The sequence below is a fragment of the Scyliorhinus canicula genome, chromosome 25 (genome assembly GCF_902713615.1).
Source record: "Scyliorhinus canicula chromosome 25, sScyCan1.1, whole genome shotgun sequence".
NCBI classification, from domain to species: domain Eukaryota; kingdom Metazoa; phylum Chordata; class Chondrichthyes; order Carcharhiniformes; family Scyliorhinidae; genus Scyliorhinus; species Scyliorhinus canicula.
In genome coordinates, this window is record NC_052170.1 from 13,969,715 (window position 1) to 14,041,227 (window position 71,513).

The 71,513-nt window shown below is 52.3% G+C and overlaps 1 protein-coding gene across 1 annotated transcript; it reads left to right on the forward strand.

The window, feature by feature from the left end:
- The first annotated feature begins 2,142 nt into the window (after positions 1–2,142).
- Positions 2,143–53,687, forward strand: LOC119957118 (Krueppel-like factor 1). Its single transcript, XM_038784820.1, has 3 exons — positions 2,143–2,450; positions 46,272–47,286; positions 53,369–53,687. The coding sequence occupies exons 1-3, from the start codon at positions 2,364–2,366 to the stop codon at positions 53,542–53,544; spliced, it is 1,278 nt and encodes a 425-aa protein (XP_038640748.1). The 5' UTR covers positions 2,143–2,363; the 3' UTR covers positions 53,545–53,687.
- The last annotated feature ends 17,826 nt before the right edge of the window (positions 53,688–71,513 follow it).

Below are 71,513 nucleotides of genomic sequence, written 5' to 3' on the forward strand. Positions count from 1 at the left end.
TAAAGCTGCCTTTGTTTTCCTCACACAAGTAATTTAGAAATGTTCATTCCAGACAGCCATGCTGGATATGTCCCTTGCTCTGATTCGGAGTGCGGTATTGTTCCACTTGCCCGATACCGTAACCAAGTGCTCATTCGTTAAGTTTGTGAGATAGCTCAGAATGAAAGGACTGTGGTAATACCACTGTATATATATATGTGTGTGCCTCTATTAGGGGATGTACAATAGTACCGGCTATTACAGGTTTGTCGGTAAGCCCCTGCATAGTTTGTCGGTAAGCCCCTGCCGGCTAGCTCCGCCCACAGGAGCCGTATAAATATCCATGAGGTCTCCTGAGCTGCCATTTTACAGCTCCACTTGAGGTAATAACATCTCATAGTAATAAAGCCTCTTTTGTACCGTTTCGTGTTTCTGTGTGCAATTGTTAGCGCAACAAGGACATCACAGCTGATCCGACCCTGTCACCAGCTGATGCTGACTCAGATAGGGCTGCCAATGGCCGCCAATTTAATTTTGCTCATGGCGTCATCTGCACAGTGCGCCGGTACCACTGCAAGGGAAGAGATCTCAGAACATTTTTACCAGACCATTACCCAGAGAGCAGTATCCTGGGCTTTGGTAATAGGGGCATCGAGTGCCATAGAATTAGAATCATAGAATTGATACAGTGCAGAATGAGGCCATTCAGCCCATCAAGTCTGCGCTGGCTCTATGAAAGAACACCCTACTTCGGCCCACTCCTCCGCCCTATCCCCGTAACAGCGTTGAACTGTACAAGAGCAAGGAGGCTATGCGGGATTAATAGAAGACATCAGTTAGACCTCATCTGGGATATTGTGGTTAGCACTGTTGCTTCACAGCACCAGGTACCCTCAGGTTCGATTCCCAGCTTGGGTCACTGTCTGCACGGAGTCTGCACGTTCTCCCCGTGTCTGTGTGGGTTTCCTCCGGGCGCTCCGGTTTCCTCCCACAAGTCCCGAAAGACGAATTTGTTAGGTGAATTGGACATTGTGAATTCTCCCTCTGTGTACCCGAACAGGCGCCGGAATGTGGCGACTAGGGGATTTTCACAGTAACTTCATTGCAGTGTTAATGTAAGCCTACTTGTGACACTAATAAAGATTATTATTATTAGATCTGGGCACCACACTATAGGAAGGATGCAAATGCATTGGAGGGAGCGCAGAAGAGGTTCACAAGAATGATTCCAGGGCTGAGAAAGTGCAGTTATGAGGACAGATCGGAGAGGCGGGGGCTGTTCTCCTGGGAGAGAAGGCAGCGGAGGGGAGCTTTGCTAGAGGGGGCTGGACAGGGTAAATCGGGAGAAGCCATTTCCGTTGGCAGAATGATCAAGAACGAGGAGGGCACAGGTTTCAGGTCATCAGCAGAAGAAGCAAAGAGAAGGGGAGGAGAAATGTTGTCACGCAGCGAGTGGTGGGGGTCTGGAATGCACTGGGGTGCAGGGGGGGGGGGGGGGGGGGTGGTGGAGGCCGGTTCCATCGAGGCATTCAAGAGGAAATTAGGCGATTATTCGAAAAGGGACAAATCTGCAAGGTGACGGAGAGAAGGTGGGGGAAAGTGGCACTGGGAGAAATGCTCATTTGGAGAGCCTGTATTGAGACGATGGGCTGAATGGCCTCCCTCTGCACTGTAACAAAGGGTGGCGAAACTCGATTCAATAGTGAGATTCAGAAAGAAATTGCTTATGCACTTGAAAAAAAAAATTGCAGGTTCATAGGGAAGGGAAGGGGGGAAACCAATTGGCAGCTATTTCATAAGGCAATCACACACACGATGGGCCAAATGGCCTCCCTACGCGCTCAAACATTGCGTGTGTCAACAGAAGCTGATGCAAACAAAGTTACTTTAAAATACTAAACTTCTTAAATCATCTTGTCAACATTACCAAAAAAAACCTGCCAGAAGAGTTTTCCCTCCATAAAGTTTTAACATGTTTTATTAAACTTTATTTTAAAAGTTCATTCAACTTTTTTTTCCAAAAGTTTGGACACTTTTTTTTGGAGGGGTGTCAATTTCAAAACTTGCAACTGACAGGCACCGCCCTTAGCCAGCAGAAACTTTCATTAATATTGAAGTGTGTTCATTTAAATCAGGCGTCTGAATATTAATCAGGGACAAGGACAGCCCCCGTTCACAGTCCAGCTGGGGGGGGGGTGGTTAAAGGGAGAATTGGGAGCCAACCTGTTGCCTGTCAGATCGGGAACGGGGAGGTGATTATGAGAGTGAGCAGTCAGCAGAGAGAATCAGGCAGACACAAGGGAGTGCAGCCACACAGACAACAGGGTGCCTCTTCCCCACAACAACCTGGAGGGTGACACACTGCTGCCTAACCTCCCCTCGGCATGGCTTCAGCAGACACTGTCCTCCCTTCCATCAGCTCGTTTGCCAACAACAGCAACTTCCAGGAGAGACAGAACGCGATCATTAAGGTACAGCAGCATGGAGCAGATCAGAGCTGCAGGGACTTAACTGGGAGGGGAGGGGAGGGGGGGAGAGGAGAGGTGGGGGGGGGGGGGGGGGGGAGAGGAGAATGGGGGGGGGGGGAAGAGGAGAGTGGGGGGGGGGGAAGAGGAGAATGGGGGGGGGGGAAGAGGAGAGTGGGGGGGGGAAGAGGAGAATGGGGGGGGGGAAGAGGAGAGTGGGGGGGGGGAAGAGGAGAGTGGGGGGGGGGGGGGAAGAGGAGAGGGGGGGGGGGAAGAGGAGAGTGGGGGGGGGGGAAGAGGAGAGTGGGGGGGGGGAAGAGGAGAGAGGGGGGGGAAGAGGAGAGGGGAGGGGAAGAGGAGAGGGGGGGGAAGAGGAGAGGGGAGGGGAAGAGGAGAGAGGAGGGGGAAGAGGAGAGGGGGGGGGGAAGAGGAGAGAGGGGGGGGGGAAGAGGAGCGAGTGGGGGGGGGAAGAGGAGAGTGCGGGGGGGGGAGGAGGAGATGGGGGGGGGAAGAGGAGTGGAGAGTGGGGGGGGGAAGAGGAGAGTGGGGGGGGAAGAGGAGAGTGGGGGGGGGCGGACGGAGAGTGGGGGGGGGAGAGGAGAGTGGGGGGGGGAGGAGCGTGAGGGGGGAGGAGAGTGGGGGGGGGTGTAGAGAGGAGAGTGGGGGTGTAGAGAGGAGAGTGGGGGGGGGAGAGGAGAGTGGGGGGGAGGGGAGAGGAGAGGGGGGGGGAGAGAGGAGGAGTGGGGGGGGGAGGAGAGGAGAGTGGGGGGGAGGAGGAGGGAGTGGGGGGGGAGGAGAGGAGAGTGGGGGGGGGAGGAGAGGAGAGTGGGGGGGGGAGAGGAGAGTGGGGGGGGGAGAGGAGAGTGGGGGGGGAGAGGAGGAGTGGGGGGGGGAGAGGAGAGTGGGGGGGGAAGAGGAGAGTGGGGGGGGGAGAGGAGAGTGGGGGGGGAGAGGAGAGTGGGGGGGGGAGAGGAGAGTGGGGGGGAGAGGAGAGTGGGGGGGAGGGAGAGTGGGGGGGGAGAGGAGAGTGGGGGGAGGAGAGGAGAGTGGGGGGGGGGGAGGAGAGTGGGGGGGGGAGAGGAGAGGGGGGGGGGAGAGGAGAGGGGGGGGGGGGAGGAGAGGAGGATGGGGGGGGGAGAGGAGAGTGGGGGGGGGGGGGAGGGAGAGGGAGTGGGGGGGGGAGAGGAGAGTGGGGGGGGGGGAGGGGAGAGGGGGGGGGGGGAGAGGAGAGTGGGGGGGGAGAGGAGAGTGGGGGGGGGAGAGGAGAGTGGGGGGGGAGAGAGGAGAGTGGGGGGGGAGAGGAGAGTGGGGGGGGGGGGAGAGAGGAGAGTGGGGGGGGGGAGAGGGAGAGGGGGGGGAAGAGGGGGGGGGGAGAGGAGAGTGGGGGGGGGGAGAGCGTGGGGGGGGAGAGGAGAGTGTGGGGGGGAGGAGGGAGAGTGGGGGGGGAGAGGAGAGTGGGGGGGAGGAGAGGAGAGTGGGGGGGGAGAGGAGAGGGGGGGGGGGAGAGGAGAGTGGGGGGGGGAGAGGAGAGTGGGGGGGAGGGGAGAGGAGAGTGGGGGGGGAGAGGAGAGTGGGGGGGGGAAAGGAGAGTGGGGGGGGGGAGAGGAGAGTGGGGGGGGGAGAGGAGAGTGGGGGGGGGAGAGGAGAGTGGGGGGGGAGAGGAGAGTGGGGGGGGAGGGGAGAGGAGAGTGGGGGGGGGAGAGAGGAGAGTGGGGGGGGAGAGGAGAGTGGGGGGGGGGGAGAGGAGCGTGGGGGGAGAGTGGGGTGGGGGGGAGAGTGTGGGGGGGGGAGCGTGGGGGGAGAGGAGTGAGGGGGGGAGGTGAGGGGGGGGGGCGAGGAGAAGGGGGAGGAGAGTGGGGGGGGGGAGTGGGGGGGGGAGAGGAGGTGGGGGGGGGGAGAGGCGGTGGGGGGGGGGAGAGGAGGATGGGGGGAGAGGAGAGGAGGATGGGGGGAGAGGAGAGTGGGGGGGAGGCGGTGAGCGGGGGAGTAGGTGGGGGGGGAGAGGAGAGTGGGGGGGGAGGGAGGGGGGGGAGAGTGGGTGGGGGGGGAGAGTGGGGGGGAGCGTGGGTGGGGGGGGGAGAGTGGGGGGGGGGGGGAGAGTGGGGGGGGGGAGAGTGTGTGGGGGGGGGGAGAGTGGGGTGGGGGGGGGGGGGAGAGTGGGGGGGGGAGGAGTGTGTGGGGGGGGGAGAGTGGGGGGAGCGTAGTGAGGGGGGGGAGAGTGAGGGGGGGAGAGGAGAGTGGGGGGGGGAGAGGAGGTGGGGGGGGGAGAGGAGGTGGGGGGGGAGAGGAGGTGAGGGGGGGAGAGAGTGAGGGGGGGGAAGAGAGTGAGGGGGGGAGAGAGTGAGGGGGGGAGAGAGTGGAGAGAGTGAGGGAGGGGGGGAGAGAGAGGAGAGAGGAGGGGGGGAGAGAGTGAGGGGGGGAAGAGAGTGAGGGGGGGGGGAAGAGAGTGAGGGGGGGAGGGGGGAGAGTGAGGGGGGGAGAGAGTGAGGGGGGGGAGAGAGGAGTGAGGGGGGGGAGAGAGTGAGGGGGGGAAGAGAGTGAGGGGGGGGAGAGAGGAGTGAGGGGGGGAGAGAGAGAGTAGGGGGGGAGAGAGAGAGAGAGTGGGGGGGGAGAGAGTGAGGGGGGGAGAGAGTGCGGGGGGGAGAGAGTGAGTGAGGGGGGGAGGAGAGTGAGGGGGGGAGGAGAGTGAGTGAGGGGGAGAGAGTGAGTGAGGGGGGGGGAGAGAGAGTGAGTGAGGGGGGGAAGAGAGAGAGTGAGGGGGGGAGAGAGTGAGTGGGGGGGGGGAGAGTGAGTGGGGGGGGGAGAGTGAGTGAGGGGGGGGGAGAGAGTGGTGAGGGGGGGGGAGAGAGTGAGTGTGGGGGGGGAGAGAGTGAGGGGGGGGAGAGTGAGTGAGGGGGGGGAGGAGTGAGTGAGGGGGGGAGAGAGTGAGTGAGGGGGGGAGAGAGTGAGTGAGGGGGGGAGAGAGTGAGTGGGGGGGGGAGAGAGTGAGTGAGGGGGGAGAGAGTGAGTGAGGGGGGGAGAGAGTGAGTGAGGGGGGGGAGAGAGTGAGTGAGGGGGGGGAGAGAGGAGTGAGTGAGGGGGGAGAGAGTGAGTGAGGGGGGGAGAGAGTGAGTGAGGGGGGGGGAAGAGAGTGAGTGAGGGGGGGAGAGAGTGAGTGGGGGGGGGAGAGAGTGAGTGAGGGGGGAGAGAGAGGAGTGAGGGGGGGGAGAGAGAATGAGTGAGGGGGGGAGAGAGTGAGGGGGGGGAGAGGAGTGAGGGGGGCAGAGAGAGTGAGGGGGGCAGAGAGAGTGAGGGGGCAGAGCGAGTCAGGGGGCAGAGAGAGTCAGGGGGCAGAGCGAGTGAGGGGGCAGAGAGAGTGAGGGGGCAGAGCGAGTCAGGGGGCAGAGCGAGTGAGGGGGCAGAGCGAGGGTGAGGGGGGCAGAGAGAGCGTGGTGAGGGGAGGGGGAGAGCGTGGGGAGGGGAGGGGGAGAGCGTGGGGAGGGGAGGGGGAGGGGAGGGGAGGGAGGGGAGGGGGAGAGCGCGAGGAGGGGAGGGGGAGAGCGCGAGGAGGGGAGGGGGAGAGCGCGAGGAGGGGAGGGGGAGAGAGCGAGGAGGGGAGGGGGGGAGAGAGCGAGGAGGGGAGGGGGAGAGAGCGAGGAGGGGAGGGGGAGAGGAGAGCGAGGAGGGGGGAGAGAGAGCGAGGAGGGGAGGGGGGAGAGAGCGAGGAGGGGAGGGGGAGAGAGCGAGGAGGGGAGGGGGAGAGCGGAGGAGGGGAGGGGAGGGGAGGGGGGGAGAGTGAGGAAGGGGGGAGAGTGAGGAGGGAGGGGAGGGGGGAGAGAGTGAGGAGGGGAGGGGGGGGAGAGTGAGGAGGGGAGGGGGGGAGTGAGGAGGGGAGGGGGGAGAGAGTGAGGGGGGAGGGGGGAGAGAGCGTGAGGGGAGGTGGAGACGATGTGAGCGATGAGCAAGGGGGAAGGGGGGAGAGCGTGCGGAGGGGAGGGGGAGAGAGGCACGAGTGAGGAGGGGAGGGGGGGAGAGAGTGAGGAGGGGAGGGGGGAGAGAGTGAGGAGGGGAGGGGGGGAGAGAGTGAGGAGGGAGGGGGGGAGAGAGTGAGGAGGGGGGGGACGAGAGTGGGAGGGGAGGGGGGAAGCGAGTGCGGAGGGGAGGGGGGAGAGGTGAGGCGGGGAAGGCGGGGAGAGAGAGTGAGGAGGGGAGGGGAGCGAGAGTGCCGGAGGCGGAGGGGGGGAGTGCGGAGGGAGGGGGGAGGAGAGTGCGGAGGGAGGGGGAGAGAGTGAGGGGAAGGGGGATGAGAAGTGAGGGGAGGGGGGAGAGAGTGTGAGGGGGTGAGGGGAGGGGGAGAGAAAGTGAGGGGGGAGGGGGAGAGAAAGTGAGGGGGGAGGGGGAGAGAGTGAGGAGGGGAGGAGAGAGAGGGAGAGAGAGGGGTGGAGGGGGGGAGAGGGTGAGGAGGGGGGAGAGGTGGAGAGAGTGAGGAGGGGAGGGGAGAGGTGGAGACAGGGAGGGGGAGAGGTGGAGAGAGTGAGGAGGGGAGGGGGAGAGGTGGAGACAGGGAGAGGTGGAGAGAGTGAGGAGGGGAGGGGGAAGGGGGAGGAGAGAGGAGGGGGAGGAGGAGGGAGGAGGGGGAGGGAGTGAGGGAGAGAGGGGGAGGAGGAGAGATTGGGGAGGGGAGAGGGGGCGAGGGTGAGGAGGGGGGGAGAGAGTGAGGAGGGGGGAGAGGTGGAGAGAGTGGGGAGGGGGAGAGGTGGAGAGAGTGAGGAGGGGGAGAGTAATTAGGGTTAGGGAGGAGGGGAGGGGGGATTGGAGTGAGGAGGGAATAGCGGGGGAGTGAGGAAGGGAGAGGGGGGAGGATTGAGGGGGTGAGGGTGTGGGAGAGATGGGGAGGGTGAGGGAGAGTAGGGGATGGTGAAGCACGAGGGGTGGGGGAGAGGAGGAGGTAGAGGGGAGGGGAGGGGATGGTGAAGCACGAGGGGTGGGGGAGAGGAGGAGGAGGGAGAGGAGAGGGGAGGGGGTGGTGAAGGACGAGGGGTGGGGGAGAGGGAGGGAGAGGGGAGGGGGTGGTGAAGGACGAGGGGTGGGGGAGAGGAGGAGGAGGAGGGGAGGGGAGGGGGGTGAGAGGAGTGGAGGTGAAAATCTCACTTTACTGAAAAATGGGGACGGTATAAAGATGACATCACCTTGTGTTATTGCACTGAATGTGTGTGAAGGACGGGGGGGGGGGGGGGGGGGGGGGGGGGAAGGTTTCAGTATATTACGGTAACACTGCCAGCAAGCCTTTCATAGTCGAATAGCAGGTTTTGCGGTTTTGTTGTGAAATAGGAATTTCACACTGCAAGGTGCAGCCAGGCCCAGATCAACATGCTGGGAATGGGAAATAAAAGCAGAAAGTATTTGATAATACTGTGATTGTAAATATTAGACACTCCCGCTGACCTTTACGGGAACACTCAATGTGGTCGATTCGAGTGTGGATGTGCATTAGCAATCTCCAGGGGGAAAGAATTAATCATTTTCTTTATAATCTTAAAAAATAAGCGTGTGTGTATTGACCTAATGGCACGTTTAGTTACGTTGAATTAGCAATTTGGTCAAATTTAGAATGGTGAATTTAATAATGGTGTGTACAAGGTATTAAATATTTGGGGGGGGGATGGGAGGGGTGCAGTGGGTAGCACCCCTTGCCTCTGGGACAGTAGCTCTGGTTTTAAGTCACCCCCTCAGTACTTGACGTCCATGGAAGGTGTGTTCAAAATGTAGCCAAACAGGTTGATAAGTAAAAGCCTGCAAATCCTTGCTATGTGACTGTGGTAGGTAGCCGAGGCCACTCCAATACCTGGCCAAGCATAGCCCGCCATCATCATTGCCCTCTTATGGCACAGTATCTGAAGTAAGGGATCTTGTGGAGTTACCACAGGAGGCATCTTATGTTTGTATGTGTGTGTGTGTGTGTCGGGGGAGGGGGGAATGAGTGTGGGGAATCACAGAACCTACAGTGCGGAAGGAGGCCATTCGGCCCACAGAGTCTGCACCGGCCCTTGGAAAGAGCACCCCATTTAAGCCCACACCTCCACCCTATCCCAGTAACCCCACCTAACCTTTTTTGGACACTTAAGGGCAATTTAGCACATGGCCGATCCACCTAACTTGCACATCCTTTGGACTGTGGGAGGAAACCGGAGCACCCGGAGGAAACCCACGCAGACACAGGGGGAGAACGTGCAGACTCCGCACCGACAGTGACCCAAGCCGGGAATCGAACCTGGGACCCTGGGGCTGTGAAGCAACAGTGCTAACTGCTGTGCTACCGTGCTGGGAGGATTGAACCAGTTGTTGATGGATAGACAATGGTAGGTGGCGGCGGGCGGTGAAGGGGAGTAGTGGCTAGTGCTAGTGAGGGAGGAGGGAAACAGGGAACTGGGAGGTCAGGTGAGATCGAGTGCGAATGCATGATTGGTCCATGGAATTTACAAGAATTGTCAACTGATTTTTTTTTTTCTTTGTGCAAAATTAGTTTTTTTTGTTTTGCTACGGTTGGCCCTGCGAGATAAAGATCTTTCTGGAATAATTTCAATTGAGAATTCCATTGCGATTGCAAAGAGTGAAACTGTTGCTATTCTGAAGTCCATCGTGACAGTCAGCAGCGTTTTCTGGAGCGTGCGGCGTTCCGTCCTGTGTGAGGAAAATGCGGTGGACATTCCGTGCAGAGCAAGATCCCACAGACACGAAGCATCCCTTTTTAAAATCTGTATTGTTTTGGTGGGATCCCACACCGCCAGGCCCCGGTGCAATGTGCAGCAACTCTGGCAATGTAGCACTCCCCCGGTTCTTGCACTTCAACACACTGCCATGGCCAGTGGCTGCTCTCGCTTGAACCGATTCTCGCTTTTCCCAGCATCGCGAGGCTCCCGACCTGTGGAGCAGGCAAAGCTAGCGGTAATCCCACAGGAAAACATTCCGAAATTCTCTAGTGATGCTCACAAGGAAGACTTAGGTTTGGAATGTGAGGCAAAAAAAAAAGGCCCGGATAGTTCGAAATCCAACAGAGAAGGAAAGGTTTTGGGATGTTCCTTCACAGTTAATGAAAATACATTTTGAAGTGCAGTCACTAGTGGTAAAATAGGAAAGTGGCAACCAGTTTGTGTTCAGAAGATCCCATAAACATGAATGTGACAATAAACCCCTCGGTTAGTTTTCTTCTTATTTAATTTGGTTTAGGCATGAATTTATTGCCCAGTTGCCCTTGTGAGGCCATTTAAGAGTCAACCATATTGCCGTGGGTCTGGAGTCACATGTAGGCCAGACCAGGTAAGGACGGCAGATTTCCTTCCCTAAAGGCCATGAAAGTGAAAAAAAGTGAAAATCGCTTATTGTCACGAGTAGGCTTCAAATGAAGTTACTGTGAAAAGCCCCTAGTCGTCACATTCCAGCGCCTGTTCGGGGAGGCTGGTACGGGAATCGAACCGTGCTGCTGGCCTGCTTGGCCTGCTTTCAAAGCCAGCGATTTAGCCCTGTGCTAAACAGCCTCAATGAGTGAGCCAGATGGGCTTTTCCGGCAACAATCGACAACGGTCATCATTTAATTCCAGATTTTTTTTTGACTGGTTGGGATTCAAACCCAGAGGTGGGTCTCTGGATTAAAACCACTACGTCGCTGCCACTGCCTACCCCTAGGGGGAGACAAATATCGGCCTGGACACGAGTGAGGACTCCACCCTGCTCTTCCTCCCTGCAATGGGAGATTTCCCATCCACCTGCGTGGGCGGCCAAGGGCCTTATTTCATCTGAATGACGGCATCTCTAACCGTGCAGCACTCCCTCGGTGGCTCGGCTGGAGCGCCCGCCTGGTTTATGTGCTCAATCTCCTCGAAAAGGGGTCTTAAAAACCTTCAAAGGTCTAGGGGTTACCACAGAGCCACATATATACAACAACTTGCATTCACAAAGCTCCCTTTGATGTGTTAAAATATTCTAAGGTTATTCAGAGGACAAAAAAAGTATTCAAGCAAAACTTTGGGCAGGAGTTTAGGATTTAACCTGGATGGAATTTTAGAATGTTGTGTCGAGTAACCGTGCGTTCTCACTAGACAGCTTCACCCGTAATGTGAAATTGCTGATTACATAATTCAAGAAGATATCAGATGTCCCCAGTCATTTCAGTAATCCTCCCAGCCTTCACTCCCCTCAAAACCAAACAGCCAACAAACCCTTCACCTGGATTCCAAAACAAATGATTGAACGTTTGCTCCAGTGAGTTTCTAAATTCACGTCATGATCTCCACACCACTCGAGAGAAACTCCCCTTCAGAAACCTGCACAGAGGGGGAAAAGATCATAGAATTTACAGTGCAGAAGGAGGCCGTTCGGCCCATCGAGTCTGCACCGGCCCTTGGAAAGGGCATCCTAATTAAGCCCACGCCTCCACCCTAATCCCCGTAACCCAGCAACCCCACCTCACCTTTTTTGGACACTTAAGGGCAACTCAGCACGGCCAATCCACCTAACCTGCACAGCTTTGGACTGTGGGAGGAAACCGGAGCACCCGGAGGAAACCCACGCACACACGGGGAGAACGTGCAGACTCCGCACAGACAGTGACCCAAGCCGGGAATCGAACCTGGGACCCTGGAGCTGTGAGGCTGTGCTTTGCAACAGTGCTAACCACGCTTAAACAGCAAATAAAGCCTCTCCAGGATTTTCCCAGTTATAGGAGGGATTGGTTGCAAAAACAAACCAATGGCTGTATCCCAAGGAATATCGCGGAAGCATCTGAAGTTGCTGAGGAATTTTGCATTTGAAGACTGGAGCATGGGGATAGCAGCACGGTGGGGGGGGGGGGGAATTCCACTGCGGAGAGGGTCTTGAAGGGGGTCTTTCTGATCGAAGGTGTTAATATCACCTCCGATGCCCCTTCATTTACATTGCTGGTTTGGCAAATGGTCTGTTTTAAAATGTCCGTCCTTGCTTGCAGAGCCTGGCCGCTCTTCCCTGCCCATCTGCTCCCGCTCGATATAACTCTCCGAAATCCCGGCTGCTCCTCCAATTCTGGAATCCCTAATTTCTATAATTCGGCCTCTGGCAGCCAATTTTCAGTCATCTGGACCCTCCAGCTCGGGAAATCTTTCTCTGGCATTCTTTGCCTCACGATCCTTCTCCCTCTCTTCCTCAGAACATATCTCTTTGACTGAACTATTGGCCAGCAGCTATTCTTCAGTCAAACAATGGGCGGGATTCTCTGTCCGCTGACACCGGATTCGGGAAATATGGTTGGGTGGCAAAATCGTGGTGAGCCGTGGTTTCACGCCAAATCGCAATTCTCCGGTGCCTTGACAGCGGAGTCAATGTGTTCCTCTCCGCACATATAGTAAACACCGTAAGCATATCTTTTGCGGGCATGACCCGGTATTCTCCGGGGCCTCATGCGATGGTCCGGGGCCTCATGCGATGGTCCGGGGCCTCTGCGATGGTCCGGGGCCTATGCAATGCCCCGGGGCCTCATGCGATGGTCCGGGGCCTCATGCGATGGTCCGGGGCCTCTGCGATGGTCCGGGGCCTATGCAATGCCCCGGGGCCTCATGCAATGCTCCGGGGCCTCATGCGATGGTCCGGGGCCTCATGCGATGGTCCGGGGCCTCATGCGATGGTCCGGGGCCTCTGCGATGGTCCGGGGCCTATGCGATGCCCCGGGGCCTCTGCGATGGTCCGGGGCCTCATGCGATGCTCCGGTGCCTCATGCGATGCTCCGGTGCCTCATGCGATGCTCCGGTGCCTCATGTGATGCTCCGGGGCCTCATGCGATGGTCCGGGGCCTCATGCGATGGTCCGGGGCCTCATGCGATGCTCCGGGGCCTCATGCGATGCTCTGGTGCCTCATGCGATGCTCCGAGGCCTATGTGATGCTCCGGGGCCTCATGCGATGCTCCGGTGCCTCATGCAATGCTCCGAGGCCTATGTGATGCTCCACCTCCACTGGGGCGAATTCCCGACGGCGAGGTTCACTTGTGCTTTTAAAAATCGTGAAACGGGCACCGTGGCTGCTGAGGGAGAGAGAGGGGGTACGGGAAGTGTCCAACATTGCAATAGTGTGCTGACAGCCGTGTCTCTGGCAGGGGGGCTTCTGCCAAAGCCAGGGGGAGTAGTAGGGGTTGGCCAGGAGGCAGGGCCGGGGTGGACTGGCACGGAACATCATTGCCGCAGGCTGCAAGGCAGCCATGCAGCTGCATACGCTGCTGACTGCCCACTGTGAACTTAGTGCCACAGGTCATCTGGGTGCCCCCCATACCACCCCCCTCTGGCCCCACCAACCAATCAACTATAGGCTGCGCTCCAGCACAACCAGTGCCATCTTGTGGGCTGGGATGAGTGTGTGTGTGTGTGGGGGAGGTTCGTAATGTGTATCTGCGGCTGCAGCTTGTCAGCCTCCCGAGTGTCCATCACGGGCCTGGCGAATCCTGCACCATTTCTCATTGGAATTGATTGTGTTCCACGTGGAGCCGGTGCTAGTCCCTCCACAGTCCCTGAATTGGTCCAGGTGCGGCGCCAGCTTTGCTGTCGTGGAAGTCCGTGAATCCAGCCCCGGCGTCAACACTTAGTCTCAGGAACGGAGAATTCCGCCAAATACATTTTTGTTGACAATTTTGAAATTATCCCCACCCCAGGGGATGTTTTAATATGTTCAAGAAGCTTTATAAATGTGTGTCCCTTGTTCTTGTTATCTGGTCCATGTCTGGTCTGATTAGCAATAACTAGATTAAATTAACTATAAATACTCAGAATATGTGGCCTGCCTGAATTTGCAGAAAGTCAAGACAGGTTAATAGATCGGGCCTCTCTGTTAGTCACGAGTCTGAAATCCAGATTAAACTTCTTTTCTTGAGTGTGAATAGACCCCTATGTGTGGGCAGCACGGTAGCATAGTGGTTAGCACAGTTGCTTCACCGCTCCAGGGTCCCAGGTTCGATTCCCGGCTTGGGTCACTGTCTGTGGGGAGTCTGCCCGTCCTCCCCGTATCTGCGTGGGTTTCCTCCGGGTGCTCCGGTTTCCTCCCACAGTCCAGGTTAGGTGGATTGGCCGTGCTAAATTGCCCTTGGTGTCCAAAAAGGTGAAGTGGAGGTTACGGGGTTAATACGGTGTGCTTGAGTAGGGTACTCTTAGTAAGGGCCGGTGCAGACTCGATGGGCCGAATGGCCTCCTTCGGCACTGTAAATTCAATGATCTATGTTCCCCAAGTTCAATTTCCCATTATATATTTAACTGGAGGGACTTCACCCGTCCCTATGGCCCGTGAGGAGGTGGTGACTTGCTGACCAGTTGCAATGGAGTCGCTCAGCTTCACGGTGACACCGTCCGTTTAGAAAGTGCCGATTCCTTTAGCAAAACGAGCTTCACAAGTGCTGTAAATTTGGAGACGGGCCAAACGGGCCAGTGGTAACCAGTTACCAAAGCTTGCTGGAAAAGGCTGCTTCAAAGGGGCATCTCAAAGCTCTGAAGCCTGGGACCTGCAGCTGATGGCTTACGGTTAGGAGCAGCCAATCGGATGGCATTAGTAAGATTCGGGGGTTAAACCACCCCCTGTCACTCACTCGAAGCTAATATTCAATATACCGGCAGCTCGCCTCTGGCATTGCTCGTGCTGTGTTGTTTTGTACTGACGAGGGATATTTGGCACGTAACATATGTGGCAGCTGTTGTGACAACCAACATCTGAAGGCCGCATCGTTTCCTTGCTGCTCATGGCACGATATCTTGAGGTCAGTGAGAGATGAATTGCCTTCGGGTGAGACTAACTGAGAGTGGTAACATTCTGAAGCCAGCAAAGAATATCTTTCTCCCTTTCTCTCCCTCATTCTTTCAACACTTGGAAATGTGATATTTTGCGGCAAGATTTTTATCCAGGGTTTTTTTTTTGTGAGTTTGTTGGTCAGAGGATGGAGGTTGGTCAGAGGATGGAGGTTGGTCAGAGGATGGAGGTTGGTCAGAGGATGGAGGTTGGTCAGAGGATGGAGGTTGGTCAGAGGATGGAGGTTGGTCAGAGGATGGAGGTTGGTCAGAGGATGGAGATGGTGTCTTCCCAGATGAGAATGGTGTCCAGATCCTGTCTGCACCCCCCCCCCCTCCCTCCCCACCACCCCAGGTGAACATTTCCCTTGGCGGGGCCGGGGGGGGGGGGGGGCGGGGGTGGCGGCGTTGAGAGCCAGGGGATACCGTCTCAGAATAAGGGGTAGGCCATTTAGGACTGAGGTGAGGTGAATCTTTGGCATCCTTTATTTCCTGATGGAGACTCCGTCATTGAATATGTTCAAGACTTGAGATCGACACATTTCTGGTTGTTATAGACATGGGGGCAATGCAAAAAAGGTGGTGTCGAAGTAAAAGACCATGATCCCGTTGAATACAGGAGCCAACCCGAAGGGCTGAATGGCCGACTCTCACCCCTATTTCTTCCGAAAGGTGCCACTATTTCGGAGAAGAGCAGAGTTCCTCCCGGGGCCCCAGCCAATATTTATTCCTCGCCCAACACCCATGGAAACGGATGATCTAATCATTATCACATTGCTGTTTGTGGGATCGTGCTGTGCTGGCGGTTTCACTTCTTTTTGAATAAACATTTTATTGAGGTATTTTTGGTATTATAACAACAACAAAACAATGTACATGAAACTATGAACATAGTGCAAAAGCCGTCTCCCTCCCTTACAGGCCCCACCTGATGTGTTGGGTAAGCTGGGTCTGCGAGGACTGCGTTTACTGCAGCAGTGAGAGAGACAGGCTTCCAACACTTGAAGAAATGCAACTCGATTTTATTGAACTCTTAACTATCATACATACTTTAACTGTGGGTTGACACTATGCTGACTTAACTGGAGACCTGAGGCTAACCTGACCAGACTATCTTACTACCACATGGTGGATGTTCTAATTGTTGCTCACGGGCTCTGACTGTCTCAGAGGCTGGATCCCGAGAGAGCGGGAAAACTAGTGCCCTCTGGCTTTATAGTGGTCGTGTCCTGTCTGGTGATTGGCTGCTGTGTTCTGTGTGTTCACTGGTCATCCTGTGTGTCAATCAATGTCTGTCTGTGCACCATCATATACCTGTGTGTATATTATGACACCACCTTTCTTAACCACCTACTCTAAGCTAAACTAACCCCCCCCCCCCCCCCTTCTGCTGACTATTAATTTCCCGCAAAGAAGTCGACGAACAGTTGCCACCTCTGGGCGAACCCTAACATTGACCCTCTCAAGGCGAACTTGATTTTCTCCAAACAGAGAAAGCTAGCCATGTCCGATAGCCAGGTCTCCGACTTCGGGGGCTTTGAGTCCCTCCAAGCTAATAATATCCATCTCCGGGCTACCAGGGAAGCAAAGGCCAGAATGTCTGCCTCTTTCTCCTCCTGGATTCCCGGGTCTTCCGTCACTCCGAAAACCACCACCTCAGGACTCGGTGCCATCCTTGTTTTTAACACCGTGGACATGACATCTGCAAACCCCTGCCAAAATCCCCTAAGCTTCGGACATGTCCAGAACATGTGGACATGGTTCGCTGGTCCTCCCGCACATTTTGCTCACCTGTCTTCTACCCCAAAGAACCTGCTCATCTGGGCCACTGTCATGTGGGCCCGGTGAACAACCTTGAATTGTATCAGGCTGAGCCTGGCACATGTTGCGGACGTGTTGACTCTACTCAACGCGCCCGCCCATAGACCATCCTCTATCTCTCCTCCCAGCTCCTCCCACTTGCGCTTCAGCTTCTCGGTCGGTGTCTCCTCTGACCCCATACGTTCCTTGTAAATGTCCGAGATGCTCCCTTCTCCTACCCACCCTCTAGAAACTACCCTGTCCTGAATCCCCCTTAGCGGTAGGAGCGGGAAGGTTGACACTTGTTTACGTAGGAAGTCCCGCACCTGCAGATACCTGAATTTGTTTCCCGTCGCCAACCCAAACCTCTCCTCCAGCGCCCTCATACTCGGAAAGCTCCCCTCTATAAACATATCCCCCATCCTCTCAATCCCTGCTCTCTGCCATATCCCGAACCCCCCATCCATACTTCCCGGGGCAAACCGGTGATTGTTACAGATTGGGGATCAGACCGATGCTCCCTCCGCTCCCACATGTCTCCTCCATTACCCCCAGACTCTCGGGGCCGCCACCACCATGGGGCTGGTGGAATACCGTGCCGACGGGAACGGCAGAGGCACAGTTACCAACGTTCCATACGCTCCCATGCTGACCCCTCCCCCACTACCCACTTCCTGATCATGGCTATATTCGCTGCCCAGTAATAGTTATTAAAATGTAGCAGCGCCAGCCCGCCCTCTCCCCGACTCCGCTCAAGCATTACCTTCCTTACCCGTGGGGTCTTGCCCACCCAAACGAAGCCAGAGATCACTTTGTTGACCTGTATAAAAAAGGACCGCGGAATAAAGATGGGGAGACACTGAAACACGAAAAGGAATCTCGGGAGGACCGTCATCTTCGCCGTCTGCACCCTCCCAACCAGTGACAACGGGAGTGCGTCCCACCTCAGAAAATCGTCCTTCATTTGGTCTACTAGCCGGGCCAGATTTAATTTATGCAGCTGGTCCCATTCCCGCGCCTAGGTACCTAAAGCTTCTCCCTACTAATCTAAAACGGCAGCTCCCCCAATCGCCTCTCCTGTCCCCTCGCCTGGACCGCAAACATCTCAATTTCCCCATATTTAGCTTATACCCCGAAAACCGGCCAAATTCCCCTAGAATCCTCATGATTTCTTCCATCCCCTCTATTGGGTCCGATACATACAGGAGCAGGTCGTCTGCATGGAGCGAGACTCTGTACTCCACACCGCACCCCGGACCAGCCCCAAGATGCTGTCGGAGCAATCGCCAACAGCTCTATGGCTGATGCAAACAACAATGGGGAGGGGGGCATCCCTGCCTCGTCCCCCAGTGCAGCCTAAAATAGTCCGATGTTGTCCTATTCGTCCATACGCTTGCCACAGGAGCCTAATGCAGCAACCTGACCCAGTCAATAAAGCCTCGGCCAAATCCGAACCGTCCCAGTACCTCCCACTGATAATCCCATTCTACCCGATCAAAAGCCTTTTCTGCATCCATTGCGATCACTACCTCCACCTCCCTACCTTCCGGGGGCATCATGATCACAATTAACAACCTTCTTACATTGGCCACCAGCTGCCTACCCTTAACAAACCCTGTCTGGTCCTCCCCAATAACATCCAGAATACAATCCTCAATCCTGGAGGACAAAATTTTGGCCAGCAGTTTGGCATCCACATTCAACAGGGATATCGGCCTGTAGGACTCGCACAGCTCCGGGTTCTTGTCCCGCTTCAGAATCAGCGAAATCATTGCCTATGACATCGTCGGGGGCAGCACCCCTCTCTCCCTTGCCTCATTGAACATCCTCATCAACACCGGTCCCAATATCCCAGAGAACTTTTTATAAAACTCCACTGGATACCCGTCCGGCCCCGGGGCCAACTGCGTGGCCTTCAGACCCTCCACTATCTCTTCCAGCCCGATCGGGGCCCCCAGCCCTTCTACCAGCTCTCCGTCCACCTTTGGGAAATTCAGCCTCTCCAAGACGTGCCTCATCCCCTCCGGCCCCATAGGGGGTTCTGACCTGTGCAGCCTACTGTAGAAATCCCTAAACGCCTTATTCACCCCCGCTGAATCTCCAATCAGGTTCCCATCTCCGTCATTTACTTTCCCCATCTCCCTGGCTGCCTCCCTCTTTCTAAGCTGCTGTACAAACATTCTGCTGGCCTTCTCTCCATACTCAGATCACACCCCCCTCGCCTTTCTCAGCTGCTCCACCGCCCTCCCTGTAGTTAACAAGCCGAACTCCGCCTGTAGCCTCTGCTGTTCCATTAAAAGCCCTGCCTCTGGGGTCTCCGCATACCTCCTATCGATCTGTGGTATCTCCTTTACCAGTGAGTCTGTCTCTGCCTTGTTCACCTTCTCCCTATGGGCCCGTATCATAGAACATAGAACATAGAACAGTACAGCACAGAACAGGCCCTTCGGCCCTCAATGTTGTGCCGAGCCATGATCACCCTACTCAAACCCACGAATCCACCCTATACCCGTAACTCAACACCCCCCCACCCCCCCCCCCACCCCCCCCCCCACCCCCCCCCCACCTTACTTTTATTAGGACACTACGGGCAATTTAGCATGGCCAATCCACCTAACCCGCACATCTTTGGACTGTGGGAGGAAACCGGAGCACCCGGAGGAAACCCACGCACACAGGGAGGACGTGCAGACTCCACACAGACAGTGACCCAGCCGGGAATCGAACCTGGGACCCTGGAGCTGTGAAGCATTTATGCTAACCACCATGCTACCCCTAATCGAGATCAGCTCCCCTCTGACCACCGCCTTCAGTGCTTCCCAGACCATCGCTGCTGAAATTTCCCCGTGTTGTTGACCTGCAGGTAGTTCTGAATACATTTCCTCAGCCGCTCGCACACCCCTTCGTCAGCCAAAAATCCCACATCTAACCTCCAGTGCGGGCGCTGATTACTGTCTTTACTAACCTGCAGGTCACCCAGTGCAGAGCATGGTCTGAGATTGTGATCGCCGAGTACCCCGTGTCCACCACCCCTGCCAGTAAGGCCCTGCTCAAAATAACGAAATCAATCCGGGAGTACACTTTATGAAAGTGTGAGTAGAAGGAGAACTCCTTCATCCTCGGCTGCCCAAATCTCTATGGATCAACCCCGCCCCCAATCTGCTCCATGAACCCTCTTAGTTCCTTTGCCATTGCTGGCACCCTGCCCGTTTTCGAGCTTGACCGGTCAATAACTGTGGTGAAGTCCCCTCCCATGACCAACCTGTGCGAGTCCAGGTCCGGTATCTTCCCCAGCATCCTCTTTATAAACTCCACATCATCCCAATTTGGCGCAAACACATTTACTAATACCACCTGCACCCCCTCCAGTTTCCCACTGACCATAATGTACCGACCTCCCACATCTGAAACTATTCTAGCCGCCTCAAACATCACCCGCTTATTGATCAGGATCACGATCCCTCTAGTCTTTGAATCTAGTCCCGAATGCAAGACCTGACTGACTCAGCCTTTCCTCAATCTAATCTGGTCAGTTACTCTAAGGTGCGTCTCCTGCAACATTACCACGCCTGCCTTCAGTCCCCTAAGATGCGCGAACACACGTCCCCTCTTGACCGGCCCATTTAACCATCGAACATTTCAGGTGATCAGTTTAGTTGGGGGGGGGGGCTCATTGACCCCCCCCCCCCCCCCCCCCCCCCTTTTAATAAAGCTGCAACATGACTTGCCAATTCTTATACTCAATGCCCCGGCCAATGAAGGCAAGCATGCCGTATGCCTTCCTGACTACCTTCTCCACCTGTGTTGCCCCTTTCAGTGACCTGTGGACCTGTACACCTAGATCTCTCTGACTGTCAATACTCTTGAGGGTTCTACCATTCACTGTATATTCCCTACCTGCATTAGACCTTCCAAAATGCATTACCTCACATTTGTCCGGATTAAACTCCATCTGCCATCTCTCCGCCCAAGTCTCCAAACGATCTAAATCCTGCTGTATCCTCTAACAGTGCTCATCGCTATCCGCAATTCCACCAACCTTTGTGTCGTCCGCAAACTTACCAATCAGACCAGTTACATTTTCCTCCAAATCATTTATATATACTACGAACAGCAAAGGTCCCAGCACTGATCCCTGCGGAACACCACTAGTCACAGCCCTCCAATTAGAAAAGCACCCTTCCATTGCTACTCTCTGCCTTCTATGACTTAGCCAGTTCTGTATCCACCTTGCCAGCTCACTTCTGATCCCACGTGACTTCGCTACATGAATGTAAACTTTTTTTTTTCAAAGATATGTTTACGTTTTCCTTTATCATCGCTGTTAGTTGCCGATATCCACAGTGATAGAGTCAGTGGTGTTACTCCTTGTGTTGAACCAGAAAGGAACGCTGCCCGTTTCTCAATGCCCTGACTTGGGACAGGTATCAATGTTCAGTCCTTGTTGCTATGACAATGCCCTGGAATTCCCTGCTGCATGCCATCGTGGAAGCTTCAACACAATACAGACTACAAGGGGTCCAGGGAGAAGGTCCATTAGCTGGCACACTCGGCTGACCTTCGCTTCTGCTCATTGTGAAGGCAGGCTGGCGCGAGGCTCAGGGTGTCACGGGCAGGCCTCGAGGGCAACTAGGAATGGGCAACAAAAGGCTGGCATTGCCAGCCTTGCGTCACATCCCAATGAACAGGTCAATAGCTAAGAGCAAGGGGTGAAGTTTTCCTATTCTGCCATTTAAACTATGCAAGACCCCAGCATGTGGGTGAGAGGGTGAACTGTGACGAGGATGCAGGGATCCTACAGCATGATCTGGACAGGTTGGGCAAGTGGGCAAATCAACGGCAGATGCAGTATAATTTGGATAAGTGTGAGGTTATTCATTTTGGAAGCAAAAACAGGCAGATTACTACCTGAATGGTTGTAAATTGGGAGAGGGGAGTGTGCAGCGGGACCGGGGTGTCCTTGTGCAGCATTCGCTGAAGGTAAGCAGGTGGTAAAGAAGGTTAATTGTATGTTGGCCTTCATTGCGAGAGGTTTAGAACATAGAACATAGAACATAGAACGATACAGCGCAGTACAGGCCCTTCGGCCCTCGATGTTGCACCGACATGGAAAAAAAAAACTAAAGGCCATCTAACCTACACTATGCCCTTATCATCCATATGCTTATCCAATAAATTTTTAAATGCCCTCAATGTTGGCGAGTTCACTACTGTTGCAGGTAGGGCATTCCACGGCCTCACCACTCTTTGCGTAAAAAACCCACCTCTGACCTCTGTCCTATATCTATTACCCCTCAATTTAAGGCTATGTCCCCTCGTGCTAGCCACCTCCATCCGCGGGAGAAGGCTCTCGCTGTCCACCCTATCTAACCCTCTGATCATTTTGTATGCCTCTATTAAGTCACCTCTTAACCTTCTTCTCTCTAACGAAAACAACCTCAAGTCCATCAGCCTTTCCTCATAAGATTTTCCCTCCATACCAGGCAACATCCTGGTAAATCTCCTCTGCACCCTTTCCAAAGCTTCCACGTCCTTCCTATAATGAGGCGACCAGAACTGTACGCAATACTCCAAATGCGGCCGTACTAGAGTTTTGTACAACTGCAACATGACCTCATGGCTCCGGAACTCAATCCCTCTACCAATAAAGGCCAACACACCATAGGCCTTCTTCACAACCCTATCAACCTGGGTGGCAACTTTCAGGGATCTATGTACATGGACACCGAGATCCCTCTGCTCATCCACACTACCAAGAATTTTACCATTAGCCAAATATTCCGCATTCCTGTTATTCTTTCCAAAGTGAATCACCTCACACTTCTCCACATTAAACTCCATTTGCCACCTCTCAGCCCAGCTCTGCAGCTTATCTATGTCCCTCTGTAACCTGCAGCATCCTTCCGCACTGTCTACAACTCCACCGACTTTAGTGTCGTCTGCAAATTTACTCACCCATCCTTCTGCGCCCTCCTCTAGGTCATTTATAAAAATGACAAACAGCAACGGCCCCAGAACAGATCCTTGTGGTACGCCACTCGTAACTGAACTCCATTCTGAACATTTCCCATCAACTACCACTCTCTGTCTTCTTTCAACTAGCCAATTTCTGATCCACATCTCTAAATCACCCTCAATCCCCAGCATCCGTATTTTCTGCAATAGCCGACCGTGGGGAACCTTATCAAACGCTTTACTGAAATCCATATACACCACATCAACTGCTCTACCCTCGTCTACCTGTTCAGTCACCTTCTCAAAGAACTCGATAAGGTTTGTGAGGCATGACCTACCCTTCACAAAACCATGCTGACTATCCCTAATCATATTATTCCTATCTAAATGATTATAAATCGTATCTTTTATAATCCTCTCCAAGACCTTACCCACCACAGACGTTAGGCTCACCGGCCTATAGTTACCGGGGTTATCTCTACTCCCCTTCTTGAACAAAGGGACCACATTTGCTATCCTCCAGTCCTCTGGCACTATTCCTGTAGCCAATGATGACCTAAAAATCAAAGCCAAAGGCTCAGCAATCTCTTCCCTGGCTTCCCAGAGAATCCTAGGATAAATCCCATCTGGCCCCGGGGACTTATCTATTTTCACCTTGTCCAGAATTGCCAACACTTCTTCCCTACGCACCTCAATGCCATCTATTCTAATAGCCTGGGTCTCAGCATTCTCCTCCACAATATTATCTTTTTCTTGAGTGAATACTGACGAAAAGTATTCATTTAGTATCTCGCTTATCTCCTCAGCCTCCACACACAACTTCCCACCACTGTCCTTGACTGGCCCTACTCTTACCCTAGTTATTCTTTTATTCCTGACATACCTATAGAAAGCTTTTGGGTTTTCCTTGATCCTACCTGCCAAGACTTCTCATGTCCCCTCCTTGCTCGTCTCAGCTCTCTCTTTAGATCCTTCCTCGCTTCCTTGTAACTATCAAGCGCCCCAACTGAAACTTCATGCCTCATCTTCACATAGGCCTCCTTCTTCCTCTTAACAAGAGATTCCACTTCTTTGGTAAACCACGGTTCCCTCGCTCGACCCCTTCCTCCCTGCCTGACTGGTACGTACTTATCAAGAACATGCAATAGCTGTTCCTTGAACAAGCTCCACATATCCAGTGTGCCCAACCCTTGCAGCCTACTTCTCCAACCAACACATCCTAAGTCATGTCTAATGGCATCATAATTGCCCTTCCCCCAGCTATAACTCTTGCCCTGCGGGGTATACTTATCCCTTTCCATCACTAACGTAAAGGTCACCGAATTGTGGTCACTGTTTCCAAAGTGCTCACCTACCTCCAGATCTAACACCTGGCCTGGTTCATTACCCAAAACCAAATCCAATGTGGCCTCGCCTCTTGTTGGCCTGTCAACATATTGTGTCAGGAAACCCTCCTGCACACATTGTACAAAGAACGACCCATCTAATGTACTCGAACTATATCTTTTCCAGTCAATATTTGGAAAGTTAAAGTCTCCCATAACAACTACCCTGTTACTTTCGCTCTTTTCCAGAATCATCTTCGCCATCCTTTCCTCTACATCCCTAGAACTATTAGGTGGCCTATAGAAAACTCCCAACAGGGTGACCTCTCCTTTCCTGTTTCTAACCTCAGCCCATACTACCTCAGAAGAAGAGTCCCCATCTAGCATCCTTTCCGCCACCGTAATACTGTCCTTGACTAGCAGCGCCACACCTCCCCCTCTTTTGCCCCCTTCTCTGAGCTTACTAAAACACCTAAACCCCGGAACCTGCAACAACCATTCCTGTCCCTGCTCTATCCATGTCTCTGAAATGGCCACAACGTCGAAGTCCCAGGTACCAACCCATGCTGCCAGTTCCCCTACCTTATTTCGTATACTCCTGGCATTGAAGTAGACACATTTCAAGTGTCTAGCAGGGATGTGTTGCTGCAATTGTACAGGGCCTTGGTGAGGCCACACCTGGAGTATTGTGTGCAGTTTTGGTCTCCTTTTTTGAGGAAGGATGCTCTTGCTCTCGAGGGAGTGCAGCGAAGGTTTACCAGGCTGATTCCTGGGATGGCGGGACTGTCATATGAGGAGAGATTGACTAGATTAAGATTGTTCTTGCTGGAGTTCAGAAGAATGAGGGGGGGATCTCATAGAGACTTATAAAATTCTAACAGGATTAGACAGGGTAGATGCAGGGAAGATGTTACCAATGATGGGTGTGTCGAGAACCAGGGGTCACAGCCTGAGGATTCAGGGTAAACCATTTCGGACAGAGATAAGGAGACACTTTGTCACACAAAGAGTGGTGATCCTGTGGAATTCATTACCACAGGAAATAGTTGATGCTAAAAGTTTGAATATATTCAAGAGGCGGCTGGATGTAGCACTTGGGGAGAATGTATCAAAGGCTATGGGGAGAAAGCAGGATTAGGCTATTGAGTTGGATGATCAGCCATGATCGTGATGAATGGCGGAGCAGGCTCGAAGGGCCAAAAGGCCGCCTCCTGCTCCTATCTTCTATGTACCCGAGAACCAGCCCTTTCACCCTGTGGTTGAAATGAGGTAAAATCAAACCTTTGACGTTGGAGGGACTGAAATGCCCCTGGAATGAGATTTATCCGCGCTGCCTCTGATCGGAACTTTCAGCCTTGGCTAATATAAACCACTTAATAGTCGGCCATTTTGGGGCTGATTTACTAGCTCACCCGGAGCGGGTGGTGAGCTACTTGCTGCACCGCCCCGGGGTGAGGTTAAATACAGAAATCTGCAATAGCTGGAGAGGACAAACTGATCACATAGGCAAATCACACGCATGTTACAGAAACTGGCCTCTAGGAAAAATGATGACAGCTATAAAACACGTTGAATGCAGCAATACCTCCCAAAACATTTCACAGGGATATTGTCAAATAGCGTTTTGAGCCAAAATAGATGGAATTAGGACAGAGGGCTGAAAACCTGTTTAAAGATGGAGGGTTTAAGGAGTCTCTTAAAGCTAGAGAGAGAGACTGAGGTGGTGTAGACTGTGGGGGGAGGTGGTGTAGAGTGCGAGGTTCCAGGCCTCCCACCCTCGGGCCTGCCTGCGTCACACCAGGCCTCCCTCCCTCGGGTCTGTCTGCGTCACGCCAGGCCTCCTCCCTCGGGTCTGTCTGCGTCACACCAGGCCTCCTCCCTCGGGTCTGTCTGCATTATGCCAGGCCTCCTCCCTCGGGTCTGTCTGTGTCAGGCCAGGCCTGCTCCCTCGGGCCAGACTGCGAGGCTCCAGGCCTCCCTCGGGCCTGTCTGCGAGGCTCCAGGCCTCCCTCGGGCCTGTCTGCAAGGCTCCAGGCCTCCCTCGGGCCTGTCTGCGAGGCTCCAGGCCTCCCTCGGGCCTGTCTGCGAGGCTCCAGGCCTCCCTCGGGCCTGTCTGCGAGGCTCCAGGCCTCCCTCGGGCCAGACTGCGAGGCTCCAGGCCTCCCTCGGGCCTGACTGCGAGGCTCCAGGCCTCCCTCGGGCCTGACTGCGAAGCTCCAGGCCTCCCTCTGGCCGTTCTGCGAGGCTCCAGGCCTCCCTCGGGCCTGTCTGCGAGGGTCCAGGCCTCCCTCGGGCCTGTCTGCGAAGCTCCAGGCCTCCCTCGGGCCTGTCTGCGAGGCTCCAGGCCTCCCTCGGGCCTGTCTGCGAGGCTCCAGGCCTCCCTCGGGCCTGTCTGCGTCACGCCAGGCCTCCCTCGGGCCTGTCTGCGTCACGCCAGGCCTCCCTCGGGCCTGTCTGCATCACGCCAGGCCTCCCTCGGGCCTGTCTGCGTCACGCCAGGCCTCCCTCGGGCCTGTCTGTGTCACGCCGGGCCTCCCTCGGGCCTGTCTGCGTCACGCCGGGCCTCCCTCGGGCCTGTCTGCGTCACGCCGGGCCTCCCTCGGGCCTGTCTGCGTCACGCCGGGCCTCCCTCGGATCTGTCTGCGTCACACCGGGCCTCCCTCCCTCGGGCCTGTCTGCGAGGCGCCGGGTCTCCCTCGGGCCTGTCTGCGAGGCGCCTCCCTCCCTTGGGCCTGTCTGCGAGGCGCCGGGTCTCCCTTGAGCCTGTCTGCGAGGCGCCGGGTCTCCCTCGGGCCTGTCTGCGAGGCTCCAGGCCTCCCTCGGGCCTGTCTGCAAGGCGCCGGGCCTCCCTCCCTCGGGCCTGTCTGCGAGGCACCGGGCCCCTCTTCCTTGGGCCTGTCTGCGACTCGCCTCCCTCCCTCGGGCCTGTCTGTGAGGCGCCAGGCCCCTCTCCCTCGGGCCTGTCTGCGAGGCGCCTCCCTCCCTCGGGCCTGTCTGCGAGGCACCGGGCCTCCCTCCCTCGGGCCTGTCTGCGAGGCGCGGGCCTCCCTCCCTCGGGCCTGTCTACGAGACGCCGGGCCTCCCTCCCTCGGGCCTGTCTGCGAGGCGTCGGGCCCCTCTCCCTCGTGCCTGTCTGCGAGGCGCCGGGCCCCTCTCCTTTGTGCCTGTCTGCGAGGCGCCGGGCCCCCCTCCCTCAGACCTGTCTACGAGGCGCCGGGCCTCCCTCCCTCGGGCCTGTCTGCGACGGGCCGTCCCTCCCTCCCTTGGGCCTGTCTGCGATGGGCCTCCCTCGGGCCTATCTTGTACGGGTCTCATGTCAGCCTGTTGTTCCAAAGCAAGTTCAGCCAGGCCCCACAGAGCACAACACTGGACACTAAAATGAACATTCAATAAACAATGAACAAGTAAACACAACATTGTTTCTGCACTGTAACCATCAATAAGTGTCAACCATGTGACATTTAGCTCTCAATAAACAATGATGGTAAAGTTAAATCGATAGTGTGAAATTTAATTATGAATAAATCCATTGCAGCTTTGTTTTCCATTAGAGTTATGTTGTTATTTTTTTACTCATTGGCCCAGTCATACCCAAACTCAATGTTTATTGCCCAAGCCTAATTACCCTGGAACTGAGTGGTTTGCCGGGCCATAATACTGTGGGTCTGGAGTCACGTGTAGGCCAGACCGGGTAAGGACAGCAAATTTCCTTCCCTGAAGGACATTAGTGAACCAGATGGTTTTTTGTGACAAGGCGACAATGATTTCATGTTCACCCAAATTTCTGGGTCATCCAAAGATTTGCAGGTTAGGTGGATTGGCTGTGCTAAATTGCCCCTTCGTGTCCAGGGATGTGCAGGTTAGGTGACGGCTATAGGGTGGTGGGGTGCACCTGGCTAGGTTGTTCTTTTTTGGAGGTTTAAACATTAGGACATACAGTGCAGAAGGAGACCATTCGGCCCATCGAGTCTGCACCGACCCACTTAAGCCCTCATTCCCACCCTATCCCCATAACCCCTCCTCACCTTTTTTAGTCATCTAAGGGGCAATTTACCACGGCCAGTCCACCTAACCTGCACGTCTTTGGACAGTGGGAGGAAACCGGAGCACCCGGAGGAAACCCACGCAGACGCGGGGGAGAAAGTGCAGACTCCGCACGGACAGTGACCCGGCAGGGAATCGAACCTGGGACCCTGGCGCTGTGAAGCCGCAGTGCTAATCGTTTGTGCTACCGTGCTGCCCACGCAATGGGTCGAATGGCACGCTTCCGCACTGTAGAGATTCTACATAAAGATTAGACTTTTAATTCCAGATTTTTATATTGAATTTAAATATCACCATCTGCTACGGTAGTGGAGTTGGGGGAAAAAGAGACCCTTTCTCATTCGCTGCAGCAGTATTGACTGATGACTGGTATCACCAATTAAAAGCGTCCACCCCCCCCCCCCCGCCCCCCCCCCCCCCCCCCCCCCCCCGCCCGCTGCGGAATCGCAAGTAACCCCCGTGCACGCGGCCAATGTGTAAAATTTGAATTGTAATCACGTGGGGGAAAGCAGAAGCGATGCAACGCCTCCAGTTCCCCCGCCAGGCGCGGCTCTGATGATATTCCGCCCGCGGAAGAGGTTTTTGCCAGGGGGGTTGGAGGGTTTTGGGCTGCTAAAGGCACGGTTTGCAAATGGAGGAGCGGCAGAAGTTGTTGCCCAATTGGCCAGAATTGGGGGAAGAGTGGAAATTCTGTAGGGTTGGAGGAGGCGAAGCAATAGGGAGGGAGGGAGGGGGGGGAGATTACAAACACACGAGTCAGGTGCTGAAGTCGGCCCCTCAAGCCTGCTCCGCCATTCAATAAGATTGTGGCTCATCTCTTTTGTGTTTCACATTTCCATCGACCCCTAATAACCTTTGACCCCTGGCCGAACAAGAATTGATCCACCTCCGCTCTATTCAACGTCCACCCTCTACCGTCTTCACAACTTGAGGGTAGCATGGTGGTTAGCATAAATGCTTCACAGCTCCAGGGTCCCAGGTTCGATTCCCGGCTGGGTCACTGTCTGTGCGGAGTCTGCACGTCCTCCCCCTGTGTGCGTGGGTTTCCTCCGGGTGCTCCGGTTTCCTCCCACAGTCCAAAGATGTGCGGGTTAGGTGGATTGGTCATGCCAAATTGCCCGTAGTGTCCTAAAAAGTAAGGTTAAGGCGGGGGGGGGGGGGTTGTTGGGTTACGGGTATAGGGTGGATACGTGGGTTTGAGTGGGGTGATCATTGCTCGGCACAACATCGAGGGCCGAAGGACCTGTTCTGTGCTGTACTGTTCTAGTTCTAGAACCAACATATTCGAGCCTTGAACGCAGGGGAGCAGGATGAAGGGAGCAACTCCCCCACACTCCGAATATCCTTCAGGCAGAATAAACAAGAGGTTTTTATTCTTGGGGAGATTCTCCTGCTGCAAATTCTCCGTGCGAAGAAGAATCCTCAAAGGAATGTCTTGGTTGTAGTTTGACTAAGGGACAAGTGGAAGTGCACCTCATTCCAGTGTCGCACTCTTCTCTACTCGCCCGCCCATTAGCTTTCACGGGACCGTCCAGTAAGGAAACAACACTTGCCTCTCTCTTCATTGTGTCTGCTCACCACCCCATTCCCCATCTCCTCTCCCCACCGTGACTCTGAAAAGGAGAGACGGCATCACTGACAATAACAGGTGTTCAACTTGAAGATGACACTCATCGAGCTTTCAAACCAGGCATCCGATCTACAGCGAGACCTGGACAAAATTCAGGCTTAGGCTGATGAGTAACTATTTGCGCCACACCAAGTGCCAGGCAATGATCATCTCCAACAAGAGAGGATTTAACCACTGCCCCTTGACATTCAATGGCATTACCAGCGTTGAATCCATCAATATCAACATCCTGGGGGTTACCATTGATCAGAAACTGAACTGGACTAGCTATATAAATACTGTAGCTACAAGGGTAGGTTAGAGGCGAGGAATCCTGCTGTGAGTAACTCCCCTCCTGACTCTCTCTAAGGCCTATATGGCAAAGTCAGTAGTTGATGCATGATCAATTGTACAAAGACTAAGGTTGGATACAACTGAGGCTTTATTGCAGTAAGATGTGTGGCCTCCCACAGCAGCTGGCAAAATGGCTGCTGAATAGAGGACACGCTCCTCCTACTGGGCGGAGCCAGCAGGTAGGGGCTACTGGCGAACCTGTAGTACAGGTCCTACCTTACATCACCTAATACAGGTGTAACAGTGGTTTACCACAAGAGTGTGATGGAATACTCCCCACTTGCCTGGATGAGTGCAGCTCCAACAACACTCAAGAAGCTCGACACCATCCAGGACAAAGCTTGATTAGCACCCCTTCCACAAACATTCTCTCCCTCCACCACCGATGCACAGTGGCGGCCGCGTGTATCATCTACAAGATGTCCTGCAGCAACTCGCCAAGGCTCATTCCACAGCACCATCAAAAGCTGCGGACAAGGGCAGCCTGGACCCCACCACCTGAAGGTTCCCCTCCAAATCACTCACCATCCTGACTTGGAAATATATCGGCCGTTCCTTCACTGTCATGGGATCAAAGTCCTGGAACCCTCTTCCCAGCAGCCCCATGAGTGTGCCCACAAAAGGTAGACTGCTGTTGTATATTTCGGACCCGCTAGAGGGGATGGGGGAGGTCATGAGGATCCTGGGGGGACTTTGGGAGCTTCTCGGGGTACAAGTGGAACGTGGGGAAGAGTGAGCTGTTTGTAATCCACGCTAGGGGTCAGGAGGAGAGACTGAGAGAGCTCCCGCTCAAGATGGTGGAGAGGAGCTTTCGTTATTTAGGTATACTGGTGGTTAGGAACTGGGATGCCCTACACAGGCGCAATCTATCTGGGCTTGTAGAGCAGATGGAGGGAGACTTTTTAAAAGGTGGCACATTCTCCCGCTTTCCCTGGCGGGAAGGGTGCAGACTGTGACGATGACGGTTCTTCCCAGATTCCTGTTCATTTTTCAGTGCCTTCCCATCTTCATGCCCAAATCCTCCTTCAAGCGGGTGAACAGGATTATCACGGGATTTGTGTGGGCAAACAAGACCCCGCGAGTTAAAAGACCTGTTTTTGGAGGGTAGCCAGGGGGTGTGTGTGGGGGGGGGGGGGGGGAGGGCTGGCACTGTCGAACTTCTGTAGCTACTATTGGGCGACTAATGTGGCCATGATTAGGAAATGGGTAATGGAGGAGGGGTCGGCGTGGGGGCGGCTAGAGGCGGCGTCATGCAAAGGCACCAGCCTGGGGGCACTAGTAACAGCACCGCTGCCATTCTCGCCGGCACGGTACACCACAAGCCAGGTGGTGACGGCGGCACTGAGGGTCTGGGGTCAGTGGAGGAGGCACAGGAAGGAGGAGGGGGCCTCAGTTTGGACCCCGATACAGAACAACCATACGTTTGCTCCGGGCAAGATAGCCGGGGGGGGGGGGGGGGTGTTCCAAGGCTGGTATAGGGCAGGCATTAGAAGGATGGTAGACCTGTTTATAGATGGGACTTTCCCTAGCTTGAAGGCGCTGGAGGAGAAGTTCGGCCTGCCCCCGGGAAATGCTTTCAGATACCTTCAGGTCCGGGACTCTCTCAAAAAAACAGGTGGAGACATTTCCACGGCTACCCCCTCGAAGGATACAGGACAAGGGTGGTGTCTGCCATCTGGGTATGAGAGGGGAAGGTGTCGGACATATACCAGGAGCTGCAGGAAGCAGAGGAAGCCCCAGTGGAGGAGCTGAAGGGCAAGTGGGAGGAGGAGCTAGGCGAGGTGCTAGATGAGCACGGTGCAGCACGGTAGCATGGTGGTTAGCATAAATTCTTCACAGCTCCAGGGTCCCAGGTTCGATTCCCGGCTGGGTCACTGTCTGTGTGGAGTCTGCACGTCCTCCCCGTGTGTGCGTGGGTTTCCTCCGGGTGCTCCGGTTTCCTCCCACAGTCCAAAGATGTGCGGGTTAGGTGGATTGGCCGTGATAAATTGCCCTTAGTGTCCTAAAAAGTAAGGTGGGGGGGGGGTTTGTTGGGGGTATAGGGTCGATACTTGGGTTTGAGTAGGGTGATCATTGCTCGGCGCAACATCGAGGGCCGAAGGGCCTGTTCTGTGCTGTACTGTTCTATGTTCTATGAGGGCCTGTGGGCTGATGCCCTGGGAAGGGTGAATTCATCCGCATCATGTACCAGGCTCAGTTTAATTCAGTTTAAGGTGGTGCACCGGGCTCACATAACGACGGCGAGAATAAGCGAGTCCTTTGGGGTGGAGGACAGGTGCGCAACATGTGCAGGGAGTCCAACGGGCCTTGTCCATATGTTCTGGGCATGCCCGGCGCTTAAAGAATTCTGGCAGGGCTTTGCGAGGGCCATGTCCAGGATTGTGGACACGCGGGTGAAGCCGGGTCCAACAATAGCGATCTTTGGGGTGTCAGAGGATCCGGGAGTGCAGGAAGTGAAAGAGGCCGAGGTTTTGGCCTTTGCCTCCCTGGTAGCCCGGAGACGGATCTTGTTAATGTGGAGAGACTCAACCCCCGAGTGTGGAGACCTGGGTTAGTGACATGGCTGGGTTCCTCAGCCTGGAGCGAATAAGTTTGCCTGGAGAGGGTCCTTGCTGGGGTTCTCCAGGCGGTGGCAACCTTTCTTTGACTTTCTAGGGGAGCGGTAAAATGTCAGCAGCAGCAGCAACTTGGAGGGGAGGGGGGTTCGGGTGGGGGGAATTGTCTATTTAATGCATATTTGAGTTTTGTGTAATGATAACAGCCACCTAGTTTTCTTAAATATTTTTCATTCATTTTTGTAAAAATTCTGGTTGAAAAAAGCTTTAATAAAAACAATTTTAGACAAAAGATGTTCTAGAAGATGGCTCTCCACCATCTTCTGAAGGGCATTTAGGAATAGGTCACAGATGCTGGCCGAGCGAGTGATGCTCCCTTCCCATGAATGAATTTTTTTTTTTAAATTTAGATTAGCCAATTCATTTTTTCCAATTAAGGGGCAATTTAGCGTGGCCAATCCACCTACTCTGCACATTTTGTGGGTTGTGGGGGCGAAACCCACGCAGACACGGGAGAACATGCAAACTCCACACGGACAGTGACCCAGAGCCGGGATCGAACCTGGGACCTCAGCGCCGTGAGGCGGTTGTGCTAACCACTAGGCCACCGTGCTGCCCTTCCCATGAATGAATTAACAGCCGTATAGTGAGTTACAAATCTAGACAATGTGTTGTGTCACGTAATTTCACAAGTGTGATGGATGAGTGTCCAGTACATTCTATATATTGCACTTGGGAATATTATGTCAATAATATATAGTTCAGTCTATATAGAACAGTACAGCACAGAACCGGCCCTTCGGCCCTCGATGTTGTGCCGAGCAATGATCACCCTACTCAAACCCACGTATCCGCCCTATACCCGTAACCCAACAACCCCCCCTTAACCTTACTCTTTAGGACACTACGGGCAATTTAGCATGGCCAATCCACCTAACCCGCACATCTTTGGACTGTGAGAGGAAACCGGAGCACCCGGAGGAAACCCACGCACACACGGGGAGGACGTGCAGACTCCGCACAGACAGTGACCCAGCCGGGAATCGAACCTGGGATCCTGGAGCTGTGAAGCATTTATGCTAACCACCATGCTACCGTGCTGCCCCATATAGTGTATGTGGAAGTGTCATATGTGGAAGTGTCATATCCATAATGTGTTGCATGCAGAAGGATGTGTCTATTATTATAATAATAATCTTTACTGGCACAAGTAGGCTTACATTAACACTGCAATGGAGTTACTGTGAAAATCCCCTAGTCGCCACATTCCGGCGCCTGTTCGGGTACACGGAGGGAGAATTCAGAATGTCCAGTTCACCTAACAAGCACGTCTTTCAGGACTTGAGAGGAAACCGGGGCACCCGGAGGAAACCCACGCAGACACGGGGATAACGTGCAGCCTCCGCACAGACGGTGACCCAAGCCGGGAATCGAACCCGGGACCCTGGCGCTGTGAAGCAACAGTGCTAACCGCTGTGCTATAGGATATTCTATATAAAGTACACAGGAGTCGTACATTTATATTAAACAGCTCAGTTTATCTATTGTGGAGTGATACCTGGTTATGTTATCACTTTTAATATTTGTATTTCATTTTAAGAGGTGTGGCTCTGGCTGTTGTGTATTTGTAATCATCTTGAACCAATCATTTGCTGCGTGTGTGTGTGTGTTTGAATTGGTTTCATATATTTGGTAATGTGCGCTCCTCGTGGTCAGTCAATGAGTGGAAAGAGCCCTGGCTTCCCTGCTGAATATAGATGGCAGAGTACAAAGGGGGAAAAGGGGCAAGGGGGGAAGGATTAACACTGTAAATCACAGATGTCCCAGACAGGGTGTTCCGAGAAAGCAGCTTGCTACTGTGATCATTGCTATCAGCCAATTAAACAATGTCGGGAAGCTGTTAGATTAGGTTTCACTGTTGTGCTGACTCGCTCTGGATTTGCATAACGTCGTGACTGGAGGCTTAATAAAATAGGAGCAGGATCAGTCTGCTTGAGGCACCAATTCACAGCTTCACCCCCCACTGGTCCCTTGATTCCGCCATGATCTCTCTCTTGAATATCTTCAGTGACCGAGAAGCCACAATCTCTCTGGGCCAGAGAATTTCAAGCACCCGACGAGCGAAGAGATTTGTCTCCGCCTCCCAATTGGCAGATGCCTCGTCCCCTGGACTTTTGTCGCTGTGAGGTTGTCTGCATTGCGAGCGGACGCCTGTTTCTCGCATCCGTTTCTATCGCTGTAAATGTGATGCCCCTCGACCGTGTGCCAGCGTGCCATTAGCCGCCAGCTCCAGGGCCGAAGCCTGGCATCTGGGCCTCCATTTTATTCCCAGCGAGCCCTCCCCATTCCTGACCGAGAACATGTTGGGTGATCGTTTGTAACTCCTGAGGTTTACGGGGTTGTAACTCCTGAGGTTTACGGGGTTGCGTGGGAGTGTGGGCCGAAATAGGGTGCTCTTTCAGAGGGTCAGTCGGGGCAAGAGTCAAGTGTGGCCTCCTTCTGCATTGTAGGATTTCTATGATTCGATGATAAATCTATTCTTGGCTAATGATGCCGTGAAGCTATTTGTTGTGTGTTGTAAAAACCCATCTGGTTCACTCATGACCCTTTTACGGAAGGAAATCTGCCGTCCTAACCCACTCTGGCCCACACATGACTCCAGACCCACAGCTGTGGTTGACCCTTAACTGCCCCATTTCCCCGCCCCCGAAATGGATGAGCGAGACTCTCAAATCAAGGGCAATTAGGGATGGGCAGTATAACTAACTTTGCCACTGACATCCATATGTCCTGAAAGAATAAAGAGGGAATAAAGAGGGGGGCAGCACGGTAGCATGGTGGTTAGCATAAATGCTTCACACCTCCAGGGTCCCAGGTTCAATTCCCGGCTGGGTCACTGTCTGTGCGGAGTCTGCATGTCCTCCCCGTGTCTGCGTGGGTTTCCTCCGGGTGCTCCGGTTTCCTCCCACAGTCCAAAGATGTGCGGGTTAGGTAAATTGGCCATGCTAAATTGCCCGTAGTGTCCTAAAAAGTAAGGTTAAGGGGGGGGTTGTTGGGTTACGGGTATAGGGTGGATACGTTGACTTGAGTAGGGTGATCATTGCTCGGCACAACATCGAGGGCCGAAGGGCCTGTTCTCTGCTGTACTGTTCTATGTTCTATGAAATAAATGTAACCTTTGACAGTGCAGTATTTATTCAGTACTGCACCATGTGTGTGTGTCAGCGTAGATTATTTCACGGGCTCCCACGTCGGGAGTGGGATTCAATTCACGATTCCCTGACTCCGTGTTACTCACTCTCGTTCCTGCCTGGCACGTCGAGTATCCCCGGTTGCCACCGGTTTTATTTTAGTTTTTTCAGTCTCTGTGGGATTTTAATTTGGTTTCTTCTGTATGTGCAATTGAACAGACAATCCAGGCGAATGTGCAATGTGGTGTGGGCAACCGATTCGCAAATACAAATGCATTACGAGGCAGCGCTGGAGTCATGTTGCAACTCCTTGGTGCAAATAATTCCTCTTCTGTATCCTGTTCCTAATGAGTGTTAGCAAACATCGTGCGTAGAGAACTGAAGTTGCCCATATATGAATACAATGCTGCCTAACCTGTTGGGTAGAAGTCTGAGTCATTGCTAACTATTTCTTGTTCACAGGGAATTGATGCCTAATGAGATCCTAACTGAGATCACGGTGTAATGATTACGACAGAGATGTCCTCTCATTCTCAGCTACCTCAATCCTGCGGCACATAGAAATGTGGGATGTACACCGATAGCTAATAGATTAATTCACCATTAACTAACACGTTAATTTAACACCACTGACCATCGTAACTAAACACCATTGATTTATCATGTTAGTTAAACTAAGGGCAGCACGGTGGCGCAGTGGTTAGCACTGCTGCCTCACGGCGCCAAGGTCCCAGGACCGATCCCGGCTCTGGGTCACTGTCCGTGTGGAGTTTGCCCATTCTCCCCGTGTCTGCGTGGTTTCGCCTCCACGACCCAAAGATGTGCAGGGTAGGTGGATTGGCCACGCTAAATTGCCCCTTAATTGGAAAAAAATGTATTGGTTACTCTAAATTTTATTAAAGATGTTAGTTAAATTAAACACAATTGACTAATTGTTAATTAAACACCATTGACTAATATGTTAACTAAACACCATTGACTAACATTAGCTATTAAGCACCTTTCATGAACAGGTTAACTAAACACCATTGACTAACACTGAGGTTAAATACCATTAACTAACATGTTAATTAAGCAACATTGACCATCACTTTAGTTAAGACCATTGACTAACATGTAAACTAAACAACATTGAACACGTTAGTTAACACCATTGACGAATATAGGGCGGGATTTACCAAGCAATCTGCTGCTTATCTTCCAGCGGTGGTCTGCTCCCACGGTTGTCAATGGGATTTCCCATTGAATGCACGCCTCGTTCCCGGGAATCCCGTGGCGGGAGTACACCATTGGTGGGACCGGAATATCCCGCCAGCGTCAACAGCTGGTAAATTCCACCCCTATTAACTAAACACCATTGACTAACACTCTAATAAACACCATTGACTAACATTCTAGTTAAACACTATTGACTAACACTCTAGTTAACACTATTGACTAACACGTTAGTTAAACACCATTGACTAACACTCTAATAAACACCATTGACTAACATTCTAGTTAACACTATTGACTAACACATTAGTTAAACACCATTGACTAACATTCTAGTTAAATATATTGACTTGACTAACACTCTAGTTAAACATCATTGACTAACACTCGAGTTAAGCACTATTGAATAATAATCGAGTTAAACACCATTGACTATCATGCTAGTTAAACATCAATGACTAATATGTTAGTTATATATCATTGACTAACACTCTAATAAACATCATTGACTAACACTCTAGATAAACATCTTTGACTAACACGTTAGTTAAACACCATTGACTAACATTCTAGTTATACATCATTGACTATCATGCTAGTTAAACATCAATGACTAACATGTTAGTTATATATCATTGACTAACACTAATTAAACACCATTGATGGGCAGCATGGTGGCCTAGTGGTTAGTACAACCGCCTCACGGCGCTGAGGTCCCAGGTTCGATCCCGGCTCTGGGTCACTGTCCGTGTGGAGTTTGCACATTCTCCCCGTGTCTGCGTGGGTTTCGCCCCCACAACCAAAAAAAAATGTGCAGAGTAGGTGGATTGGCCACGCTAAATTGCCCCTTAATTGGAAAAAATAATTGGGTAATCTAAATTTTAAAAAAAAAAAAAAAAAAAAAATTAAACACCATTGACTAACACGTTAGTTATGTATCATTGACTAACACTCTAATAAACACTATTGACTAACACGTTAGTTAAACACCATTGACTAACACTCTAGTTAAACATCATTGACTATCATGCTAGTTAAACATCAATGACTAACATGTTAATTATATATCATTGACTAACACTCCAATAAACATCATTGACTAACACTCTAGTTAAACACCATTGACTAACATGTTAGTTATATATCATTGACTAACACTCTAATAAACGTCATTGACCAACACTAACTAAACACCATTAACTAACACGTTAGTTATATATCATTGACTAACACTCTAATAAACGTCATTGACCAACACTAATTAAACACCATTGACTAACACGTTAGTTATATATCATTGACTAACACTCTAATAAACACCATTGACTAACACTAGATAAACACCATTGACTAACACTCTAGTTAAACATCATTGACTATCATGCAAGTTAAACATCATTGACTAACATGTTAGTTATATATCATTGACTAACACACTAATTAAACACCATTGACTAACACGTTAGTTTTATATCATTGACTAACACTCTAATAAACATCATTGACTAACACTCTAGTTAAACATCATTGACTAACACTAGTTAAACATCATTGACTAACACTAGTTAAACATCATTGACTAACACATTAGATAAACTTCATTGACTAACCTGTTAGTTATATACCATTGACTAATACACTAGTTAAACATCATTGACTAACACGTTAGATAAACTTCATTGACTAACCTGTTAGTTATATACCATTGACTAATACACTAGTTAAACATCATTGACTAACACATTAAGGGAACACTATTGACTAACACTCTAGTGAAACACCATTGACTAACACTCTAGTTAAACACCATTGACTAACATGTTAGTTATATACCATTGACTAACACTCTAGTTAAACATCATTGACCATCATGCTAGTTAAACATCATTGACTAACACTCTAGTTATATACCATTGACTAACACTCTAGTTAAACATCATTGACCATCATGCTAGTTAAACATCATTGACTAACACTCTAGTTATATACCATTGACTAACACGTTAGGGAAACACCATCGGCGCTATGGTAGCACAGTGGTTAGCACTGTTGCTTCACAGCACTATGGACCCGGGTTCGATTCCTGGCTTGGGTGACTGTCTGTGCGGAGTCTGCGCATTCTCCCCGTGTCTGAGTGGGTTTCCTCCGGGTGCTCCGGTTCCCTCCCACAATTCCCGAATCATGTGCTTGTTAGGTGAATTGGACATTCTGAATTCCCCCTCAGTGTACCCGAACAGGCGCCGGAATGTGGCGACCGGGGGATTTTCACAGTAACTTCATGGCAGTGTTAATGTAAGCCGACTTGGGACAATAAAGATTATTGTATTATATATTGGCTAACACCATTGACTAACACTTTAACTAAACACCATTTAACAAGCATTGTGTTCCGTGGCCTGGAAGCCCTAGCTGGCCTGTGACTCTGAAGGTTAGTGCTCCAGTTTCGTCGTGCTGTAATGCTGGAGGTGTCATCTTTCAAATGAGGCATTCAACCAAGACTTGTCAGTCGATATAGAAAATCCCATGACTGCTATTTGACTAAGAGCGAGGGGACTCTTCCTCTGTTTCCTGGCCAATATTTGTCCCTCAATGGAGGTGGCAAAAGACAGCTGATCACTGTGGCATTGCTGTTTGTGGGATCTCACTGTGTGCAAATGGACCCTTGCGTTTTCCACGTGAGAACAGTGACCGTACCTCCAGAGTCCTACCTTCACTGACTTGTTGTGCACGTTGAGATGCCCACTGGTTGTGTAAGGTGCTACAGAAACGCAAGTCTTTCTTCCTTTCTGTCAATATTCCATTCCCAGGACCTGTCCCAACCTTCAGACTTTGATCCCTACCGTTCCAGTTCTATTCCCCCCTGGATTTTGCCAGTCAAACGATTTTCTCTTTGGAGGAAGGGTTTTACGCCAGCCACAGAGCGCCACGTGAGCGCAGCGTGGATTAACTGTGGGTCGCGATGGCTGCCAATCCAGCCAATCAGAAGGCGCCTCTTAACAAGGTGGCTGCCATCTTGTCAAGGGACCATGCAAGCTGCCTAAGGCAAGTCAGAATCCCAACGGAACGCTCCAACCCCTCAAAAGTATTCCCAACAGAAAGCTCCTCACTCCCAATGCCAGATCCTTGATGATGATAGGATTTCACAAAACCCTTTAAAGTCACCTTTTGAAATGTTGTAAGAAACATGGTGGCCAATTTTCACCCAGCAGGTTCCCAAGTACCAGCAATGTCATAACGGCAAGATCATCTGTTTAGTTTCAATGTTGGTTGTGGCATGAATATTGGCCAGGACGCTAGGAGATCTCCCCACGTTCTTCTTCAAAATAGTGCAATACGATCTTTTACAGTGACTCAAAAGGGCAGATGGGGCATTTTGTGGGTGGCAGGGTAGCACAGCGGTTAGCACTGTTGCTTCATAGCACCAAGGTCCCAGGTTCGATTCCCGGCTTGGGTCACTGTCTGTGCGGAGTCTGCACGTTCTCCCGTGTCTGCGTGGGTTTTCTCCGGGTGCTCCGGTTTCCTCCCACAAGTCACGAAAGACGTGCTGTTAGGTGAATTGGACGTTCTGAATTCTTCCTCCGTGTACCCGAACAGGCGGCGGAATGTGGCGACTAGGGGCTTTTCACAGTAACTTCATTGCAGTGTTCATGTAAGCCTACTTGTGACATTAATAAAGATTATTATTTTATGTCTCATCGAAACGATGAGACCTCTGACAGGGTGACACTCCCTCGGTGCCGTTTTGGGAGTGTCGGCCTGGCCTCTGTGCTGAGGTGAGGTGGGGTTTTGACACATGACCTTCCAAACTGGAACTGCGCCTGGTGAGCCCGGGCCTAAGGATTGACATCTGAAAGTAATTGCTTTTCCCTCTTCACTCGCGAGGGGGAGGGGGGGCAGCGGCACTGAGGGCCTCACTCCAGCCCTGGTCGCTGAAGTCAACTTGCACAGTTTCTGTCCAAGACGTTTGCAAATATTATTAGAAGCAAATCCCCCACCCGCCTACACACGGCTAATCCTCGCCTTGGGGCATTGCTGCCTCGTCCATATTGATTAAACGCGCAACCTCCCAGATGGAGCCAAGGTGCAAAATGCACGCATGATCCTGGGACAAGTCTGAACAGGGTTTGGAGTCACTGACAGTGTAGCAGAACTGAGCCTCCATTTCGGCCCTGAGTTTCTGCCAAGAAACTTGCACAATAACACCTTAAGCTGCAGAATAAACACATAGCCCTCTGTTTTATTGGCTAATTAAGCGATGTCAATTATTCATTTTCAAGCCAGGGAGCTTGCTGAGCAAAGCTATTCCGAAGATAATGGCTGCTCTGTGGTTATGTCGGCAACGCCTTCCCTCCTCGGATAAGGAGCCGTACCAGGATTGGGAGTTTGAAGCACTTCCTTGAAGACGGGGGGGGGGGGGGGGGGGGAAGGAAGGAGTTGCCTTTCTTGGCTCATTAAATATGTCGGAGTGAGCTCCCGGCCGTTGCGAGCAACATGCAGCAAGCTCCCGCGGTGAAACCACGAGGGAAAGGAGCAGTCAACCCTGTTGCTATGGTGTCCGAGGCCGAAATGCTGGCCTGAAAGCGAGGTGGCAGCCTGCGATCTCCCCCCTCCCAACCCTGGATCAGCGGAAGGCGCACCCACGTTCAAGGGGCCTCATCTGGGCACTTAGACCTAGGTCGTTCAACCCCTGCGTTTGGTGGGTAGGACTTTGACCTCTGGGCCTTGTGATTCCGTACGGATTTCCAGCTGCTTCTTCTCTCTCCAAATAAAAGATAGGAGGCGGACAGGCAATGTGTGCCCACTTAAAAGAGGGGTCAAAAAAATAAAACGGGAGAGACACACGTTTATACAGAGCCTTTTCCAGTCTTTGGACATCCCAATGAAGCTGATGAAGATCTAACCGTCTGCAACAAGGCTAATAGGTCGGAAATGGGACAAATTAGCGAGGGCATCGACCTTAGCCCAGTGGCAGCAGAGAAGATTCTGTAGTTACTGTAGGCTCACGGCAGTTAATTTGTGCACAGAAAGATCCCAAGCCAACAGTGTGATAGGGATCAGACAAATCTGTTCTTGTGATGTTCGCCTGATGGACAAATATTGGTCAAGACGCTGGGGAGATCTCCATTGCTCCTCTTCAAAATAGGATGTTTTAAAACATCCACCCGAGAGGGCAGATGGTTGGGTGGTGTGGGGACTTCTATTTTTACTGTCTGATTTGAAAGGCGGCGGCCCCTCTAACAATGCAGCACTCCCTCAGTGCTGCACTGCGAGTGTCAGCCCTGATTCTGTGCTCCTGGAGTGGGACCTGAACCCACGGACATCTGGCGCAGGTAATGAGCAACCAAGAAGATACGAGCCCAGAGAATTGGGCGATGGAGCGAGAAAGCCAGGAGAGCTCTACAAATGTCACCCTGCAGCTCCCTGTGGGACCCACTTGGCGAGTTGAGAAGTACAGGGCGCTGCCACGGATGAACAGCTCACTACTGAGGGATTGAGAACTCCGGCTTCAGAGCCAGTGTTGGCGGCTCACCAGAATGTTAACTTCAGTTGACGTTTCTTTGAGTATATGAGGCTAATAAACTGCCTGCTCAGGTTGGCCGACTGTGTGTGCCAAAGAATGGAACAGGAAGTCTGCTCCGGCTAATAATAGTTTACAACCAGGAACAGAGTTTTCAGAAGGGCAGATAGGAATCAAATTTGATTTCACGTGACTTTCAATAATTCAGATTTTGATAGCTCTGTAATGGCTGCTTTAGGGAAAAGAACATGGGGATATAGAAGCAAGAGTAGGCCATTCAGCCCTTCGAGCCTGCTACGCCATTCGATGCAATCATGGCTGATCATCCACTTTAGAGCCTTTTTTCCCCTCCGCACTATCCCCCATAATCCCTTTTTTGACATTGGTGTTTGGAAATCTGTCAGTCTCTCCTGTTAACATATCCAACGCTTCCATAGCCTCTGGGGAATTCAGGGGCGGCATGGTGGTTAGCCCTCTAGTTTTAGTTTCCCCGCCAGGGAAACAATCTCCCTGCTTCATTCTTATCTATTCCCTTCATAATTTTATGTTTCTATATTCATTCTTCTAAATTCCACTGAGTATAATCCCAGTCTACTCAGTCTCTCCTCATAGGCCAATCCTCTCAACTCCGGAATCGACCTAGTGAATCTCCTCTGCACCCCCTCCAGCGCTAGTACATCCTTTCTCAAGTAAGGAGACCAAAACTGTATTGATTTATTGAATCATTGATTATGTATTGTGAACAGCTGGGGCCCAAGTGCTGATTCCACAGAATAGAATCCCGACAGTGCAGAAGGAGGCCATTCAGCCCATCGAGTCTGCACCAACCCTCTGAAAGAGCACCCCGCCTAGGCCCGTTCCCCTGCCCTATCCCCGCAACCCCAGTTAACCTGTGTCATAATATACACCGGTATATCATGGTGCAGACACACACACTGATGGACATACAATAGGACCAATCAACATGCATAACACTGCAGCCATTCACCAGTTAGAGCACACTCACTATAAAGACAGAGGGTGTCAGTTTTCCCGCTCATTCGGGATGCAGCCTCTCAGAAGTACAGAGCTTACAGCACAGATTCTCACCATTTGCTGAGTGATTAGACTGGTTAGGAGAGGCACAGGTCTTTAGTTAATCTAACATCGTGTTAACCCACAGTAAGAGTATGTTCAACAGTTTATAGTTTAATAAAATAGTGTTGTACTATTTTAAGTGTTGGTAGCCTGTATGTGTTTAATGGATCCAGAGCACCCAATACATCAACCTGCACACCTTTGGACTCTGTGGATTCTTGCGATACCCCACCAATCACAGCCAGCTAACGTGAGAATGATCCATTTATTCCTACTCTGTATTCTGCCTGTTAGCCAAACTAACATCCTCAAAAACAAAACTCCAACAGGTTCGTCCAACATGATTTCTCGTTTCTGACTTCATGTTGACTGTGACCAATTGGATCATTATTAGCGAAGTGCCCATTTATCACATCCTTTAGAACCAGCATGTTCTCTACGACTGATGTAAGGCTAACAGGCCCATAGTCCCCTGTTTTCTCTCTGCCTCCCTTCTTAAAAAGAAAAAGAACTCTTGTAAGGCATTCTGCCTTATTTACATTTTTCCACAATTAATTAATGCCAAATAGTAATTTGCCTGGGCAATCTCGATCCAAGTGCAGAATATGTTGGCAGTACAGGTTTAAGATGCTTCTGGCGGTTGGATGTGGCGGTGAGTGTTTAAGGCAAATTAGCCAGGACAGGGGATATGAAGGAAAATTCAAGACATTTTATTTATATGGCAGTACTTTTTTCAAATAGAAGTGTGACTACTGTTGCAACGTGGCAGCCAATTTGTACATCGCAAACTCCCCAAAACAGTGTTGAGGTAAAGGACCAGACAAAATCTGACCAAGGTCATAGACGTACAGCACCGAAAAGGCCCTTTGGCCCATCGCATCTGTGCCGGTCAAAAACACACATCTAACTATTCTGATCCCATTTCCCAGCACTTGGCCCATGTCCGTGTAGGCCTTGGCATCGCAAGTGCACATCTTAATACTTCTGAAATGTTATGGGGGGTCTCTGCCTCCACCCCCCTTTCAGGCAGCGAGTTCCAGACTCCCATCACCCTCTGGGTGAAAAGGTTTTTCCTCACATCCCCTCTGAACCTCCTGCCCCTCACCTTAAATCTATGCCCCCTGCTCATTGAGAGGAAAATGTTCTTCCTGTCCACTCTATCCATGCCACTCATCGTTCTATGCCATTAGCCAATCATGTCCCTCCCTCAGTCTCCTCTGCTCCAAGGCAAACAACCCCAGTCTACCCAATCTCTCTTCATAACTAAATCGCTCCAGCCCAGGCAACATCCTGGTAAATCTCCCCTGCACCCTTTCCAGTACTACCACATCCCTCCTATAATATAGATTCCAGAACTGCACACAATACTCTAGCTGTGGCCGAGCCAACGTTCTATACGTTATATAATCTTTATTGTCAAAGTAGGCTTACATTAACACTGCAATGAAGTTACTGTGAAAAGCCCCTAGTCACCACACTCCGGCGCCTGTTCGGGTACACAGAGGGAGAATTCAGAATGTCCAGTTCACCGAACAGCACGTCTTCCGGGACTTGTGGGAGGAAACCGGAGCGCCCGGAGGAAACCCACGCAGACACGGGGAGAACGTGCAGACTCCGCACAGACAGTGACCCAATCCGGGAATCGAACCCGGGACCCTGGAGCTGTGAAGCAACAGTGCTGATCCGCTGTGCTGCCTGTTCCCAGTAACGTCCCTGCTCGTAAAGGTGGTATTTGGGGGATTACTGTTGGCCACATGCCCCTTCTGCCCCACATCCGTCTGAGAGGGTGGCACAGTAAAGTGCCACAATAGTTGTAAGTGAGATTAGCTGTTATTAATCGGGGTATTATTTTTATGTGTGTATATATAAAGAAGCGTGTTCACCAGGGAGGGGGAAGAAAAGGGAGTGTGTGCTTCTGTTCTCTAGGTTGTCCGAACAAATCTTTGTTAAGGAAAGACCGGTTCCAGATTCCTCCTTTGCTCGGAGGGTGAGAATTGAACTATAACGGGGCAGATTGGGTGTTGGTTTACCACCTGATCAAAGAAGATCGGAGTGAAGCACTCCCTCAGATCCTGAAGTGGGACTTGAACCAACGGCATTCTGACTCGTGTCTGCCAACTGAGCTGCAGATAAAGCTTCCCACTCGATGGGGCTCTTTTCTCTAGCGTCCGAGGAAGACTGTCTCTTTTTTTTTAAAAACCTTTCTCTATTTTGTGAACGTTCCTGAACTATTTGTTTCTCTGAATGAAAGAGATGTCAACGGGAGAGAGAGAGAGGGAGAGAGATTGGAAAGTTTTTAGTGAGAAAGTTTCAAAGCTAAAAGTGTGTTTAGCGTTCATGGGGCGAAGGTAACTGGAGATGTCCAACACCAGGCCAGAATGGGAGGAGTGCGGAGATCTCCGAGGTAGTGACAGAAAGAGGGAGGAGGAGTTGAAACATGTTGTGTTCGATGTTCGATGTCGAGCAAGGAACCCACATGACTTGTCCAAACCAGGATTTTTATTAAAGCACACGAGGTAAGGTAACGATCTGTTACAGGGCAAGTTATCATGAAGTTTCTTTATACTCCCCTGAAACTACCCCATGACGACTGTCCTCGTGTACGTCTTAGAATCTTCTCCAGATCTGCCCTCCCTTATGAGTGCCTTGTCACATGACCACTGTCTTGAGACCGCATGGTGGATCTGTACCACCACCTGCTGGTTGGAGGTCGTACCACCAACTATGTACAACACCGTCTACAGGCACATCACCACAAAGCGGGGAAGGAATTTCAATATCGGGCAATTTCTAGATGAGCATGTATTTCCGTGAACAGTTTTTGTGAGTTGGGACAATTTGAGAAAGACCATGGCTAAGATTTTCCGGCCAAATCCGCCAGCGTGACCTTTGGTTCTGCCAACAGCGCACACTCCCCCTCCCCCACCCCAACACCGCCACGATTCCCTGACAGTGTAGGGAGCAAACATTGGGAAAGCCCATTGACAGTGGTGGGACCAGGGCGATCCCACCACTGACCAATGGTGGGCTGCCAGGGCAGCACGGTGGCCTAGTGGTTAGCACAACCGCCTCACGGCGCTGAGGTCCCAGGTTCGATCCCGGCTCTGGGTCACTGTCCGTGTGGAGTTTGCACATTCTCCCCGTGTCTACGTGGGTTTCGCCCCCACAACCCAAAAATGTGCAGAGTAGGTAGATTGGCCACGCTAAAATTGCCCCTTAATTGGAAAAAATAATTGGGTAACCTAAATTTAAAAAAAAAAAAAAAAATGGTGGGCTGCCTCAAAGCGCATGGCACAGGTGAGTGGGTGGCGAAGGGTGAATCTCTTTCTCTCCCCTCCCTTCCCCTTCCCCCACCTCCCATATTTATAAGTTTAAAAACAAGCGGGTCGTTTAATATTCTTTGTTTTTTGTTTGACAGTGGTGGGAAGTGGACGGCAACACAGCAAAGCTCAACTCTCTGGTTGACAAGGGCTCTGCCGAGACGATGGTAACGCCCATGCTCACGCCAGATCAGATCAAACGCGAGGACGACGACTTTGGCTCATACTTGGACCTGGACCTCTTTCTGTCGGATCTTTCCAGCGGGGAGACCAGCGTCAGTCCGCCCGTGCCAGCCGGCTACGCGTTGGCAGACGGGACGGGGAACTGCAGTGCTAAAGTGAAGAAGGAGGCCCAGCAAGCCGCGGACTGGAATGGTTCTGACGCCCCGCGCACCAGCCTCGTCGCCGAACTGTTGTCGTCCGACGTCCAAACAAACCTGGGAAATCAGGCCAATTGCGTTGACCCCCGCAGCAAAACCTACACCAACCTCGGGTCTGCAGACCATGGTATGGCTGTCCAAGCATTGGAGAAACTGGTAGACCACTCGCACATGCCAGCAGGAGGCGCTGTTCACGGGTTTCAGAAGCAGCCCAGCATGCCCTCCGCTGCCAACCCACTGGTGGACGAGAAACCCGTTTTGATACCAAGGAATCAGATGCCAATCCCTCCGGGTCGACAGTTCTATTTGCAAACGCAGGCGGAGCCAGCCTTGGGGGGCCTGAGGTCGCAGCAAATGAGCCAGTTCCAGATTCCCCAGAACTATCGATACCACCACCACCTTCAGCAGCAGCCCCCCCTCGGTTACCACGTCCTCTCCAGGTACCCATCCTACTACCCGCACCAGCCGCCTCACCAGTATCAGGGGCAGATCCATTTCTACATGTCCAACCTCAAGGCTGCCCACTCCACGCAGGGCACAGCCCTCCCTCCTCCTTCCTCCCTCGTGGCACTGATACCACCAGCCGCCGCGGCGCCCGAGGAGGCCAAACTTAAGCGAAGCCGGAAGACCTGGGTACGGAAGCGAGTCACCACCCATACCTGCGACTACCCTGGCTGTGGCAAGGTTTACACCAAGAGCTCCCACTTAAAGGCCCATCTTCGCACCCACACAGGTAATCAGACTTGCAGAGTGTCCACCTCAATTCAATTCAGCTCGGTACGTTGAAATGCAAAACTCATTTTGTGCAACCAATGATCGTATCTTTCCGAAACAGCCCACAGTGCTTTAAAATTGTGTAGGAAAATGCAGCAACCAAATTCAACATAACAAACTCCCAACAAGAGGAAATCAATTACATTTGTTTCCTGGTGTCGTGTTAATGGGGGGATGTTCGCAATCGCCTTAAGCCCATTCCAAACTCTCTCAATCATTCTTGCGACATGACCATTGCTGACTAGTCCAGCATTTATTGTCCTCATGATTGATAAGGCGAGCAAGGGTTATGGGGAGAAGGCAGGAGAATGGGGATGGGAAACATATCATCCATGATTGAATGGCAGAGCACACTCAATGGGCCGAGTGGCCTAATTCTGCTCCGGTGGCTTATGGTCTTATGGCCTAAGGTGGTGATGAGTTGCCTTCTTGAACCCACTGCCATCCACCTGGTGTAGGTACACCCACAGTGCTGTTAGGGAGGGAGTATCCAGTATTTTGACCCAGCGACAGTGCGAGGGATTTCCAGGTCAGGGTGGTGTGACCTGGAGGGGAACTTGCAAGTGGTGGCATTCCCAGGCATCTGCTGCCCTGGCCCTTCGAGGGGGTTGCGGGTTTGGAAGGAATCTCTGCAAATCATCTCTTTATTATAATAATAATAATAATCTTTATTGTCACAAGCAGGCTTACTGTAGGCAATGAAGTTACTGTGAAAAGGCCCCTAGTCGCCACACTCCGGCGCCTGAAAATCCCCTAGTAGCCACATTCCGGCGCCTGTTCGGGTACACAGAGGGAGAATTCAAAATGTCCAAATTACCTAATAGCACGTCTTTCAGGACTTGTGGGAGGAAACTGGAGCACCCGGAGGAAACACACGGGGAGAACGTGCAGACTCCGCACAGTGGCCCAAACTGGGAATCGAACCTGGCACCCTGGCGCTGTGAAGCCACAGTGCTAACCACTGTGCTACCGTGCCGCCATAACAAGTTCTGTTCACCCCTCACCGTGTTGCTTTCCTCCCTCCCTAACGGAGGGGGGACGCTGAACCCAATTGTACCCCCTCAAGCTCCCGCAACTGTTAACAATCTAACGCTGCCTGGAGCAACAGGAGGACCCTGACTTAGGTGATCTGTTTTGTGCCTGATTCCTAACTCTCCTATGAGTGAATTAAAACCTCGTCTTGTGGCTCACTACCCACTGGCCATTAGTGGGGGCTCTAAGGGTGAAAACCTTTCAACCCATCCCTCAGACAACTATCACTTACATTTCTGTGGCATATTAAAATATTCCAAAGCACTTCATGGGGGCATTATAAGATAAAGCATGCCACTGAGCCAGATAAGGAGAGATTAGGGCAAAGATTAATGATACGACTCCATGGGCTAGTGTGCAGTCAATTCCATCCCCACTTGATCCGGAGTTACGCCACAATTGACACATTTTAAAAACATGCAGTCTTTGGCTGCCCAATAACTCATCACCAGGGTTTGTAAATATAAACACAATTACTTTTCATCAAAAGCAGTGGCTATAATTAAATATGCAGCAAATACAACTGGTTAACTATTATCTAATTCCTACCCCCCTTACCTTGCTCCACCCTCTATACACGCACACAAGACAGACAAACACAGAGGGGAAGGAGGAGGGGGAAAAAAAGGACAAAATAAAAGTGTCTCTGTTTCAGATAGACATCTTCCAGTTAGGTTCTTTTAGTCTAGGCCTCCAGTTGGATGTCTTTGCTTTCAGCCCTGTAATGGTTTTCACTGTAGATTCGTCAGAATCTCAAGACGTCTCTGCAGACTCAGAATCAGAAGGCTGGAAACCTTTTGGAGCCAGCGAGAGAGACAGTGTCTTCGTCAGCGTCCAAGAGTGTTCTCTCTGGGTCCTCTGAAAACACCCCACCTGGCAGGACCCAATCACGGTCTGTTGCCAGGCAGAATAAGGTCTTTGGCCAATTCATTGGCCACCAGCCAACCAATCGAACCGAATCCCTCCGATTACTCGGGTGCCAGAAAGTCTGAGTTCTTCTGTTCAAAAGCTAAATCTCCAATAGCGCACTGTACTATTTTGCGACTTTTGAATTCCTCCCTTCCTCTGCTCGAATTAAGGGTATTTGTCCATTAAACATCCATGGATCAAAAATGCTCACGGCATTTCCCATTAAAGAAATGGGAAATAAGGGAATCCACAGGGAAGGGCATTAGTCAAAGAGGTAGGTTTGGATTGGATTGGATTTGTTTATTGTCACGTGTACCGAGGTACAGTGAAAAGTATTTTTCTGCAAGCAGCTCAACAGATCATTCAGTACATGGGAAGAAAAGGGAATTAAACAGAATTCAAGAAAATACATGAGAATACATAATAGGGCAACACAATATATACAATGTAACTACATAAGCATTGGCATCGGATGAAGCAGACACGGGTGTAGTGTTAATGAGGTCAGTCCATAAGAGGGTCATTTAGGAGTCTGGTGACAGTGGGGAAGAAGCTGTTTTTGAGTCTGTTCGTCCGTGTTCTCAGACTTCTGAATCTCCTGCCCGATGGAAGAAGTTGGAAAAGTGAGTAAGCCGGGTGGGAGGGATCCTTGATTATGCTGCCTGCTTTCCCCCGGCAGTGGGAGGTGTAGATGGAATCAATAGATGGGAGGCAGGTTTGTGTGATGGACTGGGCGGTGTTCACGACTCTCTGAAGTTCCTTGCGGTCCTGGGCCGAGCAGTTGCCACACCAGGCTGTGATGCAGCCCGATAGGATGCTCTCTATAGTGCATCTGTAAAAGTTGGTAAGGGTTAATGTGGACATGCCGAATTTCCTTAGTTTCCGGAGGAAGTATAGGCGCTGTTGTGCTTTCTTGGTGATAGCGTCGACATGAGTGGACCAGGATAGATTTTTGGTGATGTGCACCCCTAGGAATTTGAAACTGCTCACCATCTCTACCTCGGCTCCGTTGATTCTGACAGGGGTGTGTACAGTACTTTGCTTCCTGAAGTCGATGACCAGCTCTTTAGTTTTGCTGGCATTAAGGGAGAGATTATTGTCGCTACACCACTCCACTAGGTTCTCTATCTCCCTCCTGTATTCGGACTCATCGTTATTCGAGATCCGGCCCACTATGGTCGTATCGTCAGCAAACTTGTAGATGGAGTTGGAACCCAGTTTTGCCACGCAGTCGTGTTTACGGAGCATTTTAGAGGCAGTAAGAGACGTAGAGAAGTTTCGGTGGGTGGGGGGGGGGGGGGGGGGGGAGATGATGGCCCCCGAGTGCATTGGGATAGTCTGGTCTGGAGGGAACAAAGGTAAGGATGAGGGAGTCAGCAGCAGGTGAGCTGAGGCAAGGGGTGATGACAGGCGGGGTTACGATGGTGAAAATAGGCCATCTTAACGATGGCTTGGGTAGGTAACTGGAAAGTCAGATGTCACACCCAAGGGTTCCAGGCAACATCAGGGCATCCAGGCACTTTGCAACATATGAACCACTTGCAAAGTAGGCAACTGATATGTGCACAGCAAGATCCCAGGGGGTAATGGCCGGATAATCTGTTTTCGTGATGTTGGTCAAGGGTTAAGCATTGGCCAGGGCTCCGATGAGAGCTCCCCTGCTCTTCATTTGAAGTGCCTTGGGGGTCTTTTTCCAACTTTCAGGGCCATCGGCTCTCTTCAGAAAGACAGCACCTGCAACTGTGCAGCACCCGCATTGGGAGGGTCGGTGTAGATGTTGTCCTGGAGTGGGACTTGAACCCACATACTTCTTACCCAGAGATGGCGAGTGCTGCCCCCTGAAACCGCAGTCAGTAGTCAAGTGGGGAAAGGCTGAAGATGGGAGGGTAGTTTTTAGTTGTGACAAGGACAGCTGACCTATAGAGGAGGTAGTCCATCAGTCTGGAAAACCTATTGTCCCTCAGCATCTGGAGCTTTATAGGGAAGAGGTTCCTTCAGGAGAAGCTGCACTCCCCTCACTGTGGCTAGCCGTGAATGGGATATCAGCGCCCTGGCCTCTGAATATTGCGGGTTTTGGTCACACTGCAGGACTTGAGCTCGAGATTCTAGATTGACGCACCAGAGCAGTACTGAGCGAGACCCGCACCATCTGCCCCTCCAGCTGGTGGGCGAGAGAGCCGTCCACTATTTCGAAGAAGAGCATTGGGAGTTTTTCCTGGTCAATATTTATCCCCCCCCCCCCCCAACACACACACACCAAACGCAAAAGCAGGTTGCCTGGTTATTATCACACTGCTGTCTGTGGGAGCTTGCTGTGTAAAATGTTACTGCAGCCAAAAAGAATTTGGCTTTTGAGGTTGTGAAAGGTGCTACAGAATATGGTCCAACACACAATATGGTGGGAGTTTGGAGCTGGAATCTGACAGGGAATATGGTGGGAGTTGGGAGCTGGAATCTGACAGGGAATATGGTGGGAGATTGATCTGGAATCTGACAGGGAATATGGTGGGAGTTGGGAGCTGGAATCTGACGGAATATGGTGGGAGTTGGGAGCTGGAATCTGACGGAATATGGTGGGAGTTGGGAGCTGGAATCTGACAGGAAATATGGTGGGAGTTGGGAGCTGGAATCTGACAGGGAATATGGTGGGAGTTGGGAGCTGGAATCTGACGGAATATGGTGGGAGTTGGGAGCTGGAATCTGACAGGAAATATGGTGGGAGTTGGGAGCTGGAATCTGACATGGAATATGGTCGGAGTTGGGAATCTGGTGCTGACGCTGAATTTATTCCAGGATTTCTGGGCCTTGTTTCCTCCACAAATAGAACATAGAACATAGAACAGTACAGCACAGAACAGGCCCTTCGGCCCTCGATGTTGTGCCGAGCAATGATCACCCCACTCAAACCCATGTATCCACCCTTCAAACCCATGTATCCACCCTATACCCGTAACCCAACAACTCCCCCTCCTTAACCTTACTATTAGGACACTACGAGCAATTTAGCATGGCTAATCCACCTAACCCGCACATCTTTGGACTGTGGGAGGAAACCGGAGCACCCGGAGGAAACCCACGCACACACGGGGAGGACGTGCAGACTCCGCACAGACAGTGACCCAGCCGGGAATCGAACCTGGGACCCTGGAGCTGTGAATCATTTATGCTAACCACCATGCTACCGTGCTGCCCCTTTGAAATCAGCCTTTGAATTCTCTCAAATGCAGTTTGTGGTTCTATGCGCGATGGCCACTCTCCAAAACCTCTTTGATGGTGAGTTATTGTTCACCCTCCTCCTCAATATTAGCATGTTAACCAACTGGACAAGGCATGAGCTGCTCCCAGTTCTTAGTTGGCATTCGGGCATCCATGACAAAGGGGAACTCTGGCTGTTTGCCACTCCCCATTTACTTGGGCAGGCATTTAACAGGCACCGAAACCCTTGCATTTCAGTGCCAATGTGATGCCAGGCCTGTTGGCTGTAAGTCCCATGAGCCCCGATCGTATCAATCAGCATGTCCCTTTGGCCGTTTGCAATAGAGTCATCCGAGTTTCACAGCACAGAAAGAGGCCATTCGGCCAATCATATCTGTGCCAGCCATGTACTGTATTCCGTGTCGGATACTTGCTCCCAACTCCCATCCTACTCCATGTCGGACACTGCTCCCACTCAAACAATCCGTGCTTGCAAAACTCAGAATTAAATGCCTAACGTTAGATGGGAGTCTGTGATTGGACAGCACTCGTTGAACGATCCTGAGCATGTTAAAAATTACACTAATGGTGAACTTTAAGGTTCTCAATTGGGCTCGCTATTTACACCTGCTAGAAATGACAGATTTTCATCTGCAGTGACCTGTCCTATGCAAACCAAAGGAGTTGAAGTGTGGAGAACAGTAGTTCCTTAGGGCATTCTCTATGACAACAGTTTGACCAATCGGAATCCACTTGACAACTAATCGGCAACTTTTTCTCATGCAGTATAAGTTGTTGCTTCCTTTGAAATTTGCCATTCTTGTGTTTGTCCTGAGTACGAGATGAAACACTTTGACAGCATGTCTCCCTCTGTAACACAAGTTTTGGTGTCTTTTCCATTGCAGGTGAGAAGCCTTATCAATGTACCTGGGAAGGCTGCAGTTGGAAGTTTGCCCGCTCCGATGAACTGACCCGCCATTATCGGAAGCATACAGGCCACCGGCCCTTCCAGTGCCACCTATGCGAGCGGGCGTTCTCCAGGTCTGACCACCTGGCCCTTCACATGAAGAGACACATGTGACCTCTCCCCACAGCGCCCACCACTGGATGAGATGTGTGTGTGCGTGGGGCAACCTCCTGGCCCTCTGAACGATCAGCTCTACTCAGAACGCAGTGGCATCCACCTCCCTTCTACCTCGAGGAGGGGATGGGGATGGGGGGGGATGGGGGGGGGCGTAATTTGACGGTGTCTATTTGGTTCAGTCTGGGGTATGAGAGAGAAGGGGGACAGGATGAAGGGTTGAGGGGGTTGATATTGAAGGGGTGCACCAGAAGGGGGGGTGCTGTGTGCGCGTGTGGGGGTGTAAGAAGGATATTCCTTGTATTAAACAATATTCAACCAACGCTTTTTAGTTACCAGATGGGGAGGGCAGGCAGGAGTGCCCAGGTGAAAATTTGGTACCCGTGGTGGTTCCACAGATTATTGTTCTGTTGTTTGTGCCCACCCAGGGTGCCAATCACACATTTCTCAAAGTGTTTCTTTTCAAAGTGCTACTCCATTTCTCAAAGTGCCACTCCATCTGGAGGAACGGGTCAATGCCTAGTGTCGGAGGAGGGCACAGACTATGGGCACTAGTGATGCAGGGTAACTTCCTGCCAACAACACCGTGGCCCAGTGCTACCCACTTAATTGAGCCTGGGCACGCAGGTTCTGTTGTGTTTCGCTGTGCCAGTGAGTAACTGGGCAAGCGAGGGGTCTTGGCCAGTCAATGACGAAAGGGTAGGGCTGGGAAGCAGCTGCCAACCTGCTCTAGGGTGGGCCTGGGGTCCTCGGTCTTTTCCGCTGCGTACGTGTTGACTGAATACATTGCACCCGGTGTTCACGACCGACCTGGGACTCGGTGCCTGATGATAACACTGGGATTGTTGGAATGTTAAAGCAGCAGGGTGCCCTGATTCCCGACATGTTCATACCAACCTTTGACCATCTCCCACCCTCTTCCCCATAAGCTGAGCAAATATACTGAGTTCGCACACGTACGCGCGCACACGTACGCGCGCACATGTCTCCGTCTCCCCAGCCAGTGTTGGACAAGGTGGCCACGGTACCCACTGTCCCTGTCTGGAAATGTGTAGCGTTGGGAGGCTGGACAGAAGCTGTGGGCGGAGCTTGGTTGGAAGTGGCAGATGCCCACCCTGCCAAGTACAGCTGCGCGCGCCACCCCCTCCCTTGAAGTACCAGAGACATCCCACTGCTCAGTGGGGCCCCCTCTCGGGAACTGGCCGGTGTTCAGTAGGCCTGACTGATCGACATATGGCTCAACAAACCCGTGACCCCCCTGAGCTAATAAGCAAGGGTTCAATGAGATAGGGGTCTACCTGTGCTAATGAGTTAATGTGTGTGTGTATGGGATTTATATGTGTCAGCTTGATCACATGGTGTCTCATTGTCTGAGGTCATACATGGGGTCAATGTGGCCAAATGGCCAAGATTCTGTTCCCGAGCGACAGTCAGTGCCGCCAGGTTGGATGGGACCCCTGAAGAGGAGCAGAAATTGATCTCTTAAAGGGTCCAGTGAGGAAATGGGCCTCTTGTTGTCAGAGTGTCTGTAAGACTCTCCGAGAAAGGATTCGCTCTCTGGTATCACCCCCAGAATTGTATCTCCGCCATTGATCTTTTCACCTTCCCTGTCGAATGGGCCTGTTACTGTGGTCAAACCATGTTCCCCTCTCCCAGGGGCAGGAGCGAACGCTCGGGGATAAAGGAAGGGAAGGGATGGAGATGAGGTCGCACAGGTACCCGAGCTCTCTGATGTCTGTCAGAAAGCTTGCCACCATTGTATGGCCGAGGTCTTTATCCCAAATAGCCTCTGTGTAAATTAGCTGAGCCTCTATTCACCCTTTCCCCCCTCCAAACTCACCACAATTCTCCCTTTCCCCCCTCCAAACTCACCAACTCACCTCAATTCTCCCTTTCCCCCCTCCAAACTCACCAACTCACCTCAATTCTCCCTTTCCCCCCTCCAAACTCATCTCTATTCACCCTTTTCCCCCTCCAAACTCATCTCTATTCTCCCTTTCCCCCCTCCAAACTCAGCTTCTCATCACAATCCCACCCACTCTCCTCATCACAATCCCACCCACTCTCCTCATCACAATCCCACCCACTCTCATCACAATCCCACCTACTCTCCTTCCCAAACCCCTCAATCCCATCTCCCCAACTTCTCCCCACCTTCTTCCCAAACCTCCCAATCCCACCGACCCACCTTCTCCCCAAACCCCTCAATCCCACCTACCCACCTTCTCCCCAAACCCCTCAATCTCACCTACACTCCCTGTCCCCAAATCCCTCAATCCCACCAACCCATCTTCTCCCCAAACCCCTCAATCCCACCTACCCACCTTCTCCCCAAACCTCCCAATCCCACCTACCCACCTTCTCCCCAAACCCTTCAATCCCACCTACCCACCTTCTCCCCAAACCCCTCAATCTCACCTACCCACCTTCTCCCCAAACTCCTCAGTCCCACCTACCCACCTTCTCCCCAAACACCTCAATCCCACCTACCCACCTTCTCTCCAAACCCCTCAATCTCACCTACCCACCTTCTCCCCAAACTCCTCAGTCCCACCTACACTCCCTCTCCCCAAACCCCTCAATCCCACCTACCCACCTTCTCCCCAAACCCCTCAGTCCCACCTACCCACCTTCTCCCCAAACCTCCCAATCCCACCTACCCACCTTCTCCCCGAACCCCTCAATCCCACCTACCCACCTTCTCCCCAAACCCCCCAATCCCACCTTCTCCCCAAACACCTCAATCCCACCTACCCACCTTCTCCCCAAACCCTCAATCCCACCTACCCACCTTTCCCCAAACCCCTCAATCCCACCTACCCACCTTCTCCCCAAACCCTCAATCCCACCTACCCACCTTCTCCCCAAACCCCTCAATCCCACCTACCCACCTTCTCCAATGTCCCAATCCCACTTTCTCTCCTTCTCCCCAAACACCTCAATCCCACCTGCCTGCTTTCTCCCCATGTCCCAATCCCAAAGCCCTCCTTCCCAGACATCCCAATCCCCCTTGTCCTCTTTCTCTCCATATTTCCCAATCCCACCTCCTTCAATGACCTGCCTTTCATGACCCAACTGGGCAGGAGAGCATCCACTTCCCCCTTGACCCTGTTTCTCTTCCCCGCCTGATTATTTGTCCCTGGTACTTTCCTCTATAACTGTGAGTGGGATATTGAGTCTGATGTCTATATTCTTGCCGCCTTTCCCCTGGGATTTCAGCTCCTGGTTGTTGTAGCAATCAGTCGGCAGCTCATTGTAAATAGCACTAGCTCCGGCTCCGAGAGATTTATATGGAGCAATGGATCCTTGTCCCCATTGTCGGGCAAGGGTTCAGGGTGATTATTTTGTAATTCTGCTCTTGTGGTTAAGCTGAAATAAATAATAAATAAAAATGTACAGATTTAATTAAGGTGGTAGGTGTAATTCTTCCTGAGGTGAATGTTGTGTTTGAGTTACACGCTGCATTTTATGTCTGTTGTGTCGGTTGTCACCGGAAGCCTACACGATACCAGTCTTGCGCGGAGCGTGCGTGGGGGGGCGGAGGAACCATTTTGCCGCTGGATGAGATTGCTCCTGTCTACAGTGGATCCTCGTCTGACCAGGTACCTGACTCCTCCCCAATGCTGCTGCTGCCCCTGTCAGAATGTATGGCAACTGTGGCTTGGTGGTAACGTCACTGGAGTAGGCCCGAGGTCCTGGATAATGCTCCGAGGGCACGGGTTCAAATCCCACCATGGCAGCTGGTGGCATTTATATTTAATTAATACATCTGATAGAACATAGAACATAGAAAAATACAGCACAGAACAGGCACTTCGGCCCACGATGTTGTGCCGAAACTTTGTCCTAGATTAATCATAGATTATCATAGAATTTACAGTGCAGATGGAAGCTATTCGGCCCATCGAGTCTGCACCGGCTCTTGGAAAGAGCACCCTACCCAAGGTCAACACCTCCACCCTATCCCCATAACCCAGTAACCCCACCCAACACGAAGGGCAATTTTGGACACTAAGGGCAATTTAGCATGGCCAATCCACCTAACCTGCACATCTTTGGACTGTGGGAGGAAACCGGAGCACCCGGAGGAAACCCACGTACACATTGGGAGGATGTGCAAACTCCGCACAGACAGTGACCCAAGCCGGGAATCGAACCTGGGTCCCTGGAGCTGTGAAGCAATTGTGCTATCCACAATACTACTGTATTAGTGTGGTCATTTGGAAAGATAGTGCTTGGGGTTCACTTGCAGTGCCCCCACCCACCCACCCACAAACCATCAACCTCTGAAGTGGAGTAACCTGCAAAAATCCATGCCAAAAAAAGGAAACACCTGCTTTTTATAGTGCTGTTCTTGACCACGAGATGTCACAAAACACTTGACCAATGAAGTATAGTCACCATTATAATGTAGGAAATGCAACATTATGCACATTGTCACAATCAGCAATATGCTCTTCAGACATTTATTGGGGGAAAGTATTGCCCAGTCACCCTTTTCATCAAAGTAGGGCCAGTAGGTATTTTACAGGCGGGGGGGAGGGGAGCCTCGATTTAACATTGCATCCAAAGGATGGCACCTCCAACCATGCAGCCATGCCTCTACTGCACTGGAGTATCAGGCCTAAGCTCGGTGCTTCAGCCCTCAAATAGGACTTGAACCCGGAACCCTGTGACTCAGAAGTGAGCGTGCTGCTGACATAGCCACTGCTGACACCCTAAATCATGAAGATCAGGCATGGATTAATATTTCACACTCGCGGATGACCAGGTCCCTAGAGTTTGAAGTGTGGAGATTGACCTGTGGACATGTTATTCTTTAGTTTAACAACCAGTAAAGCATGGAGTATCAGTGCACTCACTCCACATGAGGTGTTTGCTCTCCTCCGCAGGTGGCCACTCAATCCCAGAGTGGTGATACAAAGCCCCGCTCAAGAGGAAGTGCTCAGCAGGGAGATACAGGCTGCTGAATTCCTGGTTCGATTTGTTGGTGACTAATCTATATTGACGGCCTCGAATTGGACACTTCCCCACAAGAGGGAACATTCCCCGCCTGTCCGCTGTGTCAGAAACGTCCATCACCTTGGGTCACCCCTCAGCCGCCTCCTTTTGAAGAGAATAGTGGCCCAGATCCTTCATACCCCGGGTTGGCAACTCTGCTTGGCTGGAATCCTGGGGGTTTTTCCACAGGCTGCCCAGCCCTCGCCCCTACCCAAGCCCTGGCCACTGGCCAACCCAACCCATCCACTCCTCACACATGGCCCTCCCTCGACCAATTGCTAAGCGGACAGACTCTTCCTGACCCAACTGGATGATTCGTTGCTGTGCGACCATCTTGATGGGTCCACTAAAACTCCCATGTAGTTCATTGACCGACAAAAGCAAGTATTTAAATGAAAAAAGGGACACTTTTAGCCTTAACCCTCCAATCAATTCTCTCCAGGGATGCACCCCAGCAGTGCCCCGGAGATTGCTTTTCAATTCCCGCATCTCCAGGTCATTCCTGGAGGGTTGGCAACTCGGTGCAACTTCTCCCGATAGGTTAAATCCCCGGATTGCCACCTGTAAGCCTTTCGTTATTCAGTTGGACCCTCTAACCTGCTTCAACATCTTTTTCTTCAAAAAGGGTGACCTGAATTATACATCTTGCTCCAGGTGGGCCCAGCCGATACAAATTTAGCATAACTTCTTCACGTTCCGAATCTATCCCTTGCCAAATAAATCACAGTTATTGTAAGGTTCACTTGAAGTGTTTAAGATGTTAAAATGATTCAATTAGGTCAAGATTTTCTCTAATGGGGGAGGGGGGTTCAATACTGAGGGGCGTCGTTAGCATGATACAAATCATACATACAATTTACAGTACAGAAGGAGGCCATTCGGCCCATCGAGTCTGCACAGACCCTTGGAAAGAGCACCCTGCTTAAGCCCACACCTCCACCCTAACCCAGTAACCCCACCTAACCTTTTTTGGACACTAATCACAGCCAATCCACCAAACCTGCACATCTTTGGACTGTGGGAGGAAACCGGAGCACCCGGAGGAAAGCCACGCAGACACGGGGGAGAACGTGCAGACAGTGACCCAAGCCGGCAATCGAACCTGGGACCCTGGAGCTGCGAAGCAACAGTGCTAACCGCTGTGCTACCGTGCTGCCCACATGACACACAAAAAAAAGGTGGGACAGTGAACTGCAATGAGGAAATAATAAATTTACAAATGGATATAGATAGGTTGAGGAGAGTGGGCCAAGATGTGGCAGATGGAGTTTAACATGGATAAGTGCGAGATTATCCATTTTGGTCGGAAAAATGGAAAGACAATTTATCTTGGAGATCTGGGTGTCCTCGTGCATGGATCACAGAATACTAACAGGTAGGTAAAACAAGTAATAAGATAAATGGAATTTTGGCCTTTGCAGCCAAAGAAATAGAGCAGGGAAGTAGGGAAGTGTTGCTGCAACTGAACAAGGTCTTGGTGAGATTGCGTCCGGAGTATTGTGTACAGTTTTGGTCCCCTTATTTGAGGAGGGATGTGGTTGTATTACAGGCAGTTCAGAGGAGGTGCGAGATTTTTTTACCCAGTCCTAATTGCCCTTGAACTGAGTGACTCGCTGGGCCATTTCAGAGGGGCAGTTAAGAGTCAACCACATCACTGTGAAGTCTGAAGTCACATGTAGGCCAGACAGGGTAAGGACGGCAGATTTCCTTTCCTAAAGCACATTAGTGAACCAGATGTGTTTTTGCGACAGTCGATGACCGTTTAATAGTCGCCGTTACAGAGGATACAGCTTTCAGTTCTAGATTTATGAATAATATTATTTTATTCAAGGCCTTTTTCATATATACATCAAAATATCAAACGATCAAAACATCGACCGAAGCCACCAACCACAAATCTCCAACTTTCCCCGATACTAACACCCCACCACACCCCACCTTCCTAATTATTACCCCCCCCCCGCCCCACCCCACCGCGCTGACCCCCTCAGTTCACCTTGAAGAAATCACCGAATGGCTTCCACGTCCAGGTGAACCCCCTCCTCCGACTCCCCGCAGAGTGAACTTGACCTTCTCCAGCCGCAGGAATGCTCCTCGGTTACTCCCCCACCCCCTGGCCTTCAGCGGCTCCGAGTCCCACCAACACAACAAGATCCGGCTCCGGTCTATCAGGGAGGTAAAGGCCATACGTCAGCCTCTCCCCCCACCTGGACTCCCGGATCTTCCGACACCCCAAATATCGCCACCGCCGACTCGGGGGCCCACCCCCATACCTTTGACATCACGTCTGCGAACCCCTGCCTACACCCCCTCATCTTTGGATATGTCCAGAACATGTGGGTGTGGTGTTCCCCCCCCCCCCCCCCCCCCACCCCCCCCCCCCCCCCCCCCCCCCCACCCTCCTCAGGGAAGGAATGGAGTTGGAGGATAGGGAACTGCTTCCTGACTGCACGGATATTTGTAAATTAAAGTCAGGCCCAAGTTTCCTCACGAATAAGAATAAAGCGTCAGGCTTTTAAAAATATCGGGTATTGTGAGATGGAGGGTTCTCTCTTGTTTTCATCGTTGTGAAGCTTTGATGGTCCACGTTTACCCTCTGTCGCTAAGACCATCCATTTTCACCTCAGTAGCATTCGGCCCATCAAGTCTGCACCAACCCAACCCCCCGAACGACCACCCCACCTAGGCCCAATCCCTGCCCTGTTCGTGTAACCTCACCCTACAGGCCAATCCACCTAGCCTTTAAATAATGATAATAGGGTGTCCAATCTGCTTTCCCGCCGATTGCCCTCTGGAACCCCCCCTGATGACCCTGGTGTAAGACGCCAGAGAGTCGATACCCCCTACTCTAACCCCCCCACTCCCATACTCAGAGTCAGCACCATAGTGGGGGGAGGGGGAAAGGTGAGACAGCGAACAAATTGGGCGCCATCTCCCAGCCCTGGCACCGGAATGCCATCCACGGTTGTGGCACTGCGGCTTAAACGCACGGCCTCCCGATCCAGATGCCACCCAGAGCCGGGCTCACCTCCTTCGGGAAGTTTGGGAAGACGAACCCCGGTTAAAACTCTCCCGAGACCATTGCTGAACAAGCCGTGGGGGCTTGCTGTGGTTATGGGTGGCCACTTGGACAATGCTGCCCTCTTGTGGCCCCAAGCGGAATGGACAGGATTGGCGCTGCAATTCAAGACTGAGATCGTTAGATATTTGATGGACACGGGTGAGTAAAAGGATGTCGTGTGGCGCAGTGGTTTAGCAACCCTACTTCAGGGTCCGAAATTCCGGGTTCGAGTCCCACCTCAGGACTCGGTGGCCAAGGAAGGTGCGTTCGTAATGTGGCCAAACAGGTTGAGTGTCAGCCTTTAAATCCAACACACCTGATTGGGCAACTTTCCTGGTCAGCCGGACTGCAGGAAGCAACGGCAAACCACCGCAGTACATTGCCGCGCACAACCATGGGCCAATGAAAGTCCATGATCGCCAACACCGAGGGTCAGGTGTCTGGAGAGGAAATGGAAGGTAGTCAATGAAATTGAGGGAGGGATCGGCCATGATTAAGTTGAATGGTGTAGCAGGCTTGAGGGGCTGAATGGCCTACTCCTTTGCGGTGAATCTTGGTGTCTCGTGGGCAGCGGGACCAGGAGTTCAGCTCCAGCCTCACCTGGTCAGCAGCGGGCACTCTCTCTCCCTCTGCCACTTCCCACCGGATGGGATTGGGAATCTCAGCCCGGATTAAAATCTGGAATTTAAAGTTTGATGATTAACATTGTCAATTATCGTAAAAACCCATCTGGGTCACTAATGTCCTTTAGGGAAGGAAATCTGCCGTCCTTACCCAATCTGGCCTACATGTGGCCCACAGCAATGTGGTTGACTCTTAACTGCCCCCTCAAGGGCATTTAGGGATGGGCAATAAATGCTGGGCCCAGCCTGTGACGCCCACGTTCACATGAATGATGAACAAAAAATGATTCAGGCAGATGACCAAAAGCTTGGCCAATGACATAGGTTTGATCAGGTAGCTTAAAGGATGGCAGAGGGGGTTAGGGAGTGAATTCCTTGACTGGGCCCAGGCAGCTGAAGGCATAGAATCAACAGTGCAGAAGGAGGCCATTCGGCCCATCGAGTCTGCACCAGACCTTGGAAAGAGCACCCTACCTAGGCCCACGCCCCGACCCTTACCCCGTAACCCAGTAACCCCACCTAACATTTTTTTTTGGACACTAAAGGCAATTTATCATGGCCAATCCACCTAACCTGCACATCTTTGGACTTTTGGGAAAACGTGCAGATACTGCACAGTGACCCAAGTCGGGAATCGAACCTGCCACCCTGGAGCTGTGAAGCGACTGTGCTAACCACTGTGCTACCGTGCTGCCTTTCGCACGGCCACTGGGAGTGGTGCAATGGAAAACGGAGACTTGGCAGGGGTCAGAGTTGGGAGGAGCGCAGAGATCCCGGAGGATTTGAGGGCAAAAGGAGGTGGCGGATCGGGGTAGGTTGGGGAGTGAGGCCAGGGAGGGATTTTGACACGAGGATGGGAGTTCTCAACTGGAGGAGATGCCTGAATGGCAGGGAAGGTCAGTGTGTACAGAGTTTTGGACAGGATTGGTGACGAATCTGTGCTTCTCAATTTGACTGAAATCCTTCACTTACGTCCTTCACTTACGTCGGGGGTCTCACGGTAGCATGGTGGTTAGCATCAATGCTTCACAGCTCCAGGGTCCCAGGTTCGATTCCCGGTTGGGTCACTGTCTGTGTGGAGTCTGCACGTCCTCCCTGTGTGTGCGTGGGTTTCCTCCGGGTGCTCCGGTTTCCTCCCACAGTCCAAAGATGTGCGGGTTAGGTGGATTGGCCATGCTAAATTGCCCGTAGTGTAAGGTTAATGGGGGGATTGTTGGGTTACGGGTATACGGGTTACGTGGGTTTAAGTAGGGTGATCATTGCTCGGCACAACATCGAGGGCCGAAGGGCCTGTTCTGTGCTGTACTGTTCTATGTTCTATGTCCTCATCTGATACAATGAGGCAAATGAACATTGATTCAATCGAGGGAGACTCACGCACACAGCAGGCAGTCTTTAACATTCGATTTAGATTGTTGGATTGGAATTCCTGTGAAGCGAGACCATTCTGTTACCCCCGGATTATTACCCAGCAAGTATAATCCACTCCTTCAACTGGCAAAACTCAAGTATTTGATGAAACATGTCAGAACACAAAGGAACAGGAGAAGATTGTTCATCGCAGGAACCTGCCCCTCCATTCAGTTAGATCCTGGTTCGACACCATTGGTTCTATATCGTACAGAATCGCAGAATTGGTACGGTGCAGAATGAGGCCATTTGGCCCATTCCATCTACACCGACTCTCCAAACGAGCATTGTGACTTGGTGTCCATTCCCCAGCCTCCCCCCCCCCCCCCCCCCCCGGTACCCCTGCACATTGTTTCCATTCAAATAATCATCCAATCCCTTTCCGCACGCCTCGATGGAACCGGCCTCCACCACGCCTGCAGACAGTGCATTCCAGACCCGAGCGTCTCGTCGGGTGAAAAGGTTTATCCCTCACATCGCATTTGCTTTTTTTGCAAGTCACTTTCAATCTGTGCCCCCCCTCCTCCTCTTTCTCGATCCTTTTCCGAGCGGGAGCAGGTTCACCCTGTCTACTCTGTCCAGCCCCCTCACCATTTCAAACATCACAATCAAATCTCGCCTCGGGCTTCTCCTCCCCAAGCCCCAAACCTGATAACAAAAATCTATTGACCTCAGTTTTGGGGAGGGGCGAGTTTCAGATCTTCACCACCCCTTGTGTGAGGAAGTACTTCCTGACATCAGCCCCCGACTCGAATTTTAAGGAATCTTACAACAGTCCAACAGGTTTGTTTGGAATCACTAGTTTTCGGAGCGCAGCTCCTTCCTCAGGTGAGGTTTTTTTTAAGGTTCCAACTTCTTGTTCAGGACCCCTCACAACCCCAGAGGAAATAGTTTGGCAAATCATTCCGATTTTCTGTTTGAATTTCAAACCTCCAGCGTCTCGCTCTGTCAACACATCCCTCCATCACTTAAAAAAGAAAATCTCAATTCTACATTTAAGCTAAGTCAAAGCAACCCATCCTCGTCATTTAACCCCTTGTGTCCTGGTATAATCCCGATGAATCTAAGCTGCTATTTCCCCCTCTTCCCCGCCAAGGCCAGTATATTCTTCCTGAACTCTTACATTGGGCCTGAATGGGAGCCATGTACAGCATTTTCTCCACTTAAGGCTTCCGTACACCAGCAGAGGGAGGCTGCGAGAAAGGGTTAATAAAGGATCCACGTTGATCGGATCCTGCAGTTTGATTTTTAAAAACCTCTGGCTGAATATATAGAACGGAACTTCAGAGATGACAACACACACACAGTGCTGCACTCCCTCAGTGGGACACTGGGTGGGGCTGGTGCGTAATTCCCTGAGGCGGGATTGAAAGTATCTGAGGTGATGGCGCCCCCTAGGGCACAGCTCCTTTATTACAAACATGTATCAATCAAGGTTACAACAAATAAACACCCCGGGAAGCATAGCTCCCAGCAATCCACTGTGCAGTCTACAATTTCCCCCCCCCTTTTTTCAACCCCCTCTACTCCTTTCCCCTCCCCCCCCCCCCCCCACGACGGACAGCTCCTCAAACACAGTCACAAACATCCCCCACCTTTTCTCAAACCCCTCTTCAGACCCCCTTAGCTCATCTTTTATCTTCTCCAACCGCAGGAAGTCTTACAGATCACCCAACCAAGCCGCTGCCCCCCGGTGGCGATGCCGGCCGCCACTCCAGTAAAATTCGCCGCCGTGCAATCAAAGAGGCGAAGGCCAAGACATCGGCCTTCCTCCTCTCCATGAGCGGAAACCCCAAATATCGCCACCAAAGGGTCCGGGTCCACCTCCTCCTCCTCTATCCTGGTCCGTAATGATTGTGTCCAATGGGGCAGCACGGTGGCCTCGTGGTTAGCACAACCGCCTCACGACGCTGAGGTCCCAGGTTTGATCCCGGCTCTGGGTCACTGTCCGTGTGGAGTTTGCACATTCTCCCCGTGTCTGCGTGGGTTTCGCCCCCACAACCCAAAAATGTGCAGAGTAGGTGGATTGGCCACGCTAAATTGCCCCGTAATTGGAAAAAATAATTGGGTAATCTAAATTTATTAAAAAAAAGAAGAAAAAAAAAAAAAATGATTGTGTCCAATTTCTTAAAAAGGGCCTTTGGTATAAAGATCGGGAGAGCCTGAAAAATAAGCAAGAACCTGGACAGAATATTCATTTACACCCCTTGGATCCTCCCTGTCAAAGTCAAGTGCCGTGCATCCCAACTCCTGACATCCTCCCTGGCCTCCTCCACCAGCTTCGTTAAGTTCCACTTTGGAGCCCCGTCCATTCCCTCGCTACCTGAATCCCCAAATACCTAAACCCGTCCCTCGCTACCGTAAATGGCATCTAAATTAGCCCGCTGTGCCAGCTCATTCACTGGAATACCTCGCTTTTCCCTACATTCAGTTTGTACCCCGTGAATCCTCCAATCCCCCCCAACAGGCCCATAATCTTTCCCATACTCTCCAGCGGATGTGAAACATACAGCAACAGGTCATCGGCATAAAGCGACACCCGTTGCTCCCTCTATCCCCTCATAATCCCCTAGCACTCCGCCGACCCCCTAAGAGCCATTGCCAACGGCTCTATGGCCAGCACAAACAACAAAAGTGACAGTGGGCACCCCTGCCTCGTACCCATGTGTAAATCAAAGTTTTGCGAACTCATATCATTCGTCCTCACTCCCGCCCTTGGTGCCACATACAGCAACCGTGCCACATATCACGGCCCAAACCTAAACCTTCCCAAAACAAGTACCGCCACTCCACCTGACCAAATGTCTTCTCCGGGTCCATGGACAACACCTCCAGTACCAAAGCCTCCGATGGATTCATCACGACATTCAACAGCTGCCTTATATTACTCACGAGCTGCCTGCCCTTCGCGAAGCCTGTTTGATCCTCTGCAAGCCCCCCGGGGCACATCCTCCCCACCAGCAACTTAGCCAATACTTTCACACCCGCGTTCAATAGTGATATGGGCCTGTACGACCCACATTCCACCGGGTCCTTCCCCTTTTTCGGGATTAGCCTGATTACTGCCTGCATCATCGTCTCCGGCAACTCTTGTAGTCACGAAGGGGGGTCAGCATTAGGGCAGCACGGTGGCACAGTGAGTAGCACTTCTGCCTCACGGCGCCGAGGTCCCAGGTTCGATCCCGGCTCTGGGTCACTGTCCGTGTGGAGTTTGCACATTCTCCCCGTGTCTGCGTGGGTTTCGCCTCCACAACCCAAAGATGTGCAGGGTAGGTGGATTGGCCGCGTTAAATTGCCCCTTAATTGGAAAAAATGAATTGGGTACTCTAAATTAAAAAAAAGAGGGTCAGCATCGGTCACCCTCATTCACAGCCCGCAGCTCCAACCGGAAGGATCAACATGGAACGCGGGCTTTTGTCCGTGGTTTATCGTGGAGGCTTTTTATTAATGAACCTTTGTTTTGAGTACTGTGCTGTGCCAGTACTCCAGATTAGAGTTCTTGTATAAAGAATAAAAGCAAATTACTATGGATGCACCCCGTTTCCCCTGGGTTTCTGTGGCTATGACTCATCTTTCATTCTCTCGCCCCACAGTATAAATATTTCCCACTTTCTCTGTCTTTAGCTTTGACAAAGGGTCATCTGGACTCGAAACGTGAGCTCTTTTCTCTCCCTCCAGATGTTGCTAGACCTGTTGAGATTTTCCAGCAAGGGGAAAGAGTGCTAGTGGCCGTCGCCAGAGAGAACAAAACGTGTGAAAGGCCAAACACCAGAGAAACTAACATCAGAGGGTGAACTGTGACAGATGTGGGGGGAGGGGAAGGGGGAAGCACAGGGGAGAAGGGGTAAGGAAAGGGGGATCAGATGGGGCGTAAATATATATAATGAAAGACAAGAAAGAAAGAAATGGTGTTATGGGAGCGGCGTTTTCAGAACCCCAAAATGTTTGGGCAGCACGGTAGCATGGTGGTTAGCATAAATGCTTCACAGCTCCAGGGTCCCAGGTTCGATTCCCGGCTGGGTCACTGTCTGTGTGGAGTCTGCACGTCCTCCCCGTGTGTGCGTGGGTTTCCTCCGGGTGCTCTGGTTTCCTCCCACAGTCCAAAGATGTGCGGGTTAGGTGGATTGGCCATGCTAAATTGCCCGTAGTGTCCTAATAAAAGTAAGGTTAAGGGGGGGGGGGGTTGTTGGGTTACGGGTATAGGGTGGATACGTGGGTTTGAGTAGGGTGATCATGGCTCGGCACAACATTGAGGGCTGAAGGGCCTGTTCTGTGCTGTACTGTTCTATGTTCTATGTATCGTGGAGTTCAAACAACCTCTCCCTTTAATGTATTGTTGCTTTTGAAGCACACGGCTTGTTCCCCAGGTGTGGTAGTACAATTATGGAAACGTGGGTTTTTAAACGCAAAACAATGTTTATTCCATGAATTCAACTTAACCTTTTAAATAAACATTGGATCACTTACCACCCTTTACTTCAAAGATAACCCCGAAATTAATACAACACTAAATAATCCCTCAAAATGTTCCTTCAACTTCACCTTTAACAACAGACATGCGGTTACATTCAATATATTTATAGTCTTTGGATTTTCAGACATCAACAGAGCAGTTCTGTGTTTTCTTCTTGCAGCTTTTTGCAAAACACACAAACACTCCCAGCTTTCTCCTCAAACCGCCTTTCTCCTTTCAAATAGCTCACAGCAAACCAGCCAGGCACTTTTCAGCTGCTCTCTCTCAAACTGAAACTAAAAGCAGAAGTGAGCTCAGCTCAGCTCCCCCCACCCTCTGACATCACTTCAGTAATATGAGCTGCTCCATTTCTTAGAGGTACATCGCTTAAACCCATTTCTTAAAGGTACTCTCACATGACAATTGGTAGAATACAGCTAAAATGAAACGGGATGAAAACAAATGGGTCGAGGTGGGGTGAGCTGATCATCTGAAGTTGTTGAAATCATTGAAATATCTTGTATAAAGAATTAAGGGTGTTTTCTTCTGTTAATAAAGCCATTTGTGGTTGAGCCCGGGAAACCTGTCAGTGTATGTTAATCCTCGGTAAAATCCGGGGGTGGAATTTACCGGCTGTCCGCACTGGTGCGATATTCCGGCTCTCCGATGCCGCACGGGCTTCCCGGTGACGAGGTGTGCAGTCAATGGGAAATCCCCTTGGCAACGACGGACCCGGAAAATCTTGCTGCCTCCAGTGATGGAAAACCCGCAGCGGGCTGGCGCGGCAAATCCCGCCCCTCTAAAGTCAAGCAGTGATGGTAAGAGTAAGCGGGAGAAGGCACCCGTGCCGCACGCCCAACGCAGCAAGGCTTTGTGCCCAATTGTGGAAAATAACTGGGGAAACGGGAGAAGGGAACGACTGGGGGGGGGGGGGGGGGGGGGGGAGATTCAAACCCTTATCCGGGGAAGCACAACCGAAACGAAACGTGACACGAATTGGATGAAATGTATTTTAATCAAAAGCATTACATACTTTACAAAATGCACCTTTTATTTCTGCTGAATCCACCTCAAGGAATTGGCGCCTTTCCGTTTAGCTCTTGGGTTTTCTCGGAAGTTTGCTTGTTCAACCACCCCCCCCCCCCCCCCCCCCCCCCCCCCCAGCCAACTCCCTGTTGTCACGTCCTTCGCGCTTAGCCCCGGGTTCTGAGCTGGCGGACAAAGCAAGCGGGTGGGTGGAGAGGAGAAAGGGATTGAACACGGATTTATTTAGCCGCAGTATGAAATGGACACGGGATAATAGGCAGGCGGGTCGGGGATAACAGGAAAGAGCTGAAACACGGGGAAAAGGAGGTGACAATAATTGACATGAACACGACGGGATTCCTTTGCCAGTGTCCAACGTTAGCGATGGAACTGCCGGCTCCGCGGCGACTTGTAGAATCAACAGTGCAGAAGGGGGCCATTCGGCCCATCGAAGCTGCACCGGCCCTTGGAAAGGGCACCCACCTTAAGCCCACACCTCGAACCCATCCCAGTAACCCCCATCTTTTTTGGACACTAAGGGGCAATTTATCACGGCCAATCCACCTAACCTGCGCATCTTTGGACTGTGGGAGGAAACCGGAGCACCCGGAGGAAACCCACGCAGACATGGGGAGGATGTGCAGACTCCGCACAGACAGTGACCCAAGCCGGAATCGAACCTGGGACCCTGGAGCTGTGGGGCAACGGTGTTAACCACTGTGCTACCGTGCTGCCCATAATTGTCCAGGAGCCCTGAGCCTGGTCTCGAGCCGGCCTGTGTCCTGGGCGCCCAATCAAAGCCTGATCCCTCCGTACTTGCTGATAGGCTCATCAGATACACATGAGCCGATCAACAGGCAACGCAGAGCGAAATCTGACTCTGACTGGCTGGCAGGTTAGCGACTCGACCAGGGACGGACAGCATCAGCTAGGCCCGAAGCGGGACCGCCTGAATCAAACCTGGGCCACAGGCAGGCTGGAGGCCTACCTCGAAAAGCCAAAGCAAACGAGGTGAGTGAGGTTGTGAGAAAGGGAGAGGGTGAGGGGATGGGGGAGGGGAGGCTGTGAGGGGGTGGGGAGTGGGTGGGGAGTGGGTGTGGGGGGGGGAGGCTGTGAGGGGGTGGGGAGTGAGTGTGGGGGGGAGGCTGTGAGGGGGTGGGGAGTGGGGCGATGGGGAGGCTGTGAGGGGGTGGGGAGTGGGGAGGGGGGGAGGCTGTGAGGGGGTGGGGTGTGGGGTATGGGGGGGGCTGTGAGGGGGTGGGGAGTGGGGGGAGGGGGGGCTGTGAGGGGGTGGGGAGTGGGGGGGAGGCTGTGAGGGGGTGGGGAGTGGGGGGATGGGGGGCTGTGAGGGGGTGGGGAGTGGGGGGGAGGCTGTGAGGGGGGGGGGAGTAGGGGGGGAGGCTGTGAGGGGGTGGGGAGTAGGGGAGTGGGGGGAGGGGGGTGGGGAGTGGGGGGGAGGCTGTGAGGGGGCAGGGAGTGGGGGGAAGGCTGTGAGGGGTGGGGAGTGGGGATGGGGGGAGGCTGTGAGGGGTGGGGAGTGGGGGGATGGGGAGGCTGTGAGTGGGGGGGTGGGGAGTGGGGGGGATGGGGGAGGCTGTGAGGGGGCGGGGAGTGGGGGGGGAGGCTGTGAGGGGGTGGGGAGTAGGGGAGTGGGGGGGAGGGGGTGGGGAGTGGGGGGGAGGCTGTGAGGGGGCGGGGAGTGGGGGGGAGGCTGTGAGGGGGTGGGGAGTGGGGGGGGAGGCTGTGAGGGGGTGGGGAGTAGGGGAGTGGGGGGGAGGGGGGGGGAGTGGGGAAGCTGTGAGGGGGGGGGCGGGGGGGGGGTGTGAGGGGGTGGGGAGTGGGGGGGGAGGCTGTGAGGGGTGGGAAGTAGGGGAGTGGGGGGGAGGGGGTGGGGAGTGGGGGGGAGGCTGTGAGGGGCCGGGGAGTGGGGGGGTGGGGAGTGGGGGGATGGGGAGGCTGTGAGGGGTGGGAAGTGGGGGAGTGGGGGGGATGGGGAGACTTTGAGGGGGGGGGAATGGGGGTGGGGGGTTAGCCAGGGTTGCAGACTTTGTCACTGGATTAGTAACCCAGGGTAACACTCCGGGAAACTGGGTTCGAATCCCAAACATGGCAGATGGCAAAATGTGAATTCAATAAAAATTAAACGTTCAATAAAAATCCAGGAAGGAAATCAGCCGTCCTTACCTGGTCTGCCCCCTCCTCCCTCAGCCCCTCCGCCCCCTGGCACGGGGCTGCCCCCTCCTCCCTCAGCCCCTCCGCCCCCTGGCACGGGGCTGCCCCCTCCTCCCTCAGCCCCTCCGCCCCCCTGGCACGGGGCTGCCCCCTCCTCCCTCACTCCCTCCACCCCCTGGCACAGGGCTGCCCCCTCCTCCCTCATCCCCTCCCGCCCCCCTGG

What these genes read in the sequence shown, in the direction of transcription:
- LOC119957118 (XM_038784820.1), top strand. Translation starts at nt 2,364, where the DNA reads ATGGCTTCAGCAGACACTGTCCTCCCTTCCATCAGCTCGTTTGCCAAC. An exon ending in GACAGAACGCGATCATTAAG is followed by an intron (nt 2,451 to 46,271) that starts GTACAGCAGCAT and finishes TTTGTTTGACAG; the next exon opens with TGGTGGGAAGTGGACGGCAA. An exon ending in CCATCTTCGCACCCACACAG is followed by an intron (nt 47,287 to 53,368) that starts GTAATCAGACTT and finishes TTTCCATTGCAG; the next exon opens with GTGAGAAGCCTTATCAATGT.